Source organism: Drosophila novamexicana, unplaced genomic scaffold, assembly GCF_003285875.2.
Source record: "Drosophila novamexicana strain 15010-1031.04,08,12 unplaced genomic scaffold, DnovRS2.1 tig00004555-arrow-pilon, whole genome shotgun sequence".
In the NCBI taxonomy this organism is placed as follows: Eukaryota; Metazoa; Arthropoda; class Insecta; order Diptera; family Drosophilidae; genus Drosophila; species Drosophila novamexicana.
In genome coordinates, this window is record NW_020825052.1 from 4,040,607 (window position 1) to 4,112,695 (window position 72,089).

A 72,089-nucleotide genomic window follows, 5' to 3' on the forward strand; every position below is an offset into this window, starting at 1 on the left:
GTATTTGAGTTAAAGGCTCTAACTATTAAAGGCTTTTTAAACATGCAGAACTTTAGTAAGCCGTTTGCTTGTTGGCTTTATTAAAAGCCATCCACTGGCACTTAAATAACTTGTAGAAGGCATAAATAATACAAAAAATGATTAAGTACACACACCGACACAGAACTCAGGCGTAGAGCAAACACGCAACTGTCGTAGCAAAGCACGCTTGCACACATACAAATACCCACACACACTCGAACACACACAAGCACACTCACACACACACAGCTGAAGTGGCACAGCTTCAGTTGGTTGATGGCGGAAGTCTAACCATGACTGACAATTTTTGCGTTAGCAACAACAATTGTAGCTATTTCTCTTATTTTATTTATTTTTTTTTTTTGAATAGTCATCGTCACATGTGCACAAATGTTTATTTGCATGAGAATCGTTCCTCAGCAGCCTCCCTGCCTTGCTGCCATTGACAATGCTAGCCATAGCTTCAGCTCCTGTTCCTGCTGCTGCTGCTGCTGCTGCTACTGCTGCTCCTCCGGCTACCCTCTAGTTAGTCAGCATAATGAATTACACCGGCACACGCGCGCCAGACCTCTTCCTGACAGTGCCTTCATCAAGCTGCAGTCGACAGTCATCAGGCAGAGACAAAAACAACGTGCAGCACGAGCCAAAGTTTCCCAGTGGCTCCTTCCACGAATTGGTGCCTGCCACAATTTTACAATTGACTGTTTCCCTATGCGAGCGGAGCTCTTTAGGATAGTGAGAGAAGGAGGGCGGGTCGAGGCGGGGCGAAGTGGGCAACCGTAAAACGCTCGACTTGTTTTATGCGTTATTTACTTAGTTGGGATGCTCCTACGCACTACGTGTGTGTGTGTCTGCGTGTGTATTTTCTCTGGTGTGGGGCGTGGCAAATGAACTAGCATTACAGTAAGTTGTGGCAAGTAGCCACACGTTGGGCTACAATTAATTTGAAAGTCTCTGCACGGTGAATGGAATTGGGCTTCAGTTTATATATATATAAATATATATGTGTGTGTGTATGGGTGTAAGTGTGGGTGCATCTGTGTCTGTTTGTATGTTTACTAAGCACTACGTTTAGTGGCTGCCGCATGTTTATTTCAAATGAGTTCATGAAAATTTGGTCATTTATGCTTGAAATTTGTGTGTGTGCATCGATTGAATTTATTGGTAATTGGAATTGTGTATATAAATTTTCTCAAAATAAAAGCTATTGCACATGAAAATATGCATATTGGAATGTATAAAACAAAATTGAAGGCATTTGGTATTTGTAAGCATAGCAATATCATTTACAACTCGTTCAATTTCGAATGAATCCCAGAAATCCTATACCCCTGCAGCATAATGGACATAAACGAAGCCAATACACTTTGAGACTCACATTTAATTTGACAGTGTATTTATCTACTCTTTGAAAGAAAGCCTGTTTTCTAAGTCATGTAATTTGGAAACAATCTTAAATGACGCTCAAAATGTGGGATATGATGTCCTCTAAGGAGCTTTACCTCTAGCATTCGTGTTTGCCGACTTTTTTGAGTTTGCGAGGCGCATTAGTGCTTTCAACACTTGTGGTTCGTCAGCTGCTATTTGTTATAAATAATTGAAGAGCAAAAATAGTAAATGGACGTTACTTACTTGATATTTATAGCTTAGACTGGATGTCAGCTTATGTAGTTGGGGTCAAAGCCAATATGAAATGCTGAAATGCTGTTGTGGCTACTTTCTCTAATGCTCAGCGGCACGCAGATTATGCAACATTTATTTGAGATTGTATTAAATATTAAATACACACAACACGATAAAACACTTTTGGCTCATTAGGCTAACGCACACACACGCACACACATATAAATACACGCACGCACAAAACGAGCCGCAAACGAGAAAGAGAGACAGAACTATGTAGCTGCTAATGAAGCCAAGAGAAACAAACGTTAACGTTAGTCAGGACTGAACATTTATGCGCCTGATTAATGTGAATGCTGAGGTTACTTTTACACAGTTTACGCGTTTCCTGTGGCACATTCACGTCGACAGGCGGCTGGCGGCAAAAGTTGTCAGTGTGAACGAGAGCACTGGCAAAGGGAGACTGAGGCTAAGGTCTAAGCGCGCCTGTAAGTATGAAGCAGCAGCAGCGACAAGCAGCTCACGTATAACAGTATAACAGTTTTATGCTGCTCGTTGAGAGCGTCTAGTATGCTCTTCGGAGGCTGCAATTCGAAGGGGATGGCGGCTTGATTACACCTGCCTAAAGCAGAGAGCAAATTACCATTTGGCCATAACACGCACAATAAAACTTAACACGAATTCGACTTGGCGGCAACTATTTAACACTTTTGGCATATGTGGCCAGAACCAAAATCGCTTTCAGCAAATTACGAATGCGCACAATTTGCTTTTGATTGAAGCCTTAAACGACGTTAGATATATAAGTATATATTGGGCACATTCGGCAGAGCTCGAGTAGCTCATTTTAGCCGAAATTGTGATTATGATTATTTACTGTTTGCTGTGGGCGTTGGGTTACATAAACATGCCATTAAATTTAAGTGGCTCGGCTCAGCTCTCAGATTTCATATTTCAGTTTCCAAATGCCAGATTCTAGCACACGCAACTTGCAGCCGCTTTTGTTGGGCGAATTCAATTGGAGCTGCTATTCAAATGTCAAACAAATTTCGCAATGCCACTCAGCGCCGATAGCAGACAACAAAGTTGATGCCCGAAATCGCTGTGCGTCTGCAGGGCCGATAGCCAATTCTAAATGGCCATAAGAAAGGCATGCCAGACAAGTTTTGTACGAAACGTAATTGAATTTTTATTGACATTGCAGCCGAGCCGCTGAGCTGTGAGGGATTTCACGGCGCAGGGGGTTGGGTACTTGCGCAAAAGAAATGGCAGCAAAATGACGCACACAACGACTGAACACGAAAACAATAAAGTAAAAGATGGAACTGGTCGTTGGAAATACTTTAAATTAATTTATATTTCACAAAATATGGTTCGATGCGCTTACAATGGCATTGCAAACAAGGCTGGAAGCGAATCGTTTCGATTGCGGAATTTCAATTTCTGTTTTTACTTTTAAGCGAAAGTTTCTTCAACCCAGTTCCCTAGAATATGCAGAATCGATAAAGGAACTAAATATGGAAAACCAGATTCGAGAAACGAACTTTAAGTGAGAAAGTTGGGGATCCCAACCAGCAAAATGTGTTAATCATAGGAAGATAACTAGTCTAATGTATCTATCATCAAGTATATGAAATGTATCTCATGGTAGTAAGATCTTCGAAGTTTTCATGTTTATGAAAAGTTGTCAATCTTGGTTGTGGACAGACGACGGACTAGGCACAAGGCATAGTATCTTATCTTTGTGTACATATATTTTTCATTAATTTGGTTTTCCCTAGTAGGGAACTTATCAGAATTATACTTTTTACTGATTAAAGTACTCCTTAATCTTTTATAAGCTGATATAATAATATTGGAATATTATTGTTCAGGGGTTTCACTATCGCAACTCTAATTGATGGACCCACTGGGCAGCTGTTATTATTTCCCATTAAAGCCATTTGCAGTTGCTCGCTATGGTAATTATAAAAAAAAGCTCCACTCCCGATTACCCCCTTACCATGCTCTCTGCTGCCGTCTGTCCGCTTGTTGCGTCCATTAAATTATTTTATATGGCACATTAAAATAAACTACACAAGTGCATAAAAAAAAAGAAAGTAAAACACAGAGTCTGCCAAGTGCCCAGAGCAGAATAACCCCAACACGACCAGGGCAAGCCATTTGTCCCGTTCCGGCTACACATGGCAGCATCTTGCCTCATTGTTGTTATTATTATAGTGTTATTATTGTTATTACTCTGCCGCATGTTGTGCGACTTCTAAGCAATTACTTAATGCGCTTCGCTGCCGCTGGCACACATTTGCATGCAGGCACTTCAAATTGTGTCCTGCATTGAGCTGCGATTCTTGTGCCAGAACTGGAAAAGCTGGTGTCTGTTGTGGCCGTGTATAAATCAGATCCAACACTCATACGCCGTGTGTGACCAATTGCGTTTCTGGTTGTGCACCTGGTCTTGATTGGTTATTGTTATATCATATTTATTAACAATTTCAATATTTAAAGACAAGATTGTGACAGACCTCTAATGAAAGTCAGTGCTTTGAATTTTTGTTCTTGTCGATGGCATCCGCAGAAAGCGCCATGCTCCGCCGCTCTAAGGCCCGTCGTATCAGGCAGCCTATCTCGTTGATTTCATTGTCTGGAAAGTCGTCGATTGCTGTTCCGCCCGTGAGAATGGGTTCTTTAGTCAAGTTCCTAGCTTCTCGCATTTTAGTGAAGGGCCACCGAGACAGTGTGCTCTCCATGCCATTTTTCAGATAAACTTGCTCCAGTTTTCTGCGTATGGCCTGCACTACATGCTGCTTAGCTTGGCAATCAAAGCCAGCAACGCTGCCTTCAATTTTCAGTACATCGTCTATGTTCACGTAGGGTGTCGGCACATAGACCTCACCTGCGTCCATGGCCTCCAGCCTCAACAGACGCCGCTCCAGCAGGTCCACCTTCCATAGCGTATCCTCCAAGAACGCCGTGCGGTTCGCAGAACGCGCCAAGCACTCAACCACCCTAGTCAGATTGACGCCCTGCACGTGCAATCGATTGATACAATCCTGCAGCTTGGGATTGGGCTCTGTACTCCGTTGGCGAACCAAATGGGCTTCGAAGAGCTTGATAGCTGTTAGAAGCAACAGAAACTGCATTGCTAAGTCTTTAAAGTGCACTGATTACGCGGGCAATGGAAGGTGGAATTGCATATAATGTGAAGTCAAGTGCATTGTGTGTGTCCAATGAGAGTAGTTCTGAGAAATGTTTATGACCGAAGCAATTAAAATTGATTTGCTGCATTTTTCAAGAGACGTCAAATTGTAGGCATTGAAACATTCGAATGAACTTCAATGTTATATACCCAATTTACAAGCCACTTTTATAACCCTGTATTGTCATTTTGTCATGAAATTTTCAGAAGACAGCTCCGACTCCTGACTTTTTGGCCAACCTCAGCCTTAACGAGCCTAACTATTCTCGTAATATCGTTAAGACTGAAAGCCACACGTCTATAAGGGCATTAGATGTTCGGCGTGCCAAGCTTAACAGTTTTTTCTTTTACTAGAAACTTTGAAATATTTATTCATCAGCTGTAGCCCACAAACTTGAAGTTAATCGGCTTTGCCTGATTGTATCTTCTTTAATTTTATTTACTAATCGATTTTCCAATTAGGTTTAATTTGGCTTTCATATGAAAATCCTTCAACTAGCCTGCATTTAAAAGCGTTTTTAGCCAACTTGCTGCATAAATTGAAGCTGACAGCTGATTGCTTGTGGCTTAAGTTGCTGTCCAATTAAATCTGACAGCTCATCTAACATTTTGTTCGGTTTGGCAGACTTAGATTCTATAAATAAGCCATATAAATGATTACAGCCAAAAATGGGAAGTGCTACCAAAACTTGGTCCCTCATGGAATGTATAACAGCAAAGCTGCCCAAAACGCTGTTAACTATGCAACAACAAAAGGATATGTATAAAAAAGAATTTATCAAAAATTTGTGGCTTACGCTTTATAAGTACGCATGCCCCTTGACCCGTCCCGCCGTGCGTTCCACTTGACTTCCCACGGGCTGTCCGGGGACCCACTTTTTCTCATTTGCCGTGCTAAATTTATTGTTTCCGGAAGTTGTCTTTTATGGCATCGCCCCAGCTGCCACGTCTGCTAGCATGGCCACGCCCACCGCCCACCTATCACATTAGCCATGATTATAGCTACTGACCTTCGGCTGCAAATAATTTCAACTCATTGAGTTTAATGTCCTGGCAGCTGTTTCTTATTGGCCCCTTGTGGGCGTGGCCGCCATTTGCCTAGCACAGTTTTCGCACATATGTATATTTCGCATTCCGTTTATGGACACGTGTTGTGTTGGCCAATATTCATTTGATTTATGACCCACTGTACCCACAGCAAATTGTTTTTAAAGCTTTGTGCTTCCGTTTATATCGTTCCACATGCAAATTATGTTTTGATGTGGCTGCTAGTTTGTAAGACGACACTTCGGGCCAGCCTCTCCCAAAGGACACAATGCGCGTATATGCTTGACATTTTAGGTAGCGCTTCATTTTAATGGCAGCAACTGCGGTATCTACCTCATGTAATTTAAGTTCTTGTTATTTTTGTGCTAAGGGAACGTGCCACCTATTCAGGTGTTATCAGAATTGCTCAATTGCTGCAGACTTTACTTAAATTACTTGCTGTCTTCTTGATCGCACTTAATTATCTTAATGATTGCGCTTTGTATCTTATACTCACATAAAAGAGCTAGATGCTGCGATTACTTTCAATTTGCACATCAATATTAAGAGCCAAATAAAATTGAGAGGCAAAGTCGTCAAATATCATTCAACATTCCGCAAAAAGAAAACAGGAACTTTTAGCTCGTCAACGCAAAGTGCAACCTTGCACGTGCAACACCAAGTGACACACACACTCACACACACATAATTCTAACTTTACGTTCAGATTCAAAATTCAAGCTCAAACAAATAATTGAACGTAAATGGCAGACTAATTGCTTGGGGGAATACGAAATGGAAATTGTCGCCAAGGCGCATTTGCATTTTCATTTTCATTTAAATTTCATTTTGGGTTTTAAATGCTGGAAAAGTTGACTACAGATAAAGCAACAGAAGTTGCTAATAAAAACAAGTATGAAGCTAACAAAAAAAAAAACCGAAGAAGACAGACAATAAATATTATTTCATAACAAGAAACGAGCCAAGAATAATTTGCTTAAAGCAAGAACAACAACTGCACAGAATGCAAATGATAAGAGGAAGAAGAATGTCCCAAAGGAGAGAGGGAGAGGGACCTCCGTAAAGTCAAGCATCACAGGCTTATTATTCATGTATCTATGTATGTATGTATGTGTATATGTATGTATATATGTATGTATGTACAACTTTTATGGATGCATGCATGCATGTATGTACAATTTGTATGTATTCATGCATGTAAGTCTGCATGTACTGTTAGTATTGTATGTTTTTATGAATGAATGTACAATTTGTATGCATGCATGCATGTATGTTTGTACAGTTTGTATGCAAGCATGCATTTAAGTATGTATGTACAGTTAGTATGCATGAATGTACGTATGTATGTATGCATGTATGTATGTATGTATGAATGTATGTATGAATGTATGTTTGTATGTACAGTTTGTATGTATGTATGTTTGTATGTATGTCTGTATGTATGTATGAATGAATTCATAATTTGTATGCATGCATGCATGTACATACATCAGTTTGTATTTTTTTATTTTTAAGCATTATTATGCTTAACACATTGTTGGTAATATGTTTGCTGTACAATGACGTAGTCAATGCTCGCGACCTTCACACACGTCAGCCCAATGCAAATAACAAATGTGCGCCGAAAAGTAAACTAAGCGTTTTGTCTGCCTGCTTTTCATGCTGTTGCCGTCGCGGAGAGTCACTTAAGCACTCGTGCATCAGGTAGCATCTCCTTCACCCAGTCAGTCAGGCAGTCAGTCAGGCAGTCAGTCAGTCAGTCCGTCAGCCAGTTTGTCAGTGGGACGATAACACAAGCATGCTCTGAATGAGTAAACACATTTCTAGGTACTTCCTGCAAACTGAGATATGCAAGCTTGGTTTCTGTTCACTTTAACGTAGATAATTCTGTATTAATTCACTGTCTCACTGTATAAATATTTAATAGGCTTGAGCGATATTTCGTTACCGTTTTTTTAATCATACAATATATACAAATTTTAATTTATGGATTAAATTCCAGTTTGCGTCAGCCAAATTCAAGAAAACAAAGGATATGGACTGCATTTACTCAGAATAATTTAAGCAAAGAAGAGTATATTGCGCTCTTAATAATATTCGCGTATTGAACACATTAAATATCATCTCTCGACTCAATTAAATTTTAATTACGTTTTGCCATTTGCTCATTAAAATCAATTTTACGTTTGAATAAATTTAAGGCAAATATTTCACTTACGTTCGTTCACTCCACTTTCCACAGCGCTTCCATTGAAGTAATGTGGGGATGCGACGCTGAAATGCATTTTTGTTTTTTTTTTTTTTTGATTTGCACAAGAAGGGAACAAGGAATTAGCAAGCACTGGAAAACTAACTGTCACTGCACTTGGCGTGTTTTCTCTCCTTCTCTCACTCGCTATTTACCGGCCTTCAAAACGGCGATCCGTTATTGAAAGCGTGGAATGAGAGAGGAAGAAAAAAAATGCAGGGCAACCGAAGCAGAAAAAGAGCTTTGCATATTACAAATTTGCACATTTGTTTTATTTTTGGAGAACACAAACACAACTAACACAACATAAATATATAATAAAACACAACCAACACAACATAAATATATAATATATAAATATATAAATATGGATAGCAGCATCACGACGCGATCACACTCGATATTCTTAGTGGGAAAAATGCTAATTCTCTTTTGTTCTTCAGGTTAACTGTGCTAAGCACTTATTATTGTTACACGCGCGATATACACTTTACACATTTACAAGATATAAATAAAGTTTTTGCTTATTTTTTGGCACAGCGCAATATCCGCATAAAAAAAAACATGCAGTTCGCCCGAAGACGTCAGCTAACAAGGAACGATTTCCAACTGAGCGTGACGTTTCGGCTGCGGCGCTCCTGTCACCTAAATTCCAATTCGAATTCCAAGAGTTCACGAATTCGGACTGCAAGGAGCGCGAAACTAATTCCATTGGGAATTAAACTTGAATGCAGGCGCAATAATGTGGCAAAGGCGCCTTTGCAAAGGCTGGCAGATTAAGAGAGAAATGTCAAAGCTCAGATCGTTAAGGGAAATGCTGCTAAGAGCGTTTAGGGTAATTTTAATGCTGATCTATGGATAAACGTTTCTATCTTACTTGTTTGTAAATTCTAAGGTTCGACCATATGAAAAATTCGATATTTAGGAAAAGGCAGGACTTTCTTGTGGTTTTATGAAATAAGAAGTACAGCTAAGATAAACTATCTATAGCTAAGATTACTATCTAAAAAAAATTGCGTTCAAATTTCCCACAAATTTCCCCAACCGATTTGTATGGCGCTTTTTAAGTTTAGAAGAGAGAAACGACATTTGCAGAGTCTAATTCTATGGGAATATTGATTGTTAAGAGTATTAGAAATGAGCCTATATCTGGGCAGATAACAACTAACTGACTAATGGAATAAGTTCAAAGCACTTGAGTAACAAATAAATTATTTGCACGTTTTTCCTTAGCCAATGAATTAAAAGTTGTTAAGTAACCCGTTTAGTTGAAAGCGTAAATCAGGGCGTTGACCCACTACGCAAATGTTAACTGGTAAATGCTACCGGTTCTAGTTCTGGTGCAAAGGACTTTAAAAGGAACTGCAGTTGAATCAGGGCACTTGCACATACAAATTGAGCTGCATAATTTGGGTCGAGGTATATATGTTAGACCGAGCCCATTCAAATGCAAACAATGTCAACTAAGAAACCTTTGGAGCAGACATATAGCCCCATTGACAGCCAGTCGGATAGAAAGATAAAGAGAACTAAGCGGGAGAAAGCGCTATAAGCTATTTTTTACTCAATAATTAGACAAAATAGCTATTCTTGGTGCAAATTGACAGCCAAAAAAAATTCGCGACACAACATTAAAAAAGGGTCCAAATTTACTTTTAAATGTACGGAAAATAGAAGTAAATTCGTAAACAGCTTGTAGGAAGTGTACAAAAGGTCCTTTTCGGCTGGGCTTATATTTGTTTAGGTGCCGGACGGAACAATTCTCAATCAGAAATACAAATAAAACAAAAAACTTGCCCCAGTTACTTGACATAATTCAAGAGCTCCTCATGGACAGATGCTTTAGGGCTTAAAGAGGCGCAAGATTAAGCCGCACGTGTGTAGATGTCGGACTGCAGCCATGCATATTTGGCCAGCAATGAGACAATGATGAGCAAGGCGGCAGGGGGGGGCTGGCTGGGCCCGGCTGAGTCTGATAACAAGCCTCTGCCAGTGACTTCCTGGCAGTCGGCATGCCAGAGTGGCTCTTGCTGTAGCCACTGCACATGCGCTACCACATCCTGCCACTGGCTTTGCATCCTCTCTATGCCCGTCTGACTTTTGGTCGCTCCTCCAAAGCCATCCTGTGGTAAAGAAATTTCCCCATTACAGTGTGTACGTGCCATAGAGTTTCATACTTAAATTAATGCAGTTGGATGTATTGTGTTGTACACACACGCACACTCACACACACACACACACTCAGAGGAAGAAAGACGCAGTCAGAAATGCTGCAGTGTAATTTCTCTTGTCGTTATTAAATTGAAAATTTTCTCTCTATGACTTGTGTCTGTATCCTCAGCAACTGGCGAAGCTAGAGAAGATGTCGAAGTAGACTTTTATTTTTTTGGCAAATATATGCACTGCAGACTTTTGGTTATCTTATGGAACTACCCCTTTAAGTAGATGCCTGTGTGGTAGTAACTATCTGGGGTGGCAAACAAAATTTTGGAACTGCATTTGCCAGAACCTGACTGACAGACTAAATGACTGACGACTGACTTAATGACTGATTGAGTAACTTACTAACTTATTGACTAACTGACTAACTTACTGTCACACTGAGTGACTGATTGACTCATTGAATATCTAACTAACTGATTGACTGACTGTCTGACTGATTGATTGGCTGACTGTCCGACATATTGAGTGACTGACTGCTTGACTGACTAATTCACTTACTGTCAAGCTGGGTAACTGACAAGGTGAGTGACTGACTGACTAAATAACTTACTAACTGATTGACTGACTGACTAACTTACTGACACACTGAGTGACTGATTGACTAATTGAATTACTAACTAACTGATTGACTGACTGACTGACTGATTGACTGACTGACTGACTAAATAACCAACTGACTGCTATACTGAGTGACTGGCTGACTGATTGACTAATTAACTTACTGAATTACTAACTTACTGATTGACTGACTGACTGGTTGTATGACTGACTGACATACTAAGTGACTGGCTGCCTGACTGACAAACTGAGTAACTGACTGACTAACTTACTGACATACTGAGAGACTAGATGACTCATTGACTGACTGACTGATTGACTGACTGAAGAACTAAATGACTGATTGACTAGTCAGCTGACTACCTTATAAATTGATTGACTATCTGACTGACATCATGACTGACTAATTGACTGTTTGACTGTTTGGCCAGCTGACTAATGGCTAAGACTAATCCTTGCTATAAAGATTTATTATTTGTACAGCAGTTATCTAGTGTCACTCAATTCCACGCGTTACTATGGCAAATTGATGGTAAGCGTGTGAAACTTATATTCCTTTCACTCAATTGCCTTTAAGCTTAATGTAAAAGTTGTTTATAAACATTAATTGCAGATAAGTTGCATGCAAGTTTCAATTCAATGTAAGTTTTAAGTACCAGCAAAGTCTGCATTATATTATTTCCTGACTTAAACCAGAGCTTCTTTCACATGTCCCAACGCATATCAATACTATACTATGGAGCATAGATCTTGTACAATTGCCAAAAGTTGAAGCATTTAGCTTTATGGCTGTCAATTAATAGTTTTTCCTTGCAGCTGCCTTTTGCTTATACTTTCAAACACTTTATGCTTCATTACACACAACAGCACACAAATGCGCACATTCTGCCATCGAACGAAACAAAATCAATTTAAAAAAAAAAAAAAAAGTTGGGCGTCAAAGATTGTTTGGCACTTGAGCAGCTGATGCCATGCCGTAAAGCCCATCAATTCAGCCTCCAGCTGGAAATAAAGTTTATCGGTTCCCTTTTTAAAAATCGATATAGATATATGTATGCTTATATGATTGTACGCCCTGATTAGCTGACTGATTGGTGATCAGCGCCCTTAAAGCTGTAGATAAATTTTGTCCTATAGTAACCTCTTGAAAAATTCGTCTGACAAATTTTGGAAATTTATAGACTTTTTTGATTGTAAATTGTTTGAAGACTTGTTTTACGCTTAACGCAAAATTGACAACCTGGCTGAAACATCGCGGCCATGGTGGTATGGGTGCAAGTTGAAGTATCGCCTATCACTTCAAGCTTAGATAAAAAATTAATTAAAATAAGTTTTAATGATTGTGAAAAGTGGGTGAAAGACTAATGACTGCAACTTTTTGCCTAGATCACTTTCATATTATTTGCAAGTATCTATGTCAAATGTATGGAGATTTACTCCCAGAGAGATTTACTCCCAGATACGAATTGGGGTTGAAAGTAGTAGGAAATTTCGAATTTCGAATACTGATAAAACTCGCGGTGTATGCTCTCTTATTCCAAACACAGACCTAGATTTCAGACATCACATTCTTGCAAGAAACCTGCCGCACTGCAGATTAAGAGTCGCCCTTCTATGTAATTCTCACTGATACAACTTAGGCCTAAAGTATTTCATGCTTTGATTCTCTGCTCATACTCTCACTCTAACTTTAGCTTTTGTACTCTCATTTTATTTCTTCTTCTTGCTTCCGTTTTTTTTCTTTTTATGTTTCTTTTTGTAATATGAATATATTAAGGCCCTTAGACCTGCACAGATACTCAGTTCCTTACAATCTCATTCCGAAATTGTGTAAAGACCCAAAGAGCCTGATTTGTTGATGATATATATATATATATTTTTTTTTTTTTGGGACCATTGCGAAAACATTTGCCAGCACGGTTCAAGCCGTCTGAAACGTTTTCCCACCTGGTTAAATTGGCTGACAGCTTTAGGCTCACAATGTTGGCAACATAATTCAATTGGATTTGCAAAGACTTTTGCATCTCAACGCCTTCAGCGGAAACTGTGTGCTTAAGCTGACCAATTTTAAGGGTAAAATGAAAACTTGTCCCTTTGCTTGCAACTTAGAGAATTGTTTTGGCTCAAGCTGCCATTGTCCTTTGTCCTTTGAGTTTGAGCTAGCTGGCAGCTTCGATATTAAAAGAAGCACCTTTTGGTAAGCCGTTTATTAAAATAACCTTCATCGTGACCATAAATACTTGTACAGTGTGGCTTCTGAAATTGTTGTAACAATATTAAAATTTAAACATGCTCTTTAGGATTGCATCGCCAGCCGAGTTAACCCGCCCATTAGGTAATTAAATGGCGTCAAATTAAATGTCTGCCAATTTATTGGCTCATTTGAGCTATAATGTGGAGGCATTATCAGTTTTGTGGCAGATTCGTAATATGTTCAATGAGAACCAAAACAAAATTCAATTAGGCATATGTACGCATATATTTGGCGCATTATTTTCCAAATATCAATTTGCATGGGCAACAAGGAAGCAGCTCTACAAATGAGACTATAGAAAACCACAACTAGTCGACATTATCGTTAGGTATTTGTAATTAGAAATTTTGTTTGGCTGTTGTTAGAGTAATAAAAGCAATAACAAACACAAAAGCAATAGTTGAACCGCAAAAAAATAGAAAATTATAATAAAGGATTTAATTCTAAATGGTATGCTGCACAAAATTCAAATTACATACAATGAGAACATTACATTATCTGTGGCACATAATTGTTCGCTCGATATTTAATATTTGCAATAACAACAATCAGTAAGGGGCATGCAAGACCATGCGGCATGCGGCACATGCGGCGTATGCGTAACGCATGCGTCCATAATGATAAGCATGCATATGCGTGTGTGTGGGAGCGAATATTTTTTGAGCATAAAATCCCCCGCATGATGCCAAGCTTCTTTATGTACATACACATATGTAACCACATATACTGTGCTGACTGCAAGCAGCCTCTCACTTTGCCACAACCGCGGCAACAGCTCGCTTTAAGGTTCAATTTGCTGCACACACAAATATTTCATTTTTGCCCTGGCGACTTTTTGGAAATGCCAACGGCTACGTTGCTGCTAGCCATCTGGTCTGGTCTGGTCTGGCCCTGCTGCATTTAACAAGATTTGCATTGTGCTTTGATTACATAGCTATTGTTGTTGCCGGATTTGTTGCCATGGCTCTTGGCCGCCGCTTTGCTGTTTGCCATTTACGTCTTCGAATTGAATCAAGTTGGCGCGTTTCCGGCGCGCGCATTCGCGCAGTCAGCTGGCAGCAGCCAAGTTTTTTCCGCCGGAAAACGCAGCATCCGTTTTTTATAAACACTCAATTGTGCGCAAAGAAATCGCATGGCAAAGCAAGAAAAACTAAATGGACAGCTATTTTGACAGCATAAACCCACCAAAAACAGGTGTGGCAAGGCGACACGTGGACGCTTGTCTGACGTTTTGAGTGGATTTGCTGGGACAGCTATGTGTCAAGCCTCTGTCCATGTAACTGTGACCGGCTGGCAAAGCCTTCTGAAGGGCATTCCAAGCCATGACTGACAGAAATATATGCAAAGCAAAAAGGGTTTTAAAAAACACAAACTGAGCCCATTCGTGTCTTTGAATTTGTGATTTTATCAAGGGTATCTTTCTAGTCAATACAGCACTTTTTCCTTGTTGCCTTTTTAGCAGTCGACGCATTTTGGGTGGCTCGTTATACAAGCATGTAAAACAAGCCGCACATACATGGCAACAGCAACAACAACAACGACAACAACAGCCGTGACATGTGTACTCCATTTATTTTTATCTACCATTTTCTACTCATCTGTGGTTCATGTTTTTCACAATGCTCGTTGTTTTTAATTTTCATAAAATTGTGCGTGTGTGTGCGTGTGGGACCCTGAAATTTGTGTTGGTGGGAGATATTTCCATGCGTGGAAAACAACAGGGACTGCGACTCTGCGCCTGCTACGTTCATTGTTGTCCCCTCTACGATCCCCTCTCCTATCTTCCGGTGATGTCGCCATCCTTGACATAGATATGTAAAAAGTTTCTATCAAATTATCGATTACAAAATCGATAAAAATCGATGTTTAGCCTAGTTTTTTGGAGCATATCTCGAAGGTCATAATAACATGCCTCTACAAATTTGGGCTTCCTACCAAATTTGTCGTCTCTGCAGATACAGAATAGTGTTTCACATCTACATTAATGTTTCTCGCAGAACTTATACGAATATCATTCACCAATATAGCATTCACCAAAATTGCAATTATATGTGCGGGATTTTTCAGACGTTTCCTGTAGTTTCATTCAAAATTATAAGAACCTTTCTGTTATGAGTCTTCTGTTTTGTTTCTGTTTAGTGTGCATTAGTAATAAAGTTGTCATATTATCACAAGGACATTCACCAAAATTGCAATTCGTTCATTAATTTGTGCATACTAAACTAAAAAAACTAAACAAGCGCATTAGAGAATGTCTCAGACAGACGGACATTGGTAAATCAACTCAGTTTGTCCCATTACTCAAGTATATACATATATATATTTCTTTGTGTTGTCGGAAATGCCTCATTAGCCTGTTAAATTAATTTCCCCATCTTTAATATGCACTTATTTTATTTGCCAGCTAGTTGGCATATATAATAGAATTTTGTTTAATTTCTTTTTAGGACTTACCACATTTATTCACCAAATTTTCTACAACAGACCTTTGCACCCGCTAAATGTGGGATGGGATTTGGTTTTCTATGAATTTTACAGCGTACATTTATGCTCCATGAATACGCTGGGCCATTAATTAAAAGCGACCCAGTCGCTCGACCATTTTGCGGTCGTGTTTAGTGGCCATAGATGGTTGCCCGAAAATATGGTTGTGTCTGTGCGTGTATGTGTGTCTGTGTGTGTGTGTGTGTGTGTGTGTCGGCTGCTGCCTGCGATGCCAACCAGAAGCAACCAGTTTGTGGAAATTGAACACGCTGCGGCAGCAGAAGCAGCCTTTTAAATTATATTATGCTGCAAATTAAGCTGCAATGTGCTGTTTTACCCAAAATAATAATTCTTGTTGTTAAATCCATAATTTTGATATTATCAACATTAAAATCGAGTTTCTATTGACGGTGGAATCAAAATGGTTCAGTTGTAACAAAGAGAAGTAGGCACCTCCAAGCCCATTGAGTATATATTCCTGACGATTTATGTCCAATTATAGATAGCTTTTGCCGCAATTCGATAAAAAGGGACAACAGAAGTTTTTGCGTTTTGCCGAGTCTCACTAAAAAGTTTATTATCTTAAATCATGCTTTACAAAAAGGTTTCCGGCCTGATTATGCTTAGCTTTCTTTTCGCAAGCTGCTTTGGCTTAAGGTTCTGTTCATAGCAAAATAAAAATTTGAATTAAATGAACTAAAAATCCTTATTTTTAGATACACTGTCACCTTTACTAAGCCTTAACCACTTCGTCATATACACGTATTACCCTCAATGTGTTTTCCTTCAGTTAGGAATCACATGTGGCAATTGCTGGAGGCAAACCGCGGACCGGGGATCATGGTAAAAGCGATTTGTCAGTGCTGTCCAAGTTGCAGCAGGCTTGTTTCCTGCTCTCGCAGTCGCAACCAAAACGTGGCCAGCATCACGTGAGCAACCAAATGACATTTCAGTGCATTCACTTGAGTCTCGAACAGTTGGTCGACATGGGACGAATGCTGTGTAATTTATTATGGACTCCAACTGGCCTGACATGTGCATGTCACGTTGCGTCACGCACGCATTTCTATTTGCTGCCCATGGCCGTCATAAATAACAATTGAGTCTGAGTGAAAGGAACTGCAGATCATATCGAGCAAACGACCGGACAAATAGCACACCGACTGCGACCCAACCCGAAAGTATCTCAATGCTCAGCGAGAGAAATGGAAATGGCCTAAGGGCCAGCTTTGAGGTAAACTTTGTTGCGTAACTATTTGGGCCAGTGCGAAATGGTGCGATAGCTGAAACCACTTGCCACGCACTTTTAACAGTGTTGACCCCAGTTGGATGCAGCAAGTGTCGCCAACTAAAAAGCGCAGCCGTAAATTGTGCCATCAACTTTGTCCCAACACCTTTTACAACCAGGTTAACCCCACTCTCTGCCTATCAGGCACTTTCCCGAGCTGAAGTTGTGGCACTTTCGCCAGAGTGCAGGCATGCAGGATTAAAACAGAACACTTTATCATTAAAAGCCTGACAGGCAACGAAATAAGTGCCACATGGACAAGGACGAGGTCGAGGGCATGCACCAAAATTTTAATGGACGTGCCACAAAATTGTGCCACGCCTTGCGTGCGCTTGAATGCGGAACGAAAAAACTCTTATAAATGAACTTTCACACATTATATAAAACAATTATGGAAATTAAAGCGAGCGGGCGAGCAGAGCGGCCACATTTTGGAGCAGGTGCTGTACTGCACCCAATAGGGGTATGGGGCACAAGGCAAATAAATTGAATTATAAATTGAATAATGTTCATTGCAAATTTGAAACGCTTTACAGCCACCCCTTAAGCTGCCGACAGTTTTGCGAAAAACTTAAAATAATAATTTGCTTTATTTATATTTACATTCAAGCTATCGATTGAAAATACGTCAGTCACATTTTGACAAAACTGACAAACGCACATTGAATTTACCCAAAATAATCTGCATATTTCAATTTGCTGTTGGCCGTCAGCTTCACACCAATACGTGACAGGATTTGCTTCCAAACAGCATTTCGATGACGTGCCAGAAACTTGGCCAACAGCTTACCACAGTTGCTATATTAATATGCCAAAACTCGCAGACCTGGCATACAAAATATGTGGGACACCAAAATAGTAGCCAGTGTGGTAGAAACTACAGGAGCAGACGGTCCAGACAGCTTTAACTGTGAGCATGTACGCCTTATCAATGAAGTTCATACGTCAAATGAGGGGGTGCTAAATGTGACCGATATGGGCTAAGCTAATCAGAGCGGACTGAGCAGCAGGACGTATACGCAATATTTGCATTATCAAGTCATGTCATCTTTAAATCCAATCTGTAATGTTGATTCCTTGAAATGTGAAATACGCTGTAGATCAAAATCAAAATAAAAGAATGCTTGCATCATATTGAAACATTTAATTTCATTTGATTCTAATTGTTTACAGCCAGATTCATTCTCATTAACAATCTTCTCTAATTTCAGTATAACAACTAAATTTTGTACACACGATTTTGTTTGTCCTAATTGGTGTTCCATATCTAGATCGTGTAAAAATCTGTCTGGATTAAAATGTTTCTCTTAAGACTGGTCTACGGGAAGTCTTAATTCTGTCAAGATACGGGGAAAAAATTGTTCTATATGTACAGCCCTACGATTCGTAGTTTGTATGTGTGAATAAATAAGTTAAGAATCTAATATAAAGTCTGGGGAAAATCTGTTAACTGGGTGGAAAATTATGTGATGCTATGAAACTATTTGGGTTGTTCTGGGCAGGCCATTTGGTACAGGAACTGGACTAGAGTTCGGGTTGGTCGTCCAGTCATCCGCCCGGCAGCCAGATACGGAACTAGTCCGAACTTGCTAAGCAGTCCGGTGCCGTATGTATCCAAATGAGCCCAGTCGCTGCATGGTACCAGTTCATGGAGGACAGCAGCCGCTAAACAGGATGAGGCTTCGCCAGATCCATCGTTAGCCAAGTCATAGCTTAGATTATTAGCCACACGATCTTTGTAGAATCTCCAGAGTGGGAAACGCCACAACCGATCTCCTGTGAGCGAGCCGGCCCGTTGGAATTGCTTCCAAATGTAATGCGAATTGGACCAGATGCCGGTAGCCCCGCCGCCAACGGCCTTCCTGATACCAATACACATGGAGCCAACATCGACCACAAGTCGTGGCTTGTACGTCATCTGGCCATATAGCATTGGATCTGCAACGACGACCACTCCGGTCCGGCTAACATTTCGCACAGCCATAGATTTGGCATTCAGCAGGGTGACAACGTCGCCCGGCTTGCACGACATGCCCGATGGAAGGTTTTCGCATAGTGGTAGAATTGCCGTGATGTTAATGGGTAACGACAGGGCAGCAGCAGCACGCATGGCTGCCAAGATAACCGCGGCACCCGTTAAATCACCGCGGAACTCGTCCATACCATCACTTTGTCGCAGATTGATACCACCTGAATTGAAGGTAATGCCTGGTCCTACCAGAAGGATAGGCTTGTCCTCTGGCGCTGTACCACAGTAGGCAATCTCTAGCAGTACAGGCGGCTCACATGAGCCCTTGGCAATCATTAGAAATGAATTGAGGCGCTGTTGCTCGATCCATTCCATTGTTCGCACCTCAACGGTGATGCCGCAAGGGCATAGCGCATCCACAGCAGCCTGAGCAAATATCGTTGGTGTCATGCAGTTGGCGGGCGCATCGGACAAACGTCTGGCCAAGTTCTGTGCTTCCGCTTTGAACAAGCCACGCGTCCACGAATCCATGTCAGGGGATCCGTGCAACTCCAGCTTGGGCACTACTTGACGATACTTCTTTGCCAGGTTCTCATCATAGCGCCAAACAGCAAGAGCAGCTCCCTCAGCTGCCTGCTCAGGATAGTCCATATTGTCCACATGCACCTCGATGCACTTCAGGGCCTGCAGGGATCGGGCACCAATGCCAGCAGCAACGCGAACATTCTCCATGCCCTCATCAAGCATTTCCAGCTCGTTGAAGGCGATGCCTTCAAGGCCCAGCCCAACCACGCAAATTGATCGAAAATCTGAATCCACGTTATTGAATACCTTGCCGCGCCCAAGCCGACCTGTTATCTTCGTTTCACAAATCAGCTCTGACAACTTGCCCTGCACACGATCATCGAACTTCTCGCCAGCAGGTGTCAGCCTTGGTCCTTTTCCGCTCTCCTTCTCGTACAGGCCCAAGATGATGCCCTTGCCGCCTTGCTTATTGGCCTCGCAGGATGCATAGCGCAGTAGGCTAGTCCTGTTCCAGCGAAGAGGATCAATGATTCTCAGAGTCCTTGCCAAAGACGGTGTATACAGCATACGGAGTTGTCCACGCAGGGAATGCATCCTGATCGCTGGATAGATATTAGATTTAAATTTTTCCTGAATAAATTTCGCGCTCTCAAAGGATTGTTTATTCTCAGATTTAGGAACTTGACTACGCGTTAAAAGTTTTATCATAAAAAAAAAAAATAAATAAAAATTTTACTAGATCTTTGAACTCTACGTAAAAAAACTAACGAATGATTGCCGGGACATAAATAACTAAACTGGAGACGTGTTATTAACTGAAATGCAAAACGAAATATAGATTAGGCATATGTGTAAAGTTTGTAGGAAAACTTCAAGGCCTACTAAGCCAATACAAAATTCAAAATATTTTCAAGGCATTCTATGATCGTGTATATTCTGTATGTGCATGAAATCTCATCGGTGCTTTTGTTAATTTTTTGTGGTTATTTTATGCTTCAACTGGTCAAATTTTTAATTAACTTTCTACGGATAGATAGAGAAAGCGAATGCGAAAATAAATGTGCATACCAAATACAGCAAAAACAACTGACCCTACACCTTTTTATATCAAGGGATATACTAGCGTTATTAAACGAAATTAAAAAGATGTAAGAGTGCTCTAGTCTTCAATGCCCATCTAGAGAATACGCCGAACTATCTTCTACCAAAACCAGATATAGATATCCCCTAACTAGCATTATAAAAACAATCTATAGCTCTTTTTGGTCGACTGCTCGACTTCAAAATCTTCGGTACCGCTCAGTCAATATACTATTTAAGTTCTGGGCGGAGTAACCGAAAAAATTAAAAACTCGCTATTCGTATTGCTAACGAGCATATATTGCTGTCGGGCTAAACTGTCTCAAAATCAATTTTTAAAGATATTTTGAAAATTTGAAGAATATCAAAAAAACAAGAATTAATAATGAAAATGGGAGGAAAAATTAAAAACAATTTTCGTATGGTAAACAAGGAATTTATAGACCTCTGGGTTAAACTTTCTTCGGTTTTTATCGAAATTTCGGAAATGGAACAAGTATACTTTTGTAGTTTTAGGACGATGCATTTATACAGGCTGACACAGAGGTCACTCAGCTCATCGTTCTAATCAATATATGTATTATATGGGATGGGGATATGCCTTCTTCTGCCTGTTATACAACTATTATACCCTATTTTACCTATTTGCAATGGTTTCGGCTATAGTTAGAGAGTAGGAGATACATTGAGTATTACACCGAAATCATAAGTGACAACTGAACGTACACAGCTTTATTTGAATTTCCAGAAATTAAGAGGAAAGCTAGGTGAATCAATTTGAAATTTCTCAGAAATGGAATCATGAAAAAAGAAGATTCTTGATTCTTGAAAGAATATTTTTGCCCATAGTCTGCGCCCTATTGCTATGAAATCAATAGCAGAGTATTGTGAAGTCGGCTACAAACGACAAGAGAGATGCATTACATTCAAGAGCTTTCATTACGTATACCAACTAATTTTACAAGGTATAAGCATTCTTAACTATTACGTTGAACAGACAATTGTCCAATTTGCAAACTCACCAGATACTCAAAACGAAAAACAATAAATCGGAACAGTCCTTTCGGTGCGCGATATGTCGATAAGCCCTCGGTAATTATTTGAATTCCTTTGTGCGTGATTGCGTTATCTTTTAATGTATTCGTAACTGATATATTCGCGGTTCGGTGTTATCACAGCAAAAGTACACAGTTTGAAATTGTTTAAGTTTTGTTAATTTTTGTGTGAAACGATTTGGAATATTCGTTGTGAATAATGATTAGATATTAGACCTTACTTAGTTATAAAGGGCTGCTATGTTTAAAACTTTTTTTTAAATTCGAAACCAGATTGACACAAAAGATGAGATGTGTCTTCGTTAAACGTATAAAATTAAAGTCAGTCTATTATATTAAGAATTTGCCATAAATCTTAAGAGGGATCGCTACATTATATTTACGTGACCAACTTTCGCCTCTGATGCTGGCCAAATCTTCAAATGGAGACAGGCGCCTGTTGTATATAAAAATAATTGTCAAAATATTGCGCAAAAGTTTTTACGTTGCGGCCGACGAGGAAAGTTCATATTTCCCTTGTGACCGAAAAACTTTTATCAACATCCAGCTGCCTGGATGCGGAAAAAGTGAAGTTCATAAAAATTTGTTTATTCTATTTGTATATTTTTTGTTGTTGTTGTGGTCGATTTATGCAGTTTTATTATTCAACTAAAATGGAAAACAGATATAAATGAAGGGTTTAAATCTACAAATAATTTTGAAACGAATGATTTTCAGATTTTAGGTTTGCAAAGCCCATTCATTCATCTCCGACAAACAGATTGCTCTCGTAGTTAATGTAGTTAGCGTGCGATGCGGTTAAGGTTACGACGGCGCCATGGAATTGAAGCAGGTATGATCCAATTATGTTTGTCAACAAACTTTGCAGATAGAGCATCTGAAGCCGGACATATAGCAAAAGCACCTCCGGCAGCGAGGTGCAGAAATGACGCATAACCAGATTCAGTTGGGCATAATTGCAGAATTCGTGGAACAGAAGTGTCAGCGCCCATGGCGCACCAAACCAGGCAAAGTGGCGCATCGGAAACAGTTGCCAGCTGGTTGGTAGCTTGCCTCTTCTACGAAACCAATCCAATTTTACTTCAGCTGCTGCGGATATCCTAACATTATTATTGGGGTCTGGCAGCCGGTATCTAATCTTCGCATTATCGACCTCCCGCTGGCAGCGCCAAAACCCAAACAAAAGCAATGCCGTATTCATGACTGCCTGCCACAGCATTGTATGATGATATTCATAGCCCACGTAAAGATTCAGTTTTCGGGTGAGTTGTAGATTGATGGTTTTGATGCTGGCATTGGCCTCGATAGTGGGCTTTAAATGGGCACAGATGTGCACGAGGGTTAAGGCCAAAAATAAGCCAACATACGAAAATTTAGAGATCATTTCATCGGAATTTCCTTTCGAATTTGAATTTAATCTTTTAAATGCTTTGTTGACTTTTTTGACAAAGTCTCGACAAGTTACAACGAATCAATATGAAACTTTGTTCTCCCCGCCTGCGCTGCATCTTTCCATGCCAAGCAATTGACTATTTCCCTTTAAACAGCGCATTTACAATATACTCTGTTATATCTTGAGTGAGGCCATCGCGATTGCTTCTGGTCACGTGGAAGGTGACTGCATCAGGTGAGTTTTTAAGGCGTTCCACGATCGGTATGGGTTGACGCGTACGTAAGGGTATGGTGACTAGAATGGGCTGCTTTTGCTTAAGCAATTCACTGACGGCAGCTTCAAAGCGATTGCTTAACAGCTCCATTTTCCCGATTTCATCAATTATCAGCAGTTGCGATTCGGGATTGACTTTCAGAATTGGCAGCGTTAGTTCCTCGAAATCTCTTACATAAACAGCATATTTGCCCAGCCTGGGCCGGCGTAGATTATCCGAAGGATTCTCACGGGCCAAAATTCCGCGTATTCCATTCACAGTTACCACATCGAATCCAATCCGCTGGCCATTCGCTCGTATCTCCTCCGTGTAAAAGCCTGCCAGTTTGCTGTGGACGCCCAATTCGGCGCATAGTTTGCGAATAAGCGTAGTCTTACCGACTCCTGCAGAAACATTAATTTCACTTGTAAATTAATAAATGTTCTCTCACCTGGCTGTCCAGTTATAATAAAAGCCGTTATTTGTTTGTTTTGCATGTTTACGTCAGACTTTTTATCTCTCATAAGTTTGCAAGCGTGGAAGGCTTGAAAAACAAACGACTTATGGTCCCACGATAATCTTTATAAGCTGGGATATATTTTCAATTGCTTGCTAGACCAAACTCTGCTTGAATGGCCATCAAATATAAGACACATTGTCAAATTGATTCGAGTCAGCCATTACTATGATATATTACTATTGGCTGTAAAAAATCGATGATCTATCGATATATCGCAAAAGGTTTTGTCAATTTTAGCCATATATATTTTAGTGCCTAAAATTGTGCAAAAATGTATTAAACAATTAATTATAATATTTTCAAATAATAATTTAAAAATAATTTACATGTTGCATTTATTGAAAGCTAAGTTGAAACAACTCTGGACTAGTTATACAGCTCTGGCGCAGCAATAATGCTTATCGAAAAGCATGCGTCTGCTGTGGCGGTTGGTCGATTTCAATCAGATGTTAATAGTGTGTGTGTGTGCTTGGCGGCTTTTTGCAGCGTGATTTTCATTTTGGCATACAAATTTTCATTTATGTTGCAAAATATTAGCAAATATGGAGAGCGCATTAGCGCATGATTTGGAAAATACTGAGCAACGCACAAGCGATGTTGCCGCAGGCTCAGTTTCGTTTGAGGAACTCAATTTGAACAAGAACCTTATAAAATGCCTGAAGTCACACAAATTTTTGACGCCAACCAAAATTCAAGCTGCCGCAATTCCCATTGCAGTTGCTGGGATGGGTAAGACTCTCACCTTTCCGGTTTATATTCATTTAAGCATGTATGCAAACATTTTTAAAGATCTGCTGGTGCAGTCCAAAAGTGGAACTGGCAAAACTTTGATTTATGTGCTGGCCGCACTGCAGAAGATGGATAAGTCGGTGCCCAATCCGCAAGCATTGATAATAGTGCCAACGCGCGAACTGGCCATACAGGTGGAGGACACTGTAAACGGATTGGCCAATAAACTGCGGAACAAAAATGCTTACCTGGGCGTGAGCTTTATTGGTGGCACAGACGTGAAAAGAGATCGCATGCGCATGGCTCGCGGTCGCATTGTGGTGGGCACACCAGGTCGACTGATACACCTTATGCAGAACAAAGTATTCAACACGTCCGCCATAAAGCTGCTCGTGCTGGACGAGGCAGATCAGTTGTATTCGACTGATTCTCTGCAAAAGGATGTCCAGACTATCCTAGCATCGCTCCAGCCCGGAAGCCAGATCATTGCATGTAGCGCTACCTACCCGGATGCACTAGACGAGCGTCTGGCCAAGTTGATGAATAAACCGGTTCTGGTTTCTAACAGTGAGCGTGCGACAGTATTGCTTGGTGTTCGTCAATTTGTCTATGAGCTGCCTGAGCAGGCAAACAGTATGCAGGAAATGATGGCCAAACTGGCTGCGCTGCACAAGATTTTTGCTCAATTGTCCTACGAGCAGGCCCTACTCTTTGCCAGCTCACAAAGTCGGGCCGATTCATTTCGCAACTATTTACAACGCGATGGCGTTGAATGCGATCTAATGTCGGGCGCTATGAAGCAGAGCGATCGCCTTGAGACATTTCAGGTAGACTTGACGTTTTAGTTATTTTAATTAATATAAGGCTTAAATTAACTCACTAATTTCAGTCAATTTAACCCATTTCAGGCTTATCGCAGTTTTAAAATGCGCACAATTGTCGCCACAGACTTGATGGCACGCGGCGTTGACTCTTCCCATGCAAACTTGGTTATTAATTTGGATCCGCCTAACGATCTGGTTACTTATTTGCATCGCATTGGACGCGCCGGTCGCTTTGGCGCCAAGGGCATTGCCATTACTTTTATAACCTCGCCGCAGCAATGCGTAAGTTTTAAGCGTATTATTGCCGATGCTGGCACTGGGATGTCGGTGCTGCAATTTCCCGCAGAAAAGCGCGAAGGCTTCAACTTTTGGGATTACGATTCCTATGATTTTCCCTACTATTTGAAAACAGAGGCGTATGAGCAAGAGGAGAGCGAACTAAAGCGAATAAAGCAGCGCTGGAAGCCACCGGGCAATGATGAGCAAATACCGGATATGGTTGAAATCGCCGAAGATAATTCGGAAGCAGATAATACTGTTGATAATGATATACAAGAACAGACAGAGTATTTGCAGAAAGGCAAGGAGCTCATAGAGAACGACAAGCCGATTAAAGAGATTGATATTATTGAGGAGCAGGCTCTTGAGGTGAAAAACCATGTAACTGCCATTGAGGTGGAACCGGTTTCAACTCAAATACAAAATGCAGCAGAACAAATAAAAGAGGATAAGGTTGTTCCTGCAGGCAAGGAAGAAACACTAAATATAGACAATACGGTAGCAACACATGACACGCCAATTATCATGGATAATAAGGAAAATGTCTCAAATAACCAAACACAGGTACAAAAAACAAACAAAACCGAAAATGTGAAAATAGTTGCAGAACAATTCGAGAAACCTCCGGAATTGCGAGAATCTCCCATTGAGCTCATAGAGCTGACACCTTCGGTTGAATTGCCGGCGGCTGCACCAAACTCGATTAATACCAAAACCTATTGCTTAGTTGCGCCCACAGAGCGAAGCTCAACCACATTGCACCCATTGGGCATATCAAATACTGTCGATGATGCCAGCAGCATAATATCGGACAGCATGGAGAATGATTACGATAGTGATGCTTCATATAGTAGCTGCTATTCAGAGAGCGATATGCACAACATTTGGCGGCATGCATTGACACAGCAAAAGCTTCAAAAGCGCCGCCTACGCAATGCTGGACGTCACATATACCTCTTTAATTGGCGCCGCAGTTTACCAAAAACTAAGAATTGGACCTGCGAAAGTGGGAAAAATGCCGATATGCAGTCAGAGGTAAATAGTCTGAATGTACTTACATAATGTTAAACGGTTTTAAACGTTTTATGTAGAGGGTATTAGAATTTTGTCATGGAATGTGTAACGCATAGAAGGAGACGTCTCCAATCATATAAGTTATATATATACTAAATCGGCATCAACAGCTAAGCTGATATATTCAATGTCCGTTTGTTCATCTGTTTGTTTATATGCGAACTTGCCCCTTATTTTTAAAAAAAATTTTCAAAGTGGTCGGATCGGACTACTATATAAAATAGCATCCACTAGAACGATCGGTCGAATAGTGTGTCCTTATATAAACAAATTTTTGTAATCATTTGGTATCGTAACCAAACTCGACATTTATTAGTTTATCAATGCTTCTCATATACATGCAAAATCTTACCCACATCGGGCCACTATTTCAAATAGCTGCCATACGAACGATCGGTCAAAAATAAGGTGTTATTGGAAGAATCGGTCGGAAAATTAGTTCTTGTACGGCAAAATACTCGCTTTTTGAAGCTGTTTTCGTCAAGCACCGCATTTACAAGTTTCACCGTTCTCACATATTTGCAAATGTCTAAAATCTTATTACATCTTTCTAATTCTTTCTCATTCAGGAGTGGCTGTATGAACCCAATGATAAAGAGCAGTTGCCCGAGATGAACAAGGGACAGAGCGAAAGACGTCGTAAAATCAAAATAAGTGTGAGTACATTAAGTGAAATACTAAACAATATAATTTATAATAGCGTTTTTCATTTTCAGAGACTCCTAACTTTGATCACGAAGAAACACAAATTTTTGCTTATGCTAGAGAAGTTTATTAACTTTTCGCAAATCAAAGAACGCCTGACGGCTTACATCGAGAGGGGCAAATGTGATATTCAATTGTCGGATAGATGGATAGAGCAGCTTTACGATTCAATGCGTCACTTGTACTATGTGGATCATAACAAGCCAAAGCATTTGAAAAAAATCACCTTGCCGGATAGACCCAACTTAGATAACTACAATAGGTTAATGGAAATCATAAGAGGTCATTCATGTTCACAACAGCCGTTGAGCAAACTAAGCGTACATGTGAATCAGCAACTAAACATACCGCCTGCTAATGGAATAGGTGAAAACGGTAACGCTGGGGAAGCATTTTCAGAGAATTCGGAATCAGGATCTTCATATGTGCCCCCAGAAGACAGGCTACATGCTAACGATGACATTAGTGAAAATGAAAGTGTGGGAGCTGATAGCTTGGAGCCGTATTCATCCAGCGGTTTCGTGGAGTCAGCTGAGAGTGCATCCTCGGGCATTGATACTTCACAATATGACACCAATTCGTCGATGGTTTTGGAGTCAGACGAGTCTGAGGGAGACGAGTCATCGACTAATGATGAAGAGGATGACGATGAGACTGACGAACACAGCAATGCTAGCAACACGGACTCTAGTTCATTGAATACACTAACCGCAGAAAGCGACAATGCTAATGAAAGCGAAAGTGAATCCGAAAATGAGGAAATAGATGAAGAGAGCACTCCGGATACAAGCGGCACAAATGCAAGCTCTGTGAATGATGCTGCCGATGAGCTTGCTTTGGCTCAGACCCGCTGGCAGTATTTATTCCAGATGCAGTATCAGTTTATTGCCAACTATGTTACCAATTATTTGGCGACCTATCAAAGCCAGAATTAAAAGCACTAATTACTCATATTCCAGCGCTACGAATGCGCGAATCCTAGTCTTGAAAGTCTGACAACTATAGAAACTCGGGCATTATATTTTTCTTTTTGAAATGAAATGGAATCAGTTCCCAAAAACAGCTGAATCAGCTATATATATAACTTTAAGTGAGCATTTCACGCACTATGTGAAATGCCAAGTACAAACAGAAGGAAACATATTCTAAAGAAGTATATAGAAACTTTTCGTTAACACAAACAACTGTAAAAGTTAAAATAAATATACTGCAAATGAATTGCAAGTTTGTTTTGCAATTTGTTTTTGTTTGTACATTGTATAAAACTAATATCATAATATAAAAATCGAGATAATTAAGATAGATTCCAATTTGTCATAAAATTTTAAACTCTTTGGAATCAACTGTAGTTTGCCGCCCCAAAACCAAAAGTCTTTACGCAAATTTTGATAATGGCAGAGTTTTATTACAAATTGAATTCAATAGTGCTTTTAATATTAGTGAAAAAAATTTGATGTTAGCGTAAGTTAGAAAAGCAACAAAACTTAATCTTAAGGAGGATAAGGAGGATAAGGATTCGTGCGGTATTGACCACAGGCTATTAGATCAAAAAAGTGAGTTTGATATTTTCTATTACTTTTTTCCTTAACTTTTTTTTTATTATTAAATTACAAGAATTGTTGATCATTTAAAAGCTTGCAAAGCTTTATCGGATATGCGTAATCTGATTTAAAAACTACACTGAATCCATTACAAATGGGTAAAAGGGGTGTAATATTTTTGGTGCAGACATACAATAGGTAGAAAGCGGTTCTCCGACTCCATATATGTATGTTCTTTGTTGGGATAAATAGTTGGTCGATATAGCTATGTCCGTCTGTCCGTGTGTATAAACGTACAGATCTCGGAAGCTATAAGAGATAGAGACTATACATTTTAACGATAACTGCCACGCTGCCTAGAAGTCGATAGAGATGTATACATACATATATACTCAACATTTCTTACATTTACAAACTTCAAATTATCCGATTCCATTATCAAACAGCCGAACGGTTTGATTGGATTTATTTTAGCGTCGCAAAGTTTGCCAACCATAGGTCAAATATTACGGTCTCCTAGTAGGATTAATGGACTCTGCAAGATTTGGCCATATTTTAACATTAAAAACTGTGGGATCAGTAAAATTTAAAGTTACCGCTTATCGTTCCTATTTCAGCTGTTTGTGGTAATACGTAATTCGATAAATTATTGTAAAATCGAAACTTTATAGGAAAACGTTAAGGCAACATATTTCACATTCGCAAAAAATGTAAGAAATGTTGATAGTGGAATTAGGGTATTTGGCTGAAGGAGGTAGGCTCACCAAATATGTACGTTCGAGCAGAGTATATTTTCAAGTATATATCGTTGCTAAGGCTGATATGAGAAGAAGAAAGTTCAGGTTCAGGATTTAACAGTCGGGCACTCCCGACTAAAGCTTGTTGAATTCTATAAAGAGAAGTACATTTATGATTGTATTGTAATGTGTTTAATTTTTATACCCTGAACCCATTAAAAATGGGTATAAGGGTAAATCGTATTTGTGCGAAAGCCAAATGTATGTAACAGGCAGAAGGAAGCATCTCCGACCCCATAAAGTATGTATATTCTTGATCAGCATCAATAGCCGAGTCGATCTAGCCATGTCCGTCTGTCTGCCCGTCCGTCCGTCCGTCCGTATGTATGAACGCAAGGATCTCAAAACCTATAAGAGCTAGAGACTTGAAATGTAGGTGCTCCTAGTGCCCGCGCAGATCGAGTTTGTTTCCATTTCCAAGCAATCGATAAAAATCGATATCGATATCCTGTTTTTTGGGCAATTTTGGTAAATAATAAGAGCTAGAGTCACCAAATTTGACATATAACTTCTAAAATAGAATATATATATATATGTATGCAGTTGATGTTGGAAGAAGAGGGTTCAGGGTATCCTCTAGTCGGGAGCTCCCGACTAGAACCTCTTACTTGTTTACCCTTGTATAGGGTGTAATAATTTGTCATAAAGGCTAGAAGCAGACATTTCCGACTCCAGAAGCTATATACATACATATATTCAGGATCAGCAACCGATCAAGAGCCCAGTTTACTTAGCCTCGTCCGTTTAGCCATCTGTCCGTCTGCATGTTTCTATGCGAACAAGTCTGTTAGTTTCCAAGCTATCTTCGCGAAACTTTTCATAGTTTGGCGATATATTTTCATCGAGCTTCAGTATTTATATATTATTACTTATCTGCTAAATTATAAGGCAAGAGTATTAAATCTTCGGCATGCCGAACACATCCTTACTTTCTCGTTTAAATTATTCTTGTTAATGCATGTAAATTCCTTGCTGCAGCGTGGGGTGTTGGTAGAGGAATGATCAGTGTATACATTAGTCGGGCATTACCGACTGAGCACACTTATTAGTTTTACTGCTTTTTTGGCTAAGCATTTCTCAGTTTTTAAGTATGCATTTAAAGAAGGCCCCCGAAGGGGCTAAGTTCATCTTGGGAGCAATTGTTTTGAAATATTTCTACTATTAGTGTCCCCAATGTAGCTAAGTCAGCTCCTTCAGTTGTAGTAGCAGCAAATTTGATAGTTCGGCGGGAGAAATCGCACAAAAAGATGACTTGAGCAGGAACTAACAAATTGCGGCGCCAGTCCAATTGAAAAACATAAATCATGTGTTGTCGGAACAGTTGCTGCATCAGCATCAGCAGCAGCAACAGCAACAGCAGCAACATCTTTACGATTGTCCTCTTATGCCGCTCACTTGTCTGCCAGGGAGATTGCGGCATGGGCTGAAGCTTGGCCCGGCCACATGCCAAGGCGGTTGCGTCGGTGGCAAAGTCAAAGCGTTCGCCCTCCGGTTATTGTGCACGCAAAGCGCCGCAAAGTTGCCGCAGTCTCTGCCAAAACTTTGCTGTTCTCCGCTCGCTGCTTGCTGCTCGCGTGCACTTGCGTTCCAAATCCAATAAGGAGCGTGAGAAACAGCCGGCATGAATGCAAAGTGAGCTGGAACAGCCGGCCACGACAAAATTTTATAGATGCTAGTTGCATTTGTTGTTATTGCTGCTGCTGTTGTTGCTTGTGCCTGGCTAAACTCGGTTCGATTAGCGATAAAACCAAGATGCGAAAATCTGTGTTGTGCGTCGTTGCATTTGTTGCTGTTCGGTCAGTTGGCTCTGTACAGTTGCAGGTGTTAAGCTTTATAATGATGTTAACATTTTTATGGCGCACAATAGCAACAAGAAACAAAAAAGCTACAAAATTTGTTCAGCGCAATAATTTTTTGCGGTTAGCCACTGGCCGTATTTGGGCTTGAGCGATTTAACGCTCATAAGTGGAATTCTCTGGTGCCGGGACTGTCCAACGTATAGTCATATTTGTTAAAACTAATTAAAATTGTTGTCTCGTGTATAATTATGAGCAAATAACTTGCGTATTAAATAAATATAAATGTATATGGCATTGGGGAGTTTCAAAAATATGTTGAGATGCAATTAAAGTCAACTAAATAACTCAAACTTTAGAGAAAAATGGGCGACACGGTGGCTCAGTTCGCGATATTCATGTTTCGATACGTTTAATGAAAAAACTAGTCTTAAACCAAGCTATTATTGTAAAAGAAATATAATTCAGTTTTATAAATCGACTAATAGTTCATATATCTTGTAATTGATCACCCCTTTAAATCATTCCATATGCATGTAAAGCTCATTACATTTGCTTTTGTTTATTGAAAGCCCTTATATAAGATAATTATGACATAATACTCGTGATATATATTAAATGCAGTTACAAGGCTAAATGTAGTTCAAGAACAGGTAGATCAGCATCAATCATTTATACATATATACAATAGAAGAGGGTTGTTATTTTAGGCGTAACATGAATGAAGCCGTAAATTGAACCAGTCCAAAAGCAACATAATACCCATTTTTTAATAGTTTTATGGTATGAAATGAAGGGGGCAGCGTAATTTGTAGACTTGGATCAGACCAAAACTAAAGATCAAATCTATATCCTAATTAGAGATTCTTCAAAGCATTTTGCTTTTATAACACGTTCTGGTCCAGTCAGCTTGTTCAGAATGTGAGGTCCATAATGTCTTCGTCTTTGTTAGGGTGTGGCCTGCCCATATTTATGTGACCAGCTGTATGACGCCTGGGCACGCATACATAAATAAAAGTCATCATTAATTTAATTTAGTATAAACAACATGGCATGCCTGCAATTATTCACTCAAGCCAAGTGACGAAAACGTATACGAATATGGAAAAAAAATATAACTAAAATAAATAAAAACGCCAGCGAAACGCACGCAACGAGAAGGCAACGACAAAAAACGCGCGAAAAAATTTTGTTGACAAAAATGATCTGTGGGCAATTATAATGAATTATTTTGACACTTAGGGCTTGCAATGCACAACTAAAAATGCATAAGCCTAATTTATGCTCTGCCGTCGACATGAAACGCATTTTATTGCATTTTAAATATGATAAATAAACATGCATTTTTGGGCCAACCACATTTTAGCCTTTATTTATGCAATTGAACAAATAGGAAAAAAAAAACAAAAGAAAAAACAGCCATTACAGCGTACATAAATTGTAACCTACGCAAGTCTTTGACTCTCGCAAAGTGCGGCTAGTGCAACATGCAACAAAGCAAATTGCATTTTTCACTTAAGTGCCAACAACAGCAACAAGGTCCACGGCATCTTTTATGCATATAGCTGGGAGCGCCCGGGTCGCGCTATGGCAATACCATGAAGAATTGGCGGGAGAATCCGTTTTTAATTGGTGAAAAATAGCTTAAATTGTCTACGCTGATTTTTGCGACGGCGTCATTTGCTGGTTTTGCCCCCAAAGGGTATTGCAAGTAGCTTCGCTCTCACCATGTATGACTCGCAGCAACAGCTAAAACAACAACCAACAACAACAGCAACAACATTAATGGGGCAATGGCAAACAATAAAAGCAGCTAGCGGCTTGTACGCGATTAACATCGCCTCAAAGATTTGTAATGCTAATAAATTGTACACATTATAGAGCGTAGCAGTGTGTCAGAGCGAGAGGGGCAATACGAAAATTGTTTGACAGGGGAGAGTCTAAAGATCAGGGGCTAAAAAAAGCCGCAAGTCGCACGCGTAAATTGCTACACTGTGCAAAATCAATAATACAGTAATCAATACATCAAATTTTGTAAAGCTGTCAGAAAACAATTGTATTCATTTTACTGATACCCTGTACCCATCGAAAACGTTGAAAAAGGGGTATATAGAACTTACGTAAAGAGTCTTACCAAGTATTCTTTACCCCATCGAAAGTTCAGCCGATCTTGAAAGTTTTGCAAATTGTCATGTGTAGCTTTTTGGACATTTATTTCATATTATCGCAACCTCAGCTCGTTTTAAAATATCCCTTTGTGGCTTGTTTTTCAGAGAATTTTTAAACAAAAAGCAAATGCAGTTAAAGAAAATTCTAACCTAACCTTAAATACCCAAACTTCTTTTTTACAAATGGATTTTCAAATGTGCTTACTTCGGGGTGTATATTCACTCAAATCTTAAATATGATATATATTATGAACAAAGAAGTTATTGAAGAATGTGTGGAAAATTGCGCTGCTTGCTTTGGGTTAATCTATGGTGTTTCCTTCTTAACAGTATCCCTTACATTTAAAAAAAGCGCGTGGCTTACTCAAGGTTTAGTTCATGGTATACCTTTGGAGTAATCAAATAGATGCTTAGTTTATGGGACATTCAAGCAAAAGAAAATAATTAAAGATATGTGTGCCTTATACTTTTACTTGTATTTAAATGATAAAAAATAATTTCAAAAGAGTCAATCATTGGCAAATTTAGTTGCTTACGGCGTGTATCTAACTCTTATCTAACGATCAAATGAATAATTTACACTGCGAGAAAGCCAATTAACAAAGTAGCTTGAAAACAACAGCACAACTTAGAACCTGTGCCAAATGATACGCAGTCAAACATTGCCTATAATATGTTTTGACGTGCTTAGTTTAATAAGCACATGCACTCTTGTGCCAGAATATTATATATCCAACTGACTAAAATGATTTCTGAGAAGTATAGGATTTTGCCTGCTGCCCTTTGGCATCAATTGACGCATGACATCGCTCAGTGCAAAAGCCGCAATCGCAAAGCCGCATGACTTTTAGAACGTCAAAGCCAGCGAATGTGCAGCTTTAAATGGAGGCGACTCGCAACTCGAAACGACTCGACTCGTAAGCTCCAAGTGCGGCTTTTGTGGTTCCCAGGCGACTTAGAGCGAAAAACATGCTAGTCGCTTTAATTGTTGCCGCTGCTGCAAAGTGATTTTTCTAATGCAATTTACAATGGCTTACGCAACGGCAACAGCAACAATAACAATAACAACAACAACAACAACAATGGCAACATGTTGCTGTGGTTCAACCTACCGCTGCCTTGGACGTGTTGCGCGCATAATTACCCAACAGCAGCAGCAGCCGCGGCGGCAGCAGCAGCAGCTTTTTAATCCCAGCCAAGTCTGTGACTCTGTCTGTCCGTTGGAAGCGTTCTCGGTTCCCTCTTTAGCCGTGCAGTGGTAATCATTCCACGCATACGCGCATATTTTGCATTTTTAAATTGTTGCATTTTGCGCATTTTTATGACAAGCAAAACTCTTGCATTGATAGTCACCACCAACGGGCCAATCACAGAAAACCACTCAGAATGGCATCCACCTGAAGATGGATACCTGACCAGCTGTCTGTCTGCCGTTTCGATTCATCTGTTGTTTGCCGCACACTCTCTCTTACGCACACACTCACCTCATCATAATTAAAATACATATTGTAAATCAAACAAAATATTTGCAGTTCTGTTGTTGTTGCTTACGAACATTTTGGGTTGGATTGTGGGAATGGTGAAACAACAGCTGAGCATATGAAAAAAAAGTTAGCAACTACTTCTTCTTTTACCCTTTATTCATGCTACGCATAAAAGGAGTATATTGATCTTGTGTAAGTTGATGGAGGGGGCGGAGCAGTCGATGTCTCTAGAGCGCCCTTTGAGTCATTTAGGTCCTTGTCTGTTATTCTCAGGGCCTCAGCTGTAGCTTTGAATCCAGTTTTTGAATCATTCAATTTTTAAGCTGGGCTCCGTAATTACTTCCGTATCACGCGTTCTTTTTTATAAAACCAATATATACCAAAATAAGTATTTTAACATTGAGTATTTGTAGTGTGCGTGTTTAATAAAACGTGTTAATGCATTAAAAAACGTGTTAATGCATTAATAACATTTTACAACTTTTACAAATTTCTATATTTTGTTGTACATGTTGATAACATGACTTATAAAAAGTTCGCTTCTGTTGTTTTTCGGAGAAATGCTTTGATTTATAGTTTAGTTCGGTTGAGTAAAATTTGGTTCGGTTCTGGTGTTTCGAACAACTGGTTTGATTAAAAGTTCGGATCTGATTTCACTTCAGTTGTGCTTCGAATAACTGGTTTGATTTAGGGTTTGGTTCGTATTAGAAATCCTATTGGAAGATCGAGTTCGAACAGGTTCGGTTCAAGACAGGTTTGCAGACTTGGTTTGTCGAACTATATGCATGTATTAATATATATAGTTATGTGTTGTACTTGGGCTAAGAGTATCACATCTGAAGCACTCCCTGTTATTTCCTATTATAATCATTAGGCTACTCTAGTATAATAGATAGAAATTCGTATTTCGTAGTCGCTGTTAAACCCAGCTAATTTGTTCTGTAACAACAACAGGTAAAACCTATTTGATCATGTTTCTTTTAAATAACTCCCACTTAGTAGTAGGTACCAAGTGAACTGAAATTATTTTAATAATTCAGTATTGAGCCAATTATAGCCTTGAGGCAATTTTGTTGTAATACTTAAAATGTAAATTGGAATTTAATGTATATTTTTACGAAACCTACGTCAATTATATGAATTAAGCGTGAATTAGCTGCAAAAAAAAAAAAAAAAAAAAACAGAAAACGATAAAACAAACAAAAATAGGAAAATAACAAATGCTAGTTGGCAACCTTAGATAGGTACACAGATAGTTAGAAAAGAACGCGATTACGACGGCAACAACAAGACGCGAAAACAAGAAACATGTTAAGTGCAGGCGCATTATGTTGCAAAATGTCACTTTTAATTGGGCAACCTTGAAACATCAATGCGAAAAACGAGCGAAAGAACCGCAACAGCAACAGCAGCAACAGCAACATGTTGCTGAAGGCCACCGCAGCAACAGCAACAACAACAACAGCAACGGCAACGGCAACAATGACAAACGGTTAACGAGTGGAGCGGCAGATTTAGATACGAGCACAAACAGACACATCAAAAAGCCAGGCAAGAGGCGGGAAAGGGACTGTTAGACGGATCGACGGACCGACGGACGTGCCGTAGTCGTTTGCCGTTATGTGTTACAATTAGCAAATTGCACATTTATGCTCACATGGCGTTGAGCCACGCCTCTCTCTTGGCCGCCCCCTGGCCAACTGACAATATAAATCAATCATAGGCTTACACATGTGCATGTGTGTGTGTGTGTGCATGTGTGTGTGTGTGTGTATGTGTGTGTGCGAGTTCTTATTGGAAAGTCTAAGCAACAACCTTGAGAACAGCCGCAAAATGCTTTTGATTGGCACAGGTCTTAGGCTTGAGGGGTCGTGTGCTTGAGTGGGGGGCGAAGGGGTATGCTTATAATGAATATGACTATATAAAACATGCAACCCGTCAACAGGCTAACAAATGTGTAAGCATAAAATAAGGCACATCATTTATAATTTCCGGCGCAACTTACATAATTCAATTAATGTGTATTTCCCGTGTCTTAAACAGCATTTGCAATTTCCTAAGTCTGGCGAGTTGCAACAGGAAATCTCCACAAAATCGGCTGCTTCACAAATCGCCACTGGCTGTTGCAAAACGCACATGTTACACACACACACACACACACACACATTTTGTAGACGAATATGTGCTTTTAACTTATGTGAAATCTATGACCCAATATTTTGCAAATTTAGTCGTATAGGTGCAGGGTTATCAGGGCTGCAAGCACAGAAAACATTTTGGTTAGTTCGGTTCGCAATTCGAACTAAATTAAGTTCGGTTCTTGACTCATCTTGACTACATCTGTCGCCCAGGTTTTTGTTCTAGTCCTGAATCGTCACGTTTTAAACGGGTTATAATAAAAATTATGAATTTATTTAAAATTGAATACATTTACTTAACTTGCAATCGGGGATGCAAGCACCGCAAACATTTTGAACCGAACACAATTTAAAACAAATAAGTTAACACAATTCGTGATTCGTCGCACTTCTTACGATTTTTCAAAGAAAAATTGAATTTATTATACGTTTAATATTTACATAATTTTATTAATGAAAATTAATTCTATATAGATATCTCGAGTGCTGAAACGATGCAATATAAAATGGTATATATTTTGAAATAATGTATATGCACCATTTCATAATACTATAATATTTTCAATAGGTAAAAAAGCTGACCTAAACCAAACCATTTGTTGTTAGTGGTTCGGGTTTCGGGTTATATCCAACTAATCCGATTTGAGATTCCGATCTTGGCGAAAAGACTTTGAATTCTGAATTCAAACCCTTTTCAAAACCTGTTTTCAATTTTCCTCAGCTAGGCATTATACACGCGCTTTTGCCTTTTGTTTGTTTTACAAATTTCCGCATATTTTCTTTTTCGCTATACTAGCATCAAGTGCTGTGCTGCATATTTAGTTCAGGCTCATGAAAAATGCATTCAAACATAAACATGATAAGGTTTCATGCATTTTATTTCCTTTTACTATTTCCACGTATTTTTGCGGTCAAGCTTTGATTTAATAGAGTACAATCTTATGCTATTTATAAGATTAATTCAAGTGTTTGCTCTGGAAATGAGTGAGTACCAAGTACCAAGGTATGTAATTGCAATTAGTATGCGAGCGACTTGCATTTGTTTGGTCCAATGTGAATACAACGTGTTCACAGTCAATCTATGAGTTGCAGTTGCTACACGCTGTGTCTGTTTCTCGTGTCTAATTGATCTTTAGCGTGTTATTTGTTTTGTACAACACCTTCCACGTCTCCAGTGTCTCGAGCGTTGTCTGTGGGTGGTAATCTGGCAAAAAAACAAAATTAAATGCCTTCAAGCGAAAATTGCTGGCTAATTAATGCCAAATGGCCAATGGCGGCAGCAGCACTAGTAAAATGTGGGCGTAACGCCGTAACTTCTAACTATACTATTATTATTATTATTGGCTTTGGCGGCCAGTGGCATTTGCATGTGACATAAAAGTGATTGGAGTAATTGATAATTGTGCAGAGACACGAAACCGAACGACCAATTACAGACGTCCCGACGGACACGGTTTGTTCATGGTCTATACCAAAAAGGTGGCAACGACAAGTTCGTTGCCTAAGTCTTTTGTTTTTGCACTCGAAAATGTGTTGGAAAAAAGTTTCAAAAATTTATCAATTACAAATACATGAAATTTCAACAAAATTAATAGTCAAAACTACTTGTATTTGAGAAACGAATATACACGTATGTATATTTGTGTGCATACAAGCTTAGACTAAAAGTGCAGCATATGAATTGAAAAATGGTTATACAATTGCGAATGCGAGTTGTTGGTGGTTTTGGCCAATCTCTTGCCATAAATCAAGCCGCACAATATAACCGCAGGCGCCTTGTAAGCGAGTCCCAGTCACCGGGTTGGCTCTGACTTGCCAGTGACTGTGACTGACAGCCGTACGAGCCGAGATCTTGACCAACAGACCAACCGAGAGACAGATAGACCCACGCTTACTTTAACATTAGCAAATCAAATACAAATTCAAATTTAAATCTAGCTAATTTCAAAGCCGAAACTCATTTAACTGGACGATTGCTGCTGGCCGGCCGCCCGGCTTGAAATAGAGCAACAAATCCAAGCCGCAAAGTTAATTTTATTTTCCACCTACTGGCAAAATCAATTTGCTTCGTGTGGCACGTGCGCCATATAGAATGAAAATTGGCCAGAACTGAGGGAGGCAGCAGCTGCAGCCTAGCTGACTTAAGGGGTGTCACGGAGGGGCCAACTTAAACGTGCGCCCCCACAAATAAAAACCGAATGGATTTGGTCAGTTAGACAGACAGTCAGTCAGTCAGTCAGTCTGTTGGTCTATTCGTGTGCGTCACTTCAGACAAGGCGATCAGGCGAGGCAACAATTGTCATTCATTGTGGCCCCGATTTGTACATAACGGTAGCCCAAGCTCAAGACCCACAACATTGCGCTTGTTTCTGGGCGCCTTTTAAAAGTACATTTCGATGTTGTATCAGAAACTGCAATTACGATTGTTCAAAAATTGCCTCGAGTTGTATTGCCAAATTATCAGAGGAGAAGTGCGGCTTGAATTTAATTATCCGACAAAGTGCAGCTTAAAAAGCCAGACGCCAAGATATCTCGTAAATAAATGTTCACCAGATGGGAACACAGATCCTTAAGAATGAATTATATAGTCCGACTTGTGGAACCTTAAACCACTTTTGGAACCTTACAAATTATTACATTTTTTGTACAATTTATGTAGTTGCATAAATTTTTTCTATCCCCCTCGCCATATAGTATGTGAGTCCAAAAAATAAAGGAAAAACTGAAATATGAACGAGGTTGCACCAATGCAACGTTTAAAAAAATGGCTCCGCTCCAACTTGCAACACATAACAAATGCGTATTTAATGTGTCAAGGGAGCAGAGGGGCCAAGCGGCACGTTTACTCGATTTCCATTTAACGCCTTAAGTTTTTTTTTTCGCTCGCCTTGCTTAGTTTATGGGTGGTCAGCGTTGAGGCCGCAAGCCCTCGGGGCCTCCTGCATTTTAATTTGTTTTTAATAAACGGCAACCGAGCAGCAACAGCAGAGACAACTATTTTTGATATATGCGACAAGATTATATAGCTGAGCTCTGACTAAGGCGGCAGCTCGGCGATTTCGTTCATGTAATTTGGAATTCAACACCCCAAAAGAGTTGGTTATTAACTGTGAACTGTGGCACACTTAATCGCAGGTTGCCAATGCCAGCAGCTGCCGGGACGGACTGGATAACTAACAGCTGCAAATCGTTGGAAATGTTAATTTAATCGAAGAATAGCCAAAACACAAATCAAAGCAAACTTAAAAGTATAATCTGGTATACAAGCAATACAAATTCCTCAAGCTCTCTATTAAAATATTTTCCCATTCCAACTATCGATCGCATAAATAGCCAATAACATAATCGTTGCTATATATATTTTTTATTATTATTATTATGGCGCACATGTCGCGTATAGATAAAGCGTAATTTATAAATAGCCCAGAAACTGACAACGGCAATTAACAAGCCTGAGAATTTGGTACACACTGACTGCATTGGCATTTGGGTTCAGTTGGGTTGAATTCAACTGGTGCTGCCCTAGTGGGCCGGCAGCCTGCAGCTGTCTATGCGAAATTGAACTGCTCCAATTTAACAAAAATCTCTGTTCGACCCCGACCACCCCCCTAAGAAATTCTTTTGGTGCCAATAATTGAACCGGATTTGTGGGCATTTCGACTTTGTCGCAGTCAGTTTTGATCAGAATTAATTATCGCTGCAACTGACTCTCTTAAGTGGCTGTCGAAAAGACAAACAAACGGCAACAAAAAATATATTTAATAAATAAAAAATAAAAATACAAAATTGAAGAAAAAGTCAAAGTCTTAAAATCTTTGAATTTTTACAGTTTTGTGTTGTCTTGCACCTGGCGACAGGTCAGCCCCCCAAAAAAATATCCAAGCTCGGTGCGCATATTGCACAAAACTTGCCGTCAGTTGTGAAAAATTAACTACAAGTGCTCGTTGTTGTTGTTATTATTGTTGTTGCTGTTGTTGTTGTTGTTGTTTTAGCTGCTTTGTGTCTGCAACAGCTGCAAGTGTCTGGCAGCCGCCATGGCACTTGTATGCTTGTATGCGGTTTTTTTCCTTGGAGTTTTTCCCAAACAAGACTTAAAAATTATATGAAAATTTATGATACATTTGCCTGCACTTGGTTGTCAACTCGACGGTGGATGGGATTGGAACGTGGTCTGGGTACAAATACAGATGCAGTTACAGGTACAGCCACACACAGCTGTCTGGTGTGACCAAACAGGGCTGGCTTATGTCCAATAGAATGGCCAGCTTGGACTTACTTTTGTAATGGGTCCAAGCAATTTTGGGTTAATTGGCTTTGACCCACTTGCAGCTTGGGCTAAGCAATAGTCTACTCAAAACAGATGTTTCTGCCGATTTACGTTCAGTTTGTCTGACAACCTTACCAAGACATTTGGTGAAATTGACTACCATTAGCAAATATGCAGCTATTTACTAAGTTATAATAAGCTCACATCTATACGTAAAAAAAATCTTTTAGAAATGCCTTTGCGATATATTAGGAATATCAGATTCCTGGAGACATATTATTATAGTCTTAAAATTCAACGGTTTTCTGCAATAGTCGGTCTCTCCCGACTAGTGAACTCTTACTTGTTATAATTATAATTTCTACTTTCATTTTTATTGTAAAAACTTTTAATTTAAATAGCACTGTTTATTGTGACATTTGGCTAAGATCATACACTAGCCTAGGATTCGAAAACTGAGTGATGGATTAATATTCAGCAGGAAAGGGTGAGTTTAAAATGTTGAATTTTTATCATTTCTACCACTTGACTTTATTTGAGACAATTATTTTCCATTATCTGAATGTATTTGAACAAAGCTTTTTTTATGCTGCAAATGTTATTTAAGAGTACGAACCTCTAGGATTTATAATTTATAAGATCTTTTCTTAAATGTAACATAACACTTATATCAATTAATTATGATAGAAGTCGAAAGAAAAAAGTAGTCAAGTCAAAGAATTAGGAATCACAGGGTCGCATGAGACGAACGTATATTAATTGTTTTAACCAACTTCTGATTTGCTTACGCACCTCGACCCGATTGTAACAAAATGTGATACAAACGCAACATAACATTTTCTGTGTGTAACAAAGTTGCCATAGTTTTTGGTAAGCAATTTGCACCGCACCACGACACGTTGCAGAACAGCTGCCAGGCCTCACCTCCAACGGCTCCCCACACACCTTAAGAAAACCTACATGGGCAGCAGCAGCTGCTGCAACCGTCGCAGCAGCAGCTTTGCCTCCCGCTGCCACTTTGCATAACAAACGACTTTATTAATTTTCAAATTACCGAAAGTCAGAGGCCGGCTGGGCATTTGGGTTGCATTTTGTTGGCCTTTATGTAGCACTTGGAAATGGTTTTAAGCTTGAGTTGGTTTTTTTTGTTTTTTTTTTTTTTTTTGGTAGGCGTTGTGAGAAAATTTTGGCAAATGCCAAACTTTGTGATCGCAGCCAGATTCAAGAGCGTGTGGGCAGCAGCTGCAGCAGCCGCGGGCAATGCGCAAATATCTTATGCTAATGTTTGTTAAAAGCAAAATGTCGCTTCGTGCCAGCTTGGTTAATAAATCAGCAAATTATAAATGCCCAAAGATTGATGTGCATCGACTTGGCCCAATGCCGTGTGACAGGTCAACCACTTAGGTTAGCAGGAACCGGGCAGCTTTGGGTAAAAATAATCCAAAGAAATGTATAATGCTAATTTCTCAATTAACTTGAGCGGCATTAGCATTAGTTAACATAGGCAAACGTTTTATGCAATGTGAATTAAATGGCATTATCCATAAATCATACAATTAAAAACTAATCAAGCAATGACACATGACATCAAAAGCTGCAACAATAAACGGCACGTTGCAATGCAACAATAACAACAACAACAGCAGCAGCAGCAGCAAACACCAACAACAACAATGGTTTTCTCGCCAAGCTGCCGTCGATGTTGTCGTCGGCCTTTTGGGCCCACTTCAAAGACAAATTTATGTATTGTCAGGCCAAAGAAATAAGTAAAGCTGTAGAGAAAAAAAGCCTTACAACAACTGCATAATTCAAAAATTATGAGACCCATTAGAGTAACAGAGAACTGACAAAACCGTCGAGGTTTCAGGCTGGGCCTCAGGCATTTCCAAAGATCCAGCCAATGGATCGCTGCAGCTTGGGAAGGGGGATGGGGTAAGGGTATAAAAAGCCACACGCCGCAATCGTAAAAACTTCAACTTGCACACAAATGGCTAGAAAATTATTTTAAGTTATTTGTTGATTGTTTTCAAAATTGTTGCCATGTAATGCGATGCCAATGCTGCTGCCGCCGCAGAGACTAAAACTGGCAACTCAGACAGAGACTGAGACTGCATCTGGGGACTGCGACTGAGGCAGTGCGTCAGACAATGCAAGTGCGGCTCCAGCTTTTGAACAGACGAGACAGTTTGGCTTTGCCTCTTGTGCGTGGCTCTGTGTGTGTGTGTGTGTGTGTGTGTGTATGTGAGTGTGTGTGGCATTTGCAGAGTCCATATTATGGTTGTTGCTATGTGCTGTGACTGTTGCAGGTGGCAGGTAGTCAGTTAGCCACGAAGTAACTGCTTGAAATGCTGCTGCAAATATCCGAAGTATAACAAGAGTTCAAACAATTTGTAAATGTATAGCTAAATGTTACAAATGGCTTTAACACTCAACCTGAACTTTAGCCAATTCCATGTTTGACTTTAACAGAATTTAAGGCTGGAACATTTTTAACAACAACAATTTGTGTCCTCTGGTGCAGAAATGTGTGATGAATATATGTATAAGTTGTTGCTATACTTTCTTTATTCGATTTCTCGATAGCTTGATTCTGATGAAAGCAACAGCTTATAATGGGCCTGTTGCCAGATATCCTATTAGGCAAATGAGTTCAGCTGCCAGTTTGGCTCAACCTTATCATTCAGTATTAAGCTTGAAATTTATTTAAAATAATTTAAACAATTTGTTGGAACAAAAAAAATAGCTGTGAATATGCAGTATTTATACAATACATTTTAAATGCCAAATCAATTGAGTGCTCCAAACAACTATTTGCTTATCTCATTAAACTGGCTTAAGTATCTAATAAGTTATAGAAGCTCAACAAGTTGTTGTCCTGGGTGCAGCTGGGAACTCGAAATCTACCTGATGGCCCACAGTTAAATGCCATGCAGCAAACTGTAGACTGCCGGCTGCCATTCGCAGCGTGCTGCCTCCATGGTTAAACACTTTGCAATCAAAAATGTCACCATTTAATTACGCACACAAAACAGTTTAAGCAACTTGCAGCCGCCAGCTGACAGCTACAGCAACGGCAACGGCAACTGCAACTGCAACGCAACAGCAGCAACAACAAGCGGCAGCTAAAAGCGTTGCACAAATCTCGTCAGAAATTAACATAAATCCAATCACAAAGCCCGCACGTAGCCGTTGCCAACTTGGCCAACTTGGAAGCCGTAGGACGGCGGCCGTTTAAGCGATATCCACTCCCTCCGCATTTTTATTCCAATCCGAATCTCTGTTGGCCGTCATGTTGCGCTTTCGCCCACGCGACTAATCGCGCAACTGTGCAACGCCAACTGCAGTTACGTTGTCAGAGATTTTTGCGTTTCTGATTGGTTTTTGTTGTTGTTGCTATTATACCCTGGTAGAGGGTATAATAATATTGTCAGAAACTGTGTAACTAATAGAAGAAAATGTCTCTGAAGCCATAGAGTATATGCATTCTTGAGAAGTTTACAAAACGAGAATTGGGTTGTCTTCCTGTTACAGTTAGTACATAGTCTGAATCGGTCCACTGGAAAATATAATTTGTCAAAAACTGAGTTCTTGATTGAGGAACATTGTTGTCTCTCGAAATATTGGCCAAATATGGCATTAACTATCGGCCCACTATATAATAAAGATGCCCCAGAAATGATCAGTCGACAACTAAGTTCTCGCATGAATATCTTTTTTGTTCTTCAAGATATCTCGACAAGACTTGCGATCAACAAAATTGACTATGTTCTTTACAAAGTGTTAGCAACATAAAAAAAAGTTAATCACATAGCGCTTTAGAATAAATATAAGTTTGAGCGTGAGCTCAGTATTCACGAGCAACAATCTTCTCCAAACTTTAATCTTCTCTAGGCCGCATGTATACAAGGGTATTTAAATTTCAACGTGCCCATGATAGCCGAGAAATCTTGTTGTTAGTTGCTTTGGTTTGTCTTATGGCTGGCTGCTGCCTACGGCGCCCTCACATGACAGCCGGTCTGACGTGGACGTTGAATAACTGCTGTTGTATACCCGAATTCCGCTGCGAACTGCAGAGAGACACTTGCATTTTTATTACGTTTTCGAATTGTCATTTGGACAGCGAATGTTGGTCTCATGAGTGTCCGCATAAATGTTGTTTGCTCTTTGCTGGGCAACAATTCAATTATCCAAAAAATATGCAAATGTCAATGCGGGTCTTAAGTGTTTGCCTAAAGAGTCGGCGGGTGGGGGCTTGGGGCTTGGAGGTGAGATTCAAAATTGCACTCGTGACATAGTTCATGGTATCTTGATTTCATTTTTCAATTTTCACAACGAGCTCACTTGCAAATGAAAGAGGAGCACAACATACAACAGCTGAAGACGAAAACTATGCAGCCAAATTGAAGTTGCAACATGTTGCCAAGGCGTGCCAGGCGCAGTAACAGCAACAGCAACAGTAAGAGCAAGAGCAACAGCAATGGCAACAACACCGTCAACACGTTGCACGTAGCAGCATTTCCGTTTCACAATTAACGTTCTACGTGACAAGTGACACCAATTTTACCACCTTTGCTATGTGTTTTATGCCGTTGTTACTTGTTGCTTGTGGCCTGTTGCTGTTGCAAATGGTTTTTGTGGACCACCACCAGGGCAGAGCCCGAGTCGAAGCTCAGGGCTTCTCTTCCAATGGCGTGCTGTAGATGCACGTTCCGCGATTGTCTGCGCAGTTTTGTTTAGGTTAATGGAGATGATTTGTTGCCCTATTCTAATGCAACGTAACAGTGACAACGACAACGACAACAACAACAACAACAACAACAACAACAACGACTGCAAGTGCCAGGCAACTATGTTGCTCCAACTCTTCCATATAAAAGTGGCCCGCATCCGTAATGAAACATCAGCGGGCGGAGCAGGAGCAGAGCAAATGCATATGGGAGCAGTCTGGCTTTTGACTTTCACATGTGACTCTTGTTTGCTGGCCTTCGACTTGGCCTCCATTGAGCAGCTTCACTCTTTCCAAGAATTTTTTCTTTTTTTTTATAGCCAACCAAGTGTGGGGCCGCCTGGAGTTAGACGGAGTAGAGTTGGTTATTTTAGGGAATTCTTGCCGCGTGCCGTTGAAATTATGAAATTGACAAATTGCCGCAACGGCCGCACGGCCTCTAAATGCTCCAAGCTGACCCTAACGACGCCTGGCCAACTACCGAGAATAACATGTGGCGGCGGCTGTCCAATGTCCGGATGTGCCGTATGTGTCGGGGTTAGCGTGTGGGTCGACGCTGACAATAAGCTGAGTTATTGCTGCGCAGATGAAAATTGTTTTCCAGTTGCATACTGCGGTTTGTGCACTGTCAAGTGGTTCTTGTTGCTGGGTTTGTTGAAGTTGTCCAGATGCGATCATTCACAAAATTGCCAAATGTGCAAGGTAACTGAAGTTCCGAGCATGATTAATTATGCTCAGTCTGTGCATTCCTTTTTTGTTAATTCCTACTAATCGAGCTTTAACTATTCCCGTTCTAATTCTATTAAGCTCACCTTAAACTTTTACGTTCCTTCAACCAAGGCTGCAAACCTAGTTTTAATCAATCTAATAACAATTCTTAATCCATGAAGCACCTTCCAAGCAATCCATAAGAATCGATAGGTCTTAATAAGCAGAGTCAAAAAATCTCATAGGTCCGGGTGTATTTCTTTGTAAAGCCGGGAATTTATGATTCAGGGTATTTGCTAGTCGGGCACTCCCGACTGTTGTATTTGTGACATAATGTCTATCGGTGTCAGCTATGCTCCATTTGCAATCCACTTATCGCCATAATTTATCAGCGACAAATACACAAATGCGCAAATCGCCTGGTATTCCGTTGGGAAAAAATCAACAAATCGACAACAAAATAGCCGCTGCAAACATTTGCCAGGAAAAATCAGTTATCGCTAATCAGAAAATGTAGTGCGAAAAATGCCGAATGCAATCGCATTCGACAGATAATCGGTACAAATTCACACGTTTAGCAGGAGGAGCGGCTGCTATGCCGTTGCTTAATGGCGCTGACCGGGAAGGTGTCAAATCAAAACACGCTGCGAAGGTTGTCAAACTGTTTGCCAAAGCCCCACAGCTGCAGCGAGCTGCAAGAGTCGACAACACGGCCAACTGGCAGCTGACAACATATTGCTAGTTAATTTATGCTACGACATTTGCATAGCGTTGATTACAAAAATGCCAAACGATCCGCCCCCTTTCTCTGGGTTGCCCGATCATGTGTAGCAGCTAGCAGCTAGCAGCTCATTGCATTTTGCCCGCTGGCAACATTTAAAGCCGCGGCGTTGCTATTGCAGTTGCATCTTTGTGGCAACAACAACAACAACAAAAAAAAGAGCGTTGAAAACTTTTTGACAAGCAGAAATTTGTTGCTGTTTTCAAGGCGGCTGTCGGCTGTTGCCAATTCAATCATGCGAAAGAGCATGGCAGGTCAAATGCCACTAATGAGTTGCCCCACACGCAGCTCGACAGCAACAGCAACACCAACACCAACAGCAGACAGCAGACAGCAACACTAACACCGACAACATGAACAGCACTCAAGGCTATTTTATCAATGTGATAGCTGAGATGTTGCTGGTCTTTGTGCGGTAATTGCAGCATCATCTTGAAACCTTTTACATGTCAAGAAAGCCAAAGCAAGCCAACTCAAGACAGACATCTAGCCAGCCAGCTAGCCAACTAACAACAACAATGATAAAGCTGTTGCTGATGACAATCGCATAGAAATGAAGGACATGGAGGCCTCTACACTTGGAGGCCTTTTTGGTTAGCCCGCACGCCGATGAGTTGAAAAGTGCAGCTGCTTAGATTTATTGGCCTTAAGTAGCAGCGAAATGCGTCTTTTTTTCGTGCCTTAAGTTATTGGCCACATTATGCGACCATCCGGCAGCAACAGCAGCAGCAGCCAAAGCTGCAACAAATAGTTCTACGAGTATCTGGCAGGCTACTGCTGAGTTATGCAGATAAACATCGTTCATTTAGCTACGAGTTTATTTATGCCAACGATGACGACGATGTCGACATGAGCGCTTATTACTATGCATTTAATATCAGATTATCGGCAATTATAAAAATCTATATAAATAAAAGTGCAAAGTAGAGAGACAATGCGTAAGGTCTAGGAGTAAAATGCAGCAAGTAATGCTAGATACTACATAGACTTAGGATAGCTACCTGTTGGGCGTAACTTATGTCATTTTCAAAGACTGGGCTGTATACCCTGCCACACAATGATACTTTTTCTTTTATTAAAACTTAATTTTCGATTGATTGCTTCTACACTGCGATATTTATTATATTTCTGAGCCTGCTTCAGTTATCATGAAAAGCAAAAGGATTTTTTTTTAAGGTTGCTTCCATGGGAACCATACTTCTTGATATATTGCTGCCGCTGTTTACCAAATTTTCTAAATATATATGTACTGCCTGTTGCAAAAAGTCGAATCTATGCAAGACTTGATCAAGATAGCTTCCCGATTGGGAGTCTAGTTCGTCTAAAAACCAAGACGACAAGCTATATCGATTCAACTTGTACTAACAATATTATAATACCCAACCTTATTGTTTGTGTTATAGAAATGTCAAGCAAGGCAGCTTTAAATCTTCATTGTCCGCAAATTAAACCAATACAACCGACTACGTAATACACTGCTCTCCGTGTCAAAACAGCTCCCAATCGAAAGGATAAAACCCAAAGCAATAGCTTTACAGGAGGTCGTGAGCAACTTATCGGGTAGTAAGACCGTGGTCTTGGTGTATTTGCATAGTTGCGAATATCTAGCTTCGAATTGCATTACACGTAAGCCAATATACTCTGTTGCACATTAAAAACAGAGTATTATCAACTGTGGTTATATTTCAATTTAGGTCGCTAACATCGTGACGCGTCTAAACGAAAAGCCAAAAAGCAAGTACAGCATCAATATCGCTCAAAATATGCAAAACGCTGAGCAAAAAATGAAAAATAAAATAAATAAAACAAAAGAAATAAAAACGAATCAAAAATCTGAATAAAAATTAACTTCCAATGCTGCTGTTGACCTTTTACAGCAAAAGCATTAAAATAAACATTCATAATTTATGCATACTATAAAAAAACTTATTTTATAAATTTGTATATCGAATAAGCGAATAAATAAACTGTGAAAAGTGCAACCAACAACATTGGTGGCGGTTGTTGTTGTCATAAGCAATAACCATAAACTGAGGCTATGGGCCCAGTTCTTGCCACCTACTCCCCTCACTCCCCCTCACCCAATCCTGCTGGTCTATTGTGGAGACAGCACAGAAGCCGATCGAATGACAAGCCACCTCATAGCCCCCAGATTTGGAGTTTGTTTTTCGGCAGCTTCGGCTCAATCGTCAACTCATTGAGATATTGATCTCTCGCTCTCTAAAGTTGCACAGAGCTTAGATATTGGATTTGGCTGCGGTCCGCTCTGTCCGTGCTTGGGGTTTGGGCGCTTGCTGGGTCTCTGAGCCTCTGATCATCCAGCCGCTGGGGCCGGTTGTGAACTATTGTTATTTCACGAACTGTGACACGTTGCCTTCCTTTTTTTTTTGCTTGGCTACTCCATTTTTTGTTGCTGACGTTTTGCTATTATTTATTTCTTTATTGTACAATGAGTAAATAAAATTTTCTTGCTACTGTGACTACTTTTTTTTGCTATTATCTTTGTTATTGTTGTTGTTGTTGTAGTCGGTATCCACCCTCGACCTTTTGTGGCAGCGGTAACCCGGCTAAATGTTTAGCTGCGATTTATCATTATCGTGACTTGTGATCTCGTCGCTGTTTGATTTTTTTTCGCTCTCTATTTGGCTGCAGTTTTTAGCCTTTTTTGGCTAAGTCTGTTAACCATTGTTGTTGTTTTTGTTGTTGTTGTTTTTGTGTTTAGGAGTATTTTAAGCTTTGCTGTTTCGTAAATTAACATGTTTTTTGCTTTGAGTGACATTTGTAGGTGTATAAAGTGGCACAAATGAAGTGAAGTGTTCAACAAATATGGCCAGTAGATCGGATAGCAGTTGCTTTAAATGTTCCCAAAGCCGATTTGGGCTGTGGTTGCTACCAAAAAGTTATAGGGGAGCGCCAGTTGCAACTTGCTGCCGATTTGGGTCTTGGGTCTCGAAAGGGGAAGGTCGGAGCTAAGCAGTAAGAGACTTTTGCAGAGTAACCAAGCAAACTAATAATTGTATTTCTTAGTATACTTTCTAAATTCTAAATCTCGTCATACCAAATTGTTAGATTTCCAATCTTTTGTGTAAGACAGAGTTTAAATAGAGCTAGCCTGGCAGCTTTTCTAGAGTTTGTTGCTTCTGAAAACGCTCTTCGCTTTTGTAAAACCACTTCTGGCCATCGCAATTTCCGCAAATTAAAGAGCAATCTCAATCATTCTCCATATCTGTGCTTAGCTCACGTTGACTTCTTTTCAATCATTAAACACTGCAATTACCTCAAGGATACTCTCGGTGGCTCACTGATCTTCCAGCTTGCATATCACACCCAAGGAATGCAGCTCAGCTCAGAGCTCAGATACTTATTCCGCCAAGCCAGCGAGTAGGCAGGCCAAGGAGATCGGGATGATGAGCGAGGGATGCCATACAATTAAGTAACTATGGATAGGTAATGTGCGTCTAACTAGAAATAAATAAACAAGGCGCCCAGTTTGCCAGGTAGCATGCAGCACGGTGGCAGAGACGATTCCTCGGGCTTCCCCAATCAGGGCGACTACTGAATGCGTGCTCTGCTCAAAGAGCAGGGGTGAAGGCGAAGCAGAGAACTTGGGCTTGAAATTGTGGCTTAATGATAGGCCAGCCGCAACGGCGTTGGCCCGCGCTGCGCCGCGCTTACTCAATTACCTTTGACTAAATTATGGCCAATTGTTGCGCTGAACATGTGTTGCATAATTACGGGCTGTGCGGCAGCCACGTATGCGCGCGTCCAGGCGACGTTTGTTGGCTGCAAGCACAAATTTGATTACTACTTATAGATTAGATTTTGATTTTGATTCTCTGGCTTCTGTGGCCCAGGCCTTGCGGCCTTCACTAAATGTGTTGCAAACTTGGCCACGTTGACAGGTTAATGTGTGCTCGAGGGCTGGCAGGAATTGATTAGTTAAGTTTTGGCCTAGGGCGTTAACACTAGACTAACTCAAATCAATTTTCGGCGCACAGACGATTGCTTACAAAGTTCATCGTAGCCCCTGCTCCTAACAATTTCGTTGCTGTTGCTGTAGTATTTGCTAGGCAATTAGCGTCGCAACATTTACGAGTGCAGACAAATTACCGGGCAACATGTTGCAATTAAAATAACGGCACGCCAACTTTCGCCGCATTTCCAGGCACACAAAAATGTTGCGCGCGTGCGCAGCAGCAACCAATTGCAAAGCCCATGTTGTTGATGTTGCTGTTGCTCTGATTGTTGTTGCTGCTGCTCTAACTGTTGCTGCTGGCCAAGTTAAGTGCGCTACTTTATGGCGTAAAACACTTAGACAAACCCTCTGCATACACACAAGCACACACACACACACACACCCGAACACACATTCAATTTGTTTGCATTTTAATTGTCGTTTGTCGCCAGTGCTAAAAAGAAAAATTGCCAACAACTCGTCGTCAGTTGTCGCAGCAGCAACAGCAGCAACAAAAACACCAAATGCCACCACAGCAATACACTTTTTACGGATTTATCCTACGCATTTTACGCTGTTAACAGCTTTGTCAGAGGGTGTGTTAAACATATTTTTATGGCTTAGTTTGCGTTTGCTTCACAACTTTTTCTCTTCGGTTTTTAGTTTTTGGTTTAAGTTTTGGTTTTGGTTTGCTGCGAGAGCTGCATTGACTTTTTATGGTTATTAACACAAGCCACAAAGCCGCTTTTGGCCCCTTAGCGCTTTTTGTTACCTTAGCAATAGTTGCTGTTGCTGTCGTTGATGTTGTTCCTGGTGTAGGCGCGCTTAACAAAATGCTTTTGCGATAATTACGCGCTAAAAGTCAAGTGACAAAGCATTTAAGATAAGATGGAATTTTGGTTGCATGACAGCACCTGACATTTACATTTAAACGGAAACGGAAACGGGCTTCAAAATGACATAGCATAGAATTCAAGGAGAAAAGTTTTGTTTCCTTAAGACCAAAGACGTAAAGTTAATGTGTCGAAATGCAATTTGTTTTTGGTAATATAATCAACTTGCATATTTTCCTTATTAAAACCGGACTTGCAATAATTTTTTGTAACGAAACGTGATGTTTTGACTGAAGTTCCGCACTTTGGCTCAAATGTTGTAGTCGATTGCCATCGTATACACAATACCCTTTCCATGATGAATTTGTTGGGATGCTGTTTTTAAGTGCTATATCAGTAGCTATCAAACTGTGACATGATAGAATAGAATAAATATTTGCAATAATTGGCTATATAATGAGATAAACTGAATGAAACTTAAGGTCTAATATTTAAGATTAAACATAAAGTGTCTGTACATTTTTATTCCCAATTCTCCAAAAGCAGTATCTTACATTAAATCCACACTAAAGCCTTAAATTAGTATCAAATCTAAAAGTTTAACTGATTTATTACAATTCGGCAGCATACTTTATCTTTAGTGTTATTTTTAGTACGCCATTGCAGTTGAGTTTTATATGCAAAACAATAGCTAAAAACAAATGGAAAATTAAATTAAATTAAAACAACACTCCACTGCAACACCTGCATGAAAATGCCACCAACTCGTTGGCAATCAATCAACAATTGTTGACAAGAATGGTGGTTTTTATGGCCAAGTGCATGGGCCATAAACAAAAGCGCTGAAATTAAAAATGACTAAAAAGGCGTTTAGTCGGTTAGCCATGATATTTTGACACACTTGCTGCGGCATCATGTTACCAACGATATTTGCATCTGGCTATCGATAACAAGAAATGCAATCAGTCGATTTACGGAATTTGATTTACCAGCTTGTTAGATGTTGCTGTTGCTGTTGCTGCTGATGATGTTGCTGCTGTGAATGCTGTTGCTGCCTGTTATGCAAGCGGCAAAATGTCAGTCACTTGGCAACATGCGGCTTGCCAATGAATGTCAAACATATTGGACTACTGCAAATGTCAGCAACTGACAGCCAATACACATACATACACACATACGCACTCTCGCATGATTTGTATGTTGCTGCTGCTGCTGTTGCCGCTGCACTTGTTTATGCTGTGTTGCCGGCAACATGTTGCTGCTGGCGGCCTGATTGGCCTGGCAAGCGACAAATTAGGCGCACAATCGCTTGACTTTTACCGTAGCAATGTTTATGGCCCATTAACTTGGCTTGCGCAAAGTTCAAGCCGGCCAGCCAACGCCTTTAAACATACGAGCATTCACCTACTCTTTGATTAAGCAATTTTTTTTTGGTTTTTTTGGTCAGCAACCACAATTTTATGATAGTCAATTAATTTTTAATGCATATGCTTGTCTATGGCCAGCATCGATACAATACACCCAGCAACAGCAAGTGCTCAAGGGTCAGCAATTTTTTGATTAACCCCGGTCACGCTAATAACTTGCCCATCGGCCTGGCGATAAACCCATTATCACTGACCACCGACCACTGACCACTGACCAGCGAGCAGTGACCGCAGCAGCGCCCGATAACTTTCTCATTGGCAATTGCAATTCTCAGCTCGTAGCTGTGACCCATTTAGCCAAATCTCAGGCATTAGTTGTGCGGCGAAAATTGCATAGCCCAACTGTCTCTTCCACTCCCTCAATCGATCGATCGATTGCGAATTATTGTCTTTGGCACCGTCTGCTGGTCGCGGCTATATAATTTATGTTGCCCCGAAAAGTCAATTGATATAGACAAGAAATATTAGTATGTATTTTCCTATGCCCAGCGCTTCCAGCTATGAGTTGCCAGCTGAAGTTGGTGTAAGCAGATGGGGCGGTTGGTTGTCCGATGTCGATAGTCCGACTTTTTTTCGGCATTTGGCATGAGGCGGCCTCAATAGCTCAGATGCCCAAATACCGATTAGATCTCGTTGTCTGTCCATGACTGCGACTATGACTAAATGGACTGACTGTGTGATGAAGTTGTAGACGTTTTGGCAAATTGATTTTACGGCTACAGTTTCAATTCTGACTGCGAATAACTCAAATGTAGCTCTGGGGCATACTTAGACTTTAAACAGATCGTTGGGTAACGATTGGCCTGGTACTGGGAGCGGCAGAGGGTGGTCTCTACGATGTGACGCGATAAGTAACTGGTAGATGATTGTTATTTTAATGTTATGGTCAGGTTTTGTCTTTCGCTGCACACAAAGAGTGTGTCGAATTGTGTGGGCGTTACTAACGGATTGACAAGAACGAAGAAGGAGTGATAGAGAAATTACCTTTTAAACATAAACCGATCGAAAGTGGAACACTAAAACTTTATTATGATGGTGAAGGGAATTGGTTAATAATATCATGAGTTTGTTCTTTTGGGTCTCCAAACAGAACCCGATCATCACTGAGAAATATGTAATATATATCAGAGCCATGTCGTGAAATAGCCCTACCCACATTGCAATAAGTTAAACCAATCTAGCGCAGCCCACAACAGCCTTTAAATCTCTAATCTCCTAACCTTGCGCCGATTTCTCAACAACAACAACCCAAGCAATTGAGTGCGGCACAAAAAATGATAAATTAAGTACTAATTATATAAAATGCAACAATAACAAAATCAAATCGACAGCTGAGGCAAAGCATATCAAACGATGCCGCCTCCAAAATAAAATCGAGAATGAAAATAAAAACACTCTGAGAGAACGTGTGCGGATTGTGGCCACGCCCACTGAATGTTAACTGCGTGGGCGTTGCGCTAATGAACAAAACTTTTGCATATTGCAATGCTTGCATAGAAGGTTTGATTGTTGTTGTTGCTGCCGCTGTTGTTGCTGCTGCTGTTGCTATTGCAGCTATTGCAATTGTTGCGGTTGCAGTTGCTGTTGCGTCTTGAATGGGTGATAAATTATTTCCCGCCATTTGCATAAATGCTTTGAATGCATTAATTGAAGTCCAAAGGCACACAAGTTTGCAACGCCCTCGACCCGCCTCCCCCCACACCCCGTTGGCTGTTTGCAGTTGCGTGCTGCAGTTGTCGATCTAATCAATTGCAGTTTATTGTTGGCCAGGCCCATAGAGAACCCATAGAGAGGCCCATTAACCATGTGAGCGCTACACTTGTATGCCTTATATGCCTGCACTCTGTATCTATGTATTTGTATCTGCGTATCTGTATCTCAATATATTCGCCTCTTTAAGTGGCTGCCGCCTAATTGTTCATAAAAGTCAACAGTCAATAGCTCTTTATGTTTGCCTTTGAAATTTATATTTATTTATCATTATTTTCAAACACAATGGATATCGCATACTCTTGTTGTTGCTGCAAATGCTGCTGCTGCTGCTGTTGTCGTTGCTGTGACTATTGCTGGTTTTTGTAGATTTGTGTAGCTTCATAATTTTTCAAGACATTTGCCTAGCAGTAGCCATTGGCTGACTGCTGACTGAGCCGTTGATTTGAATTCAAGGTCTCCCATTCTTTACAATTAGTGACAGAATTTATGAGCGATTTCAATTTTAAATTGTTTTCAATCGTTGCTGTTGTTGCTGTTGTGGGCTAACGAGTTTCAAACATTGCCGCTGCAGCTAAAGCACGGCCCGTGGCCAAAATAAAGCTTACAAATCTTCAAAAAATTCGAACATTTTTTTTATAAGTTCACAAATCACTTAAAATTGTATTCGCTGTTTTATAATTAAATTCTTTGAAAGTGGACGAACATTTTGTGATCAGCGCAAAAGACGTTTCAAATGCATATTTTAAAAGTGAGTTTTAAGCTTCCAAGCTTTCATGGCGTGATTAACAATCAGTCAGTCAAGACCAACATTCTTATATAAATAGATAACCACTTGGTCAATTTGGAACAAATAGCCCCAGGCCCAGCAAACAATTATGTGGTCAAACGACCATTTGGTCGATGGGCGATAAGACCAAGCTGATTTGGCTTGGAAGTAACTGCGCATAACTTGAACTTGGATGTAAGCGTACACTTGGCGCAATATGTAATTGCCGCTAAGGCTGATAAGAATCAGTCAGAAGTATAAAAAGTGAACTAGCTGCTCCCAGAACCGCATAGTCTCCTTTGGTCGTGCATAGAGCGTTGACTATTCCAGAAATTAAGCCTTGACGGACTTAGGTTTAATTGAATAAGGCCAAAAATGTTATTTTGGTTGCATATATCTATTATATTAATGTCGCTGCCTCTGATGTTGATTGCTCTTCAAACGAGTGGAGTCAACGCTGTTAACTCACAACCAACTCAATCAACTGGACTGTTGCAAGTCTTGCAACAACTCAATGGTGTCTACAAAATCGGATTAAACATTTTTATCAACATGAAGAATAGCTCTCAGGTTATGTTGGATCTACAGTTTCTGGATACGCCTAGAATCCAAATTCAGCTATCAGAGAACTGCTCTAATGATTATCGTGTGTTTGGAAGGTTTACCGAAAAAACATTAATCGTAGCTTACATACAAAGCCCTCCACTTGATGCTCCAGTGGCTGCTCTTCTGCCACGCCTTTTGTGACAACTCCATGAGCTTCACATTGTTTTCATAACGTCGAAGGAGCCAAACATCTGGCAAGAGGAGCTCTATTTGTACTGCTTTCGAGAAGGTTTTATCAATGTGCTACTCATTCAACAACTCCACCGGAAAGTGTTGTTTTATAGCTACAATCCGTATCCATCAATTCGAATCCTGCGATTGACGCAGCTGGAAGATTACCTCAACAGATGGCGGCAGCTATTAAATCTTCAAAAATACCCAATTCGTACAATTTTATTTTCAATTGAGCCACGCATTTTTTCGTATGTGAATCGTCAGGGTCACTTGGTCTATGCCGGGTATATGTATAACGCCTTTAAGGAGTTCAGTCGACGCCACAATGCTACGATCCGGATCTTGGATGAGGTTCCCAAGGAGCGTTTACAAATTACTGCCATTGCTTTGTTTGCAAGTAGAACCATGGATTTTATTTGTTATCCGAAAGACCTTCACGTGAAACAAACTAGCACTGCGCCACTCTATCTTCTCAAATATTATATTGCAGTGCCACATGCCCGGCCCCTTGCTAGATATTTGTATTTTGCTCGCCCTTTCACTTGGACTGTGTGGCTCGCAGTAGCTGGAACAATTGGATACGGGATGCTAATGCTTTATAGCAGCAGCAATGGAAATGGTGTCTCCGAAATAGGCAAGCATTTTCTGAGCAGCTGGTGCCATCTGTTGTTTATCCCACAGCCGGTGATCAGCTTTTCCAACTGGCAACAGGTTACGATCCACTTCATGATGATGCTGACTGGCTTTATATTGACGAACTTTTATCTGGCATTGCTTTCGAGCATGCTGACATCGGGTCTGTTTGAACCGCAGTTCAATACTTTCGAGGATCTCGTACGCGCCCCCTATCCACTGCTGCTAGAAAATTCCTATGCCGAGACCTTTAAAAAGGCGCAGTCCATGCCAGATGCAGTTAAAAGGCGCATTATCGTTGTTGACGTCAGCGTTGTGGATGCTTCTCGAATTGCTCTAAACACAAGTTACATGTATATTGGTTATATCGATCGCCTGGATGGCATTCTTTATCAACAGCGCCTGCTGAAAGTACCGCTCTTCAAGCTGACAACACAGAGTTTCATTGATGGTTTCATGTCCGTCCCAGTGGTCACCGGCTTGCCCTACCTTAACATGCTGAATATCTATCTCAGACGTATTTTTGAGTGTGGCATATTGGCCAAGATGAAGAGCGATGCATGGCAGGAAACAATCGAAGGTGGCATCACCAAGCTTATGCGTGGTGAGGAGGATGAGCTAAAACCATACGATTTGGAATTTTATTACTATGCATATATCTTGTGGGCTGTGGGTTTGGTATTGTCAATGCTCTGCTTCATGCTGGAGCGGTTTCGTGGGCACATGACTAAGCAATTTCAATTGTACGGTTAAATATACACTTAACACATTTCAATAAACGTGCTGTAAGTGGAATACATTGTAGTCCTAATGATAGGGCCTGCCCTTAGCTATATCTATAAAAGCAGCACGCCAACTTTTTGGTGACCCAAAGAGCTCCAATGGACTTACTTTACCTGAACACGCTACAGAATCTAACGTTGCTGCCGGGCAGCTTTGTCGGCCAGTGCATTGATCAGCTCAACGCTTTGTACGACATGGAACTTAATGTGTACGTCGAGTTTGGAAACAAGTCGCTTTTTGATAATCTGATGCCAACTAGAGAACCTGCCATACCAACACTTCGGATTAGCAATGCGACGCTGCAGCTTGTGCTTAATGGCAACTTTAGTGAACGTGCTCTGACCATCATATTTCTAGAGGACGCGCATGCTTTTAGCATGGTTAACTATCTCACCACCTGGCTGTGGCGTGCTCAGCAACTGCAGGTGCTCATCATTTATCCGGCGGCCACGCCGGGTAAGTTGTTTCAGCTCTTTGCGCATTGCTGGCGTCAGGGAATGGTGCACATTCTGGTGGTCTTGCCGCGCACTCAGGAGCTGTATAGCTATATGCCGTATCCGAAACTACGACTGCTGGAGATGGAAACCACGCTACAGTATTTTCATCGCACGCGTGGCTTGCTTTGGGATTTTCATGGGTTTAAGATAACTTGTGGCATTCTTCCGAGCGGCGCACCGAGGGCCTTTCTTTTTAGAGACCATCGAAAACGTGTTATATATGCTGGTTATATGCTGCGTATGGTACTGGACTTTATTGGCCACTACAAGGGCAGCATACGAACTCGCACGCTGGATACCTTGAAGGAAGCTAATGAAGCGCTTAGCACTCGTATCGTCGACTTTTTACCGTATCTGCTGGCAGAGACACCGAATTTCACGGGCAGTGTTGTCCTCTGGCATGAGAACAGTTTTCTAATGGCACCATCAGCTAAGCTGTTGCCCAGGTATATGTATCTGCTGAAGCCTTACAGCTGGGTCACCTGGCTGGCATGTGTGGCCATGTTGAGCTACTGTAGTGCTGCATCATTTCTGCTCTCTCAGGGAGGCAGCACGTTGAGTGGCGCCTTTCTGGAAATTTTGCGCTTATCGCTCTTTCTGCCACCTGGCAGAGATCTGATTGCTCCACCTGCGCCACGTCGCCTGCTGCTTTACATTATAATGACAGTAGCTGGGTTAATGCTAACCAATCTTTACCTGGCGCAGCTATCCAGCAATTTGGCGGCGGGCCTCTATGAAAGGCAGCTGAACACCTTCGACGACTTGAAGGACACGGATTACGAGTTGCCGCAAGAGGAAGTCGAATTGAACTTTTTACACAAGCTGCCCGATCTGCATCCGCAGCTTGTCAAACGTCTGGTAGTCACACCGGAGCAGCTGGTGGATAAATATCGACTCGAACTGAACACCAGCATGCTGCACAACGGTTTTGAAGATAGCATTGAGTTTGCACTGTACCAGCAAAAGTTTTTACGCGTTCCATTATTCCACAAGCTACCGAAGATCATCTACCAGCAGCCCTTCTTCATGCCCGCGGCCTATGGGCGCCCCTACCTAAAGATCTTCAATTGGTATGTGCGGCGCATGTTCGAGGGCGGAATCTTGCTCAAGATGAAAAGCGATGGGTTTGCCCATGGGATTCAGAGCGGACGTTTGCGCTTTGTAAACCGTGCCAGATACCAGGAAGTGAATTCCAATGATCTGGAGTACTACTATGCGGCAGCTGGAGTTTGGCTATGTGGCATATTGTTATCCACTGCATGCTTTATCTATGAGCGTTGGCTGGGCTCCAATTCCTGATCAACAGGAGGAGTGTAATATTGGGGCGTTGAGATAGTTATGTTTATAGAAAATCTTAAAATCTTCTGCTCGTGAAAAGGGTTTTCTTAGTGAAACTTTTTAAAATTATAAAAAAAAATGCATTTTGTCTAACTATATTTTAAATCTTACTGGCCAAGCTGTGGTAATTGTGGCAATAGACAACATAAAACACAGTTTACCACAATTTCACCATATAATAAGCACTTCTTCTTCTTCAGTTTTTCGACCTTTCATTACTATGGCAGCTATATGATATGTGTATATATGATGATGATAATTCTAAAAGAGTGTCTATTCTTCGGCGTGCCGTTCTTTCCTGCGTCTTCTAATATTTGTAGGAACTGACTCCTAAAAGCCGTACTGTTCTCTCCCTCTCTCACTCTCTCTGCCTTCACCCTAATCCTCCAACTGCAGCTAACAATTACAAACGCCTCATTTGCATTACCAGCGGGCACACTTGTTGAGTTGGCTTCGACACCGGGCGAGCTGGTCTGCTGGCGGGCTGGGGATCAGTAACTGGCAGTTGCGAGCGCTGGAAGTGTCTTCGGTTATTGGCAAACATTAATTATTTGCTCGCGCGCGGCTCTCGTCTAAGCCAACTTCTGTGCTGTGGTTGTTTTTGTTTATGCTTGATGTTGTTTTTGTGAAAGGCTCGGGCAAGTGATTCAAATGTTTATTTGGTGGTGTATCTTTGATTGCAGACTGGCTGCACAGACAGTCCACAAAATTTGCGCAATGAATGTGCCCAGGCTCGGTCAGGCCACTCAGGTATCTCATTCGCTTGGTCTCCTCAAGCTTTTGCTATTTATTTTTGGCCAAAATTGCACATTTTCCCATGCTGCTGCTGCTGCTGTTGCTTTTGCTGTTAGCCATTGATGTTAGCTGTTAACTGTTTGTTGTTGCTGTTGTTGTTGCTGTTATTGTTGCTGTTGTCGTGGCCGCGTCGCGTCTAATCAAGGAGCGGAGTCGCTGCAGCAACTGCCTCAGCCACAGCCTCAGCCTCTGTCCCAGCTTGTGCCTGGCCGGGGCCGCCCGTTGCCATTTAGACCCCGAGGCAGCCAAAACGATGAATATTGATTTAATTGAAAGTCATTGAGGCGCACGTACTCATAGACACATAGACACACGCGGCGCACAGTTTTCCATTTGGCGTGGCTCCAACTCCAAAGGCAACGCTTCAGCTCCAACGCCAATATCGCTGCGGGCCCTCCCACATGCCACCAACATCATCCACATCCACAACGCCCAAACATTTGTTGTTGGCACATTGACACAGTTTCTATTCAGCGTCACAGCGACCGGGCAGATGTGCCGCTCGTCGCCCACCCGTCCCTGCTCCGCGCCCCCTTTAATGCCACCATGTTGCAAGTTTGTCGACATGTTTTTCTTCGGCTGGCGACGCTGCTGCCAAATGTCAAGAGGTTAATACGTGAATTAACAGCAAATTTCTTTGACTTGTGTGTGCCTGCATGTTGGCTGTGTTTGCTGTTGTTGTTGTTGTTGTTGATTTTGCTCTTCGTGCAGCTGCTGGCGCTTTCATTGGAATGCGGGCGTTGCTCAGTTTGTTGTTTTTTTCTCCTCCTCACAGTCAAAGAAGTCGAAAATGCATTAGGCCAGCCCAACCACACCAACATGTGGTCGGTGATGTTGGGCGATAGATCAGACTGTGTATTTAAAGATATTACATTAACATTTTTGAAGCTTTTAGTACGCCGAAACACTCGTTTATAAATCAAATGGAATTTCTCTGAATTAAATACTTTACATTTCTTACAAGCATAAGAAAACTACAAATCCAATCCATTTGTATTTTTATTTATATTTTTTGGATTTTTCTAACACTGAGCTTTTGTGGAAACTCAAAAAAATATTAAAATAATATATATATGAAAAAAATAAAAAATTGGTTATAATAACTTATATTAATATCGTTATTCGCCTTTTGCTTGAATTACATTAGAAAGACAGTGTTCGAGTAGTCGAGATAACATTTTGACTTTTAAGATATATAACAGTATTTTTTTTATCAGTCTTGTATAACAGAAAAGCTTCAAGTAGCGTTGTCCTTGCTGCATAGCAAAGTCATGAACCGCGCATCCTTGCCAGTTGCGTACTTTAAGCGCCAGATGGCGACACTCTTGCAAATATTAGTATGAGCTCTACTTGAAAGTGAAATAGAAGACATAAAAGTATCCGACTAGGAAGTGCTCTTCACAACATATGTTATTTGTTATTTATATCAACAAATATCTATTTATTTTAGTCTCAAATATCCTATAACTATAAGTTAAAACTTACCACCACCCATAACTCGGTCGGGGTCTACCCCTTATTTATGAATATACGTACTATAAAAAAATATAATAAATATATGAATTTTTAACCAATCAGAGATCATGAATAGAGTCTTGAGTCTTGATACAGGCGGACCAGTGGGTATGGCTAGATCGACTCAACTCGTCGTCCTTATTAAGAATATCGTACTCTTTATGGTGTTAGACGTGCCTATTTCTGTAGCTAATATTCATTTCCACAAGCTCTAAATCTTCAATTCTATGCAATTTCATCCAAATTCCAAGCTGCACGCTCTATCGTTCGCCTGGGTTGCTAGCCCACATAGATGACCAAACTGCGATTAAACAATTACAAAAATAAAAACATACAAAATAGAGTCGTACGTCTATGCAAATTTCTGTCCACAGTTGTTGGCAAGTGCATAACTTTTATTAAATTTGTATTTTATTACCCAGGCAGAGGGTATTTAAGTTTTGTCACCAAATGTGTGACGAGACTTTGCTACCAAAAAATGTATATATATTTTTTTGTCACAAATTACAAATCTGCTATGTGTTATGAGCAATTCATCTGCGGTAAGGTATCGTTGAAGAAGTGTCGAATGAAAATTTATGTAATATACAGAAGCAGGATTCTCCAATTCAATAATTAAATATTCTCGATCTTCATCATAAAGTCGATCTAGCCATGGCCGTGTTGTTTAAACGCGCCGAGGAAGTGGATTTGAGTTCGGAATGTGAGTTCATTTAACGGCACGCGCAAATCAATATTATTTCAAACTATCAATATCTCCCCATGTCTCCACAATGAATGACTTTTGAATATCATCAACATTCTCGAATAGTATAATCAAATATAGAATATTTCATTTTAGAATAAATACATTCCCCATTTCCTCTGAATGGTATGCACACACTTTTAAAATTTATAAGGATGTGGCTATAAATACCATAGTAATAAGAAACGCATACTTCATAGGTTGGGGCTAATGGAAGAAAGGGCATTATCACGGCAGTAGGTGCACCGAGTTTTGTGTATATTGTTAGGGAATCTCGGCACTTGGTATAGGCTATCTTGTAGTCGGCCAAGCCCGACTACAGTACTCTGACTTGATCAACTTAGCTTTGCTGTGGCGCTAGGTCGGAACGCGCTGGACCAACCACTCCAAAAGAGACAATCGCAAGGAGATCAAAAAGCGCAAAGCCTACAGAGCAACAGGGGCTGCCCACTGGGCGCTGGACAACTGCAAAACTGGAACTGGCACTGGGTCTGTGTGGGTCTGTGGAGGTTTGTTCGGTTCTGTTTGTCTGGCGATAGCGCAAAATTCAATTGAATTCATTAACACTGCACGTGATTAAATCGCTCCACTTCTATATTTATATTAATGTACGTACATATTTATTTCTGCTCTCAATATTCATACTTTATACCCTGCCAAAAGGTTGGCTGAATTCGTCATGTAATGTGTAGGCATCTAAAGAAAATGTTGTTTTAATAAAAATTTCAAGAAATTCAGATTTAGGTCTGAGCTTGAATTTTAGGCTTATGGTAGAAGAAGGCCTTAGATAATTACAATAATAAAATATAAAAAATAAAAATATAAATAAAACAATAAAAGTAAAAATAAGTATAAGTATTTGATATAATGATCATTTTAACAAAAATGATAATAATTAATTTATATAATGCTCCTTCGGAACTTGAGTTCAAAACTTTTAAGTCCTATTAATTGACTCATTAAGTTCCAACCAAGTACATAGAGAAGGAAGGGTATATAATCTTTGTCAGTCACAAATTATATCAATAATCATCTGTCAATTTATTGGAATTTTCATGCAAATTATGTTATTTCAATAAAAACTCATTTTCATTGCCACGCTTCGGACTTTATCTTGCGTGAAAAGTGGTTCAATCACGATAACTTCATCTTAGTCAGTCGGGCATTAAAGCCAAAAGCCAGAGCAACAGTGGAGCGAGCACATTTTGATCGATTTTTGCATTTTAATTGATTCTTAATGGAAAACTTTTCTTATCATGATTGCGAATTTATGAAATGTTAATTATAAATCGCATATTTAGATTTGTGCAAGTGCAGCCCGGCAATGTGAGTTCATATTTTTGAAAGTTGTCAAATTTTGAGTTATTGCTTGCCGATATTGAGCGCTAATTGAACAGTTTCGGATATCGCATAAAGCCAGCAGGTGGTCGGTCGTACCTGACTGCATGGCATTACACAATCCAGCAAAATATTGCAATTGGCGATCCAAATAGATTGTGTTGAGCGAGTCGACTCTACTTTAAAGTGCTGCCAATTGGCTTTTGGGATGTGTACATACGATGTAAATGTAATTGATATTTGATTTGGCCGGAGACAAACACCTACAGCCTAAGCATTTATCTTTATATACTCGTTCATAGAGTGAAAAGGGTATACTCGCTTTGTGCAATGTCCACCTTGTTGTCTGTCTACCTATGAAGCTCATTTATATTGGCGTTGCTTAGGATTGGATTGGAATATATATTGCTGAAGAGCGCATCTATAAATTGAACTATTGGCAAATCGAAAAGTAAAACCTAAGCGAGTAGCATATCTCAAGCTGAATATGAATCCGGGTGCCACAGTCACATTTCATCAAATTGGTCTCACTTGCATTGAAATATTTTGGGAGACTGTTTTCATAATAAATTTTTATGTTAGCCAAGAAATTTTCATTAGACTGATCGCAATAAATTTAATTATAGTGCTCGTATAAATGCCATCTGCTGTTAGGTTGCCGCAGAAAGCACTCCACTTGACTAAATGTAATATCATAATTTCGTTTTACAACATTTTAATGCACTTGGCTGATATATATGTTTCAAGTTGTCTATTTTATTAATGTGTTGTGCCTTGGCGCCTCCTCCCAATGCGGCTGTTCCACATGCTGCAGTTGCTTGGATGCATGCGTTGTGGCGTCTGTTGTTGTTATTGTTGTTGTTGTTTTCTTTTTATTATTATTGTTGCTGTGCCGCAGCTTTGACGCCATTGTTGCAGTGCGACAGCAGCAGCGTCGGCGACAGCAACAAACAAAATGAATTTTCATATTTTCTTATTGTACAAAAAAATGTTGTTTATTTTTATATATTTTTTTATTATGCTGCCTGCCTGAGCGACCGAGACTTCATTTAATATACTCCATCCCCGAGGAGGAGTTTAGGGGAGTGGAGTGTGGGTGAGCTGCAATCGCAGACCATGCCCAGAAGCAACGTCGTATCCTTTTGGTCTACGAAATCCTTTTTGTCTGCTGCGCGTTGAATCTCGTTTTGGGCGTTAATATTAAAATGCATGTAAAAATGCAAACGTGTTACGTGGGAGTGATAGTAGGAGTCGAGTGGGATTGGGTTGAGGATGTGAGGAGGAAGGTAGCTGCATATGAGGCGAAAGCTTGTTGGTTGGGCGGGTGGATGGAGATGGCCATAAGAAATTATGATACGTTTAATTACCGCAGCCGAATGACGTGCAGCACGTGACTTGCAGACAGCAAGAATCAAGCCAGCCCCCGTACCCCTCTCCTGTCCCCTCTCCTGTCCATGCCACATGTTCGCTCGTTCATTAACAGCTGTCAGCTTTTGGCAGCACTTGGCTCCGCTTCGTGGTTCGTGGCATTCCCGACGCGCTGCTCGGCGCGTTTTACAATTTGCACCTTTTTAATTAACGTGATTGCAGCGGTACATACAAACACACACATGTGCATACACACAAACATGCACAGACACAAAGGCACACAGATTTGAATGTTGATCTATGCACTACGTGCTGAATGCATCTCTCAACTCGGTCCACGTGACGGGATTGGTCTTGGGTTTGGTTTGGCTTGGGGGCCGGGTTACCTGTGCGCATGGAGTTGTCTCCATGTCTCAAGTGTGCACTTGCAGCAGCCCCGACAGCATCGCCCAAAAAACTACCTGACACCAGGCAGCGACAACAGGCGAAACAGAAGCCGCGGCTGAATTGGGATTTGGTAGTTGGAGCTGGAGCTGGAGGCGTTCCTTCGTCTTTTGCATGGAGCGAAAGTCGTCGCGGCTTTTTGGCGCTCTGCCTCGTCATATTCCAGTTCAATGATGTCACACAATGTCACGTGCTGATTTGACAGCTGCTCTAGAGCCAGCTTTGGCCATGGAGGCAACTCTCGATGGGGCATGTGCCTCTGCTCGCTTCTGTATACTTAACATTTACGCACTTCAGCGCGTTTCATGCACAAAGACCAGCAGAAAGGAGGCGGGGGAGGCTTCTTGAAATGTCAACAGTGCCAACAGCTTTAAAGATATGAGCAAAATTTTTCATTCGTTCTCGCCAAAATTATATACTTTGTTATGCCAGACACGAATTCACGATGTGCTATTCGTGATATGTGAATTATGCATAAAAGTAGAAAATTATGAAAAGTGGCTCAGATGATCTAAAAGGTGATTTCAACAGCACGCTTCCATTGAATGACACATAAATGATGTGATTAATATCAAGGCATATTACGCAGTTTCTTTGAGCTCTAATCGGTTTAACAAACATTTACATTCTGTACTTATCTGATTATATGACTTATTAGCCTATAGTAATCCTTAGAAGAGAGTCAATTTTTCATTAGAAAGCTGCCTACTCTAATATTTTTGGACAGAGTTTTGTCAAGCTGGCTTTTGTTATACTGAATAGATTCAGATTCAAAGGGTATAAGAGTTTTTGTATATGTGTGTATAGAAGGAAGCCTACATATTTGGAAGGGTAGCTCCGCACTGGGCTTAGGGTATCTTCTATTCGGTCACTCTCGACTCAAGCGCTATTGCTTATTTATCTATGCAATCTTAATTGACTGTCACAAACACAACACAAGCAGGCTGAAAGGTCTTTATGCCATATCTATCGACCAACTGCGAAACTTTTCAGCACTTTTCGTGCTTGAACCCTTTGTGAACCCTTTCACACCTGAACAAAAGCCAAAAAAAATTAAAACGATCGACGCGATGTTGGGTACAGTCTCATTTACTGGCTCTCTCTCTTTGGGGTTGCACTCAAAACAATTTATAATTTCAACGCCTTGAGATAACAAATAGCCCCGACGGAGTGCACGATTCGACAATTAATCACCACGTCGCGTTTGGCTGTTTGTGCTGCCTCGTGTTACTTTTTCGGGCATAATTACGGCAAATGCAGTACGCCGCAAATATTCGTAGTTCAGGCCGCCTCCAAGTGCCAAGACAGTTAAAAAATGACGACCAGACTAAACCAAACCGAGCCGAACTGAACTGAGCTGAGCTGAGCTGAACTGAACTAAAATGACAAAACCCAAGTCAAGTCATGACAAGTCGAGGCAGCCAACAAATGCAGCCGAAGCCAAAGCATGGCCCAGATGATCGATTAGCAAATCCAAATGCAGTCCAAGTCCAAGCTGAACGAGTCATGCAAAACAATTGCGGCCACAAATATTGGGACAGCGAAATATTGGCCATGCTTTTGCTTGGCATAATTTGGCAATTGAATTGATTTTGTTCGGATTTTTACTGTCTGTCTGCCTGACTGAATGACTGCCTGTTTGGCTGCTCTCTGGCCAAGCCCTAGAGCAAATTTGGTTACGCTCACGTTTGTGCAGGAAATCGAAATCGTTAGCCTAAACTTTATGTTCATAAAAAAGGGTTTGGCTGTGTGATATTTCATGTTTGCCGCCAACGCCATCGACAAAATCGCTGCCGCCTCTGCTGCTGCTGCTGCTGCCGTGCATTGATTGATTGAGCGTCAGCGTCGACGACGACGGCGGCGCCTGCAGCGGCCCCTTAGACGACACGTACTCCTAATGCCAGCACAATTCACTCCCACCAGCCACCCCTGCCGTCAAGACGCTGCGGTTCAAAGGTGCCACCGTTTTCTCCCATAATGAACGATCATTTGATATGCCGCCATCGTAGATAAAGATACGATTTATGAGCATGCCGCTATTGTTGTTGTTATCGTTGTTTAATTTCCATTCCCAAATTGTTGACGAATTTCGCCTGCTGGCAGCTTAAAGCGACAAACATTTTGTGCTCCTCATCGTTGTTGTTCCGCTTGCCCAGCTGCTTCCCCATATTTGTTCCATGTGCAATTTTTGCATACTTCAGCAAACGCGTCATATTTTCGAGTGGTTTCGCTAACATGCAAAGGACACTTCAGAGCCCAAACACAAGTGGATCCTTTAAGAGCATTTCTTCTACAGCCGAGTTCTTGCTGCTGCTGCTGTTGCTGCTGCTGTTGTTGTTGTCGTTTGTGTTGCTGCTGGGCAGGGGCTTGAGTGTTGCTACATTCTGAATTGGAACAATCCCTCTGCCTCGTCTAAAGCGTACCAAGATGTGATGACGATGATGATGATGACGTTCTGATGAGCCGTGTATGATTTGATGTGATTGTGTTTTTTGTTAAATTTATATATGTATTATATGTAGATATGCTTTGTATATCAAAGCACTGCTGCTGAAACAGCAAATATACCAATATGCCAAGTGTACATCGGGATTTATTGAGGAATATATATTACCATCAAATCAGTTTATAATATACAGGTATAGTTGTGTTAAAATATTATCAAGCTGGTAGGGCCTAGTTCAGACACCCTATACCCAGTGCCCTAATGCCGTGAAAAAAATTCAACGTTCCTACCTTCCCGCTTCCCACAGATCTAAACTATGGGAAATGCCTAGTTGGTTTTGTATGAAATTTCCAGGGTCTTAATCTGCCTTATCTGAAAAGTGATAATTATAGGTTTCGTGAAAAATGCATAGCTATTGATAATTTAAAATAAACGTCATCAACGCATAAATACAGGCGGACAGACAGTCTTTCGATTCTGACAATGAGAAAAACCCGCAGGTTACGTACTCAGCAAACAGTTGACATTAAAACAAGTGAAAAGAACAATACTTTTACAAGTGTAATTCATTAGATTGGTCATTAAACATTCAGGTCGAATACTTTTGGCCAATCTCAAAGCACAATGCGATCGAACTCGAACTCTTTCAATATGGAACACGTACACGTACGTACACAATGCTTGCCATTTCCGTTTCCTGTTTGTAGTGCAGCTCACTCGCAATGACAGCGACATATCCTGCACATAATGTGCATATCATTTACGGTGTCAATCAGGACAGCCGCAGTCACCCGGCCGCAAAAATCAACAGCAATGCACAAGACACACTTCAAACAGCCGTCGATTATGCCTGTATGTGTGTTTGTGTGTGTGCAACAGCAATATCCTGTGTGCAATGTCCTAGGCTTCATTCGACCATAAAATGTATTGCGGTCATTTTAATATAAAATAATTAATTCCAATGCAAATATTTATATCAGCAAAAATATGCCGCATAATTGATTCGTTGGCAGCCATCGCGAGGGGGGCGCTAGCTGGGAGTGCTATTTACTCAGAACCAGAATCAGAATCAGAGACAGCCTCTGTTCGGCGCCCAATGTCTATCATTGGCATTCAATTCAATCACAACAATGAAATAAACATAATGAAATACAATATAAATACATTAAATGCGTTCCCTGGCAAACAGTTGACTGCATTTTCGTATACAATTCCATGGAATATATCGATTTTAATGCCAAATTTTGCGTTAAAAGCTGCCTTCATACGCCGCATGTAGGGCGTAGGGGCCTAGGGACGTGCGGTGCGGCTAGCCGGTGTCATCGCCATTTTGCAATTAAAAGCTTTAGAGTATGCAATCAATATATGAAATAAATAAAATGACGTTTAATTAAATTGTCACGACCTTTTGTGAAAAAAATAAATTAAAAGCACTTCAACAACAAAAAGTAAGAACTTTGCAAGCAAGAATTTAGCCGACTGAGCAATACTCTGTACACTGTGTAAACGAGAGACTGCTTGGCTGCTTTTGCGTATTGTAAAGGCGAGAGAGAGAGAGAGAGAGAGAGCTCATGAAGAATACCATTCATATACAATTATAAAAGTACTAAGAATATTAGATTAAAGTCCCATTGTCAAATCTAGGAGATATAAATTTAGTATTCTGCCCACCGTTTAATATGGTCGAAACCAATATGCTGTGTGCACTTTATAAACAGAGTACAAAAATTGTCTCCGTGCTGATGATGATGCAAATGATAAGCAACTAAAAAAAAACTAGCAATACCAAAGAATGTGCTTAATTTGTGCGGCGAGTTTGTGGCGATTATATGCGTGAGCTCTCGAAGGGTATTTTGATTTTATTGAAAAACTGATCACATATATGCATTGAATATATATTTTTGAATTATTCATATATAGCTATATTTGAATTTTATCAGAGACTAGATTTATTAACCTCTTTATCAAACCGTAGGAGCTTGTAAGCTCGTATGTGTTCAAGGTAAAAAGACGGGATTTTATGCAGAAATTTGGATTTTCAATTAATTTATAAGGATCCGAAAAATCTAAAAAAAATTTCTTGGCCCGATTGGCTTTAAGTCGACTTTCAAAGCTCTATTAAATAACTTAATGAGAACGAGTTTAAGCGATTTGGATAATTTCATTGTGATAGACTTAAATGATCCACAAGCGGAAAATAGTTGAAAATTGCAATCAGAAAGAAATTTACGATCGGGTCAGGCTATTTACATATATTTAATTCTAGAATTTTTCCATTTAAAAAGATTATTGAATGCTTGTGACGGCAGCTCGGTGCTGGTTATAGGGTATCTCCTAGTCGGGTACCTGTTTTACTTTTGTGTGTATTTTTTCTAAATTAAGTTTCTTGTGGCGCGCATCACAAAAATGTGACAGCTAGTTAATGACCCGCATTCCATTCTCCCCCGCGTTCTTTCTCTACTGACCAATGACCACTCAGCACTTACTCGGCGGCCTCATGTTCGGCCGCCTTCAATTAAAGTCAATTGGGTTTTATGCCGCTTAAAACGCCTGCGCGCGTGCTTCAATTTAGTTAGTGAGCTTGTGTTTAAGTAGAGAAGATCAGCAGCCAGCTCCGTGGCCAGCTAACAAATGCACTTTGCAGCTGCTGCTGGTGAGGCGATAGGCAAATGAGTTTGCGCATTAGAAGACGTTTCATAGCCAGCTGGGCAGCGGGGTTCTATGGCAAGAGAGAGGCGATGGGGCTGGCCCGCTGTGCGCCGCCTGTCAGCATATCAACGCAATTTGTGCACTCGCCAATAGACGGCGGCAAATTATGGCCAGCGATGCTCGCCGACTGCGCAAAGTGCCTCATAAATTCACGTCGCTGATGAAGTGATAGTGAGCCAGAGTCAGAGCCAGAGCCGCAGCCAGTGCCCAAGCCAGGCCGGAGCTAGTGGCAGGAGGAGGAAGTGCAGCA

General features: G+C 40.6%; 5 protein-coding genes and 1 pseudogene across 5 annotated transcripts; 3 read left to right on the plus strand and 3 right to left on the minus strand.

Moving 5' to 3' along the window:
- Positions 1–18,071: 18,071 nt before the first annotated feature.
- On the minus strand, positions 18,072–21,738 carry LOC115770461 (annotated as a pseudogene).
- Positions 21,739–22,175: 437 nt separating this feature from the next.
- LOC115770462 lies at positions 22,176–23,043 on the minus strand. Its single transcript, XM_030715738.1, has one exon. The coding sequence runs from the start codon at positions 22,953–22,955 to the stop codon at positions 22,311–22,313; it is 645 nt and encodes a 214-aa protein (XP_030571598.1). The 5' UTR covers positions 22,956–23,043; the 3' UTR covers positions 22,176–22,310.
- Positions 23,044–23,078: 35 nt separating this feature from the next.
- Positions 23,079–23,896, minus strand: LOC115770463 (nucleoside-triphosphatase THEP1). Its single transcript, XM_030715739.1, has 2 exons — positions 23,669–23,896; positions 23,079–23,621 (listed from the first exon to the last, which is right to left on the minus strand). The coding sequence occupies exons 1-2, from the start codon at positions 23,739–23,741 to the stop codon at positions 23,101–23,103; spliced, it is 594 nt and encodes a 197-aa protein (XP_030571599.1). The 5' UTR covers positions 23,742–23,896; the 3' UTR covers positions 23,079–23,100.
- Positions 23,897–24,206: 310 nt separating this feature from the next.
- LOC115770460 (ATP-dependent RNA helicase ddx46) lies at positions 24,207–28,648 on the plus strand. The gene is made up of 5 exons (XM_030715737.1): positions 24,207–24,466; positions 24,527–25,293; positions 25,375–26,604; positions 27,213–27,299; positions 27,360–28,648. Exons 1-5 carry the CDS (start codon positions 24,280–24,282, stop codon positions 28,281–28,283), a joined length of 3,195 nt encoding a protein of 1,064 aa, XP_030571597.1. The 5' UTR covers positions 24,207–24,279; the 3' UTR covers positions 28,284–28,648.
- Positions 28,649–57,000: 28,352 nt separating this feature from the next.
- LOC115770334 lies at positions 57,001–58,614 on the plus strand. Its single transcript, XM_030715572.1, has 3 exons — positions 57,001–57,107; positions 57,339–57,625; positions 57,719–58,614. Exons 1-3 carry the CDS (start codon positions 57,001–57,003, stop codon positions 58,612–58,614), a joined length of 1,290 nt encoding a protein of 429 aa, XP_030571432.1.
- Positions 58,615–58,742: 128 nt separating this feature from the next.
- On the plus strand, positions 58,743–60,440 carry LOC115770335. Its single transcript, XM_030715573.1, has one exon. The coding sequence runs from the start codon at positions 58,743–58,745 to the stop codon at positions 60,438–60,440; it is 1,698 nt and encodes a 565-aa protein (XP_030571433.1).
- The last annotated feature ends 11,649 nt before the right edge of the window (positions 60,441–72,089 follow it).

Coding starts and splice junctions, on each gene's coding strand:
- LOC115770462 (XM_030715738.1), bottom strand. CDS start 22,955: ATGATCTCTAAATTTTCGTATGTTGGCTTATTTTTGGCCTTAACCCTC.
- LOC115770463 (XM_030715739.1), bottom strand. CDS start 23,741: ATGAGAGATAAAAAGTCTGACGTAAACATGCAAAACAAACAAATAACG. Junction 23,622..23,668: donor TATTATAACTGGACAGCCAG/GTGAGAGAACAT, acceptor ATGTTTCTGCAG/GAGTCGGTAAGACTACGCTT.
- LOC115770460 (XM_030715737.1), top strand. CDS start 24,280: ATGGAGAGCGCATTAGCGCATGATTTGGAAAATACTGAGCAACGCACA. Junction 24,467..24,526: donor CATTGCAGTTGCTGGGATGG/GTAAGACTCTCA, acceptor ACATTTTTAAAG/ATCTGCTGGTGCAGTCCAAA. Junction 26,605..27,212: donor ATGCCGATATGCAGTCAGAG/GTAAATAGTCTG, acceptor TTTCTCATTCAG/GAGTGGCTGTATGAACCCAA.
- LOC115770334 (XM_030715572.1), top strand. CDS start 57,001: ATGAAGAATAGCTCTCAGGTTATGTTGGATCTACAGTTTCTGGATACG. Junction 57,108..57,338: donor GATTATCGTGTGTTTGGAAG/GTTTACCGAAAA, acceptor GTTGTTTTATAG/CTACAATCCGTATCCATCAA. Junction 57,626..57,718: donor TGCCATTGCTTTGTTTGCAA/GTAGAACCATGG, acceptor ATTATATTGCAG/TGCCACATGCCCGGCCCCTT.
- LOC115770335 (XM_030715573.1), top strand. CDS start 58,743: ATGGACTTACTTTACCTGAACACGCTACAGAATCTAACGTTGCTGCCG.